Source organism: Chlorocebus sabaeus, chromosome 13, assembly GCF_047675955.1.
Source record: "Chlorocebus sabaeus isolate Y175 chromosome 13, mChlSab1.0.hap1, whole genome shotgun sequence".
NCBI lineage: Eukaryota > Metazoa > Chordata > Mammalia > Primates > Cercopithecidae > Chlorocebus > Chlorocebus sabaeus.
The window spans coordinates 37,758,288-37,830,376 of record NC_132916.1 but is presented as its reverse complement, the minus strand read 5'-3'; the positions used below and the strand labels follow the sequence as shown (position 1 = coordinate 37,830,376).

Here is a 72,089-nt window from a genome sequence, read left to right as displayed (position 1 = left end):
GACAGCAGATCAGGGAAGTGGTAGAGACCCGCAGCTGCTTCTGGAAACTCTCACCAGTGGCCTTGCCTCCTGGGAATTTGCAACCCCAGCCCCCTGCATGTTTACTTTAGGAGCTAGGGAAGGGCTGAGGCCCAAAGATGTGAGGGCTGCTGACCTGTGCACCTATTTTCAGGGGCTCCTAGCTTTGTGAACAGGTGGGTCTCTTACCTCCTGGGCAAACTAAGCAAAGGCAAAGACTGACAATTTGATATAAAGACTTTCTGGCCTAATCCAGAGGAAGCAGGGAAGAGGAAACTTTTGACTTCTTTCCTTTTCAAAATATGTCAAAGTGTTGCAGTTAGCTTCTTCATTTATGAAGTTTCAGAATTGTTAGATACCCTAAAGTAAACAGACCAGCTTCTGAAGCTGCCAAAAATTGGGATGAAATTTTTACATGCTTCCTGCTACTAAGCCCTGCATTGCTCAAATTAGTCCCAAGTGGATTGAGGGGCAAAAGAACTACACTTTCACGCTTTCGAAAAGTTTGGTAAAATAAAGCTTATTAATGCCTAAGTAAATAGTGAGGTACACAGCTCTGAAATGTTTATGACAACTGTGACCAGGGTAAATAGAAACTGTCCTTTGTACAAAAAAAAACGAGAGACCGTCCTCCGTAAGTGATATTCACTTCACCAGGTGGAGGCCACTTTTACCTTATTTGTCATATGAAGGACAAATAGGAAAATAATGAAATGAGCCCCTCACCTTTCAGGGGCCCTGTGTTCATTTTGGATAGGGTTTCCCTATATGCCCACTGTTTGTCTTACCTCATGATAGAATGATTTGCATTCATTCAACAACCTCTTTGTGTTTTCACTCTTCCCTAGTTTACCCATAAGAACTGGCAAACAGAAAGTGTAGGGGAAAAAAGAGTATTTAACTTAACTGCTGAGATCACGCTTTCTGTATTAGTTCTGTTTCAGTGTCAAACGTCTCAAAAGACTATAGGATGAAAATAGAGAACGTTGATGCCTCGATGGCAGCAGAGTATTCGTAGGGTTCTGGAGCAAGAATCTCAGTAGAAAAAGACGGAGGCACATGGGGCACACTCCAGTGGAATCTTCCTTCCACTGGCTAGATTCAGTGTTCAGCAAGAACAGGTCAGCTGTCATGGTAAAGTGACTACTGGATATATTTGGGAAGTGCTTGAACTCTGTGAGATACTCAATTGAGCAGATTAAGGAAGAAGTCCAATGACCTCTACTCAAGATTAATGACCTGCCTTGAGTTGAAATGATTGAGAATGAGATTGAGAGGCTGTATTGTGCCATAGATTCACTGTGCATTTGGGATCTGTCTCATTCTAATCCTAGCTGTGCAACACTGGGCAAGCTGCTTAACCTTTCTGACCTCATTTTCCTCACTGTACAATGAAGAGATATATATATATACACACACACACATATACTGATACATATATAAGTGATACATATATAAGCTGCTTGTAAAATAAAATGATAAACATGTAAAGACCTCACACCAGTGCATGGAACATTTCAAATACTCAATAACCATTGGTAATATCCTTCATAGTTTTACCGATATTTCACAAATAAGAATTAGCATGAATATGAATTAACAAGAATAAGAATTAACATGAAACATGAAACAACAATTTTTTTTTTTCGAGACGAAGTTTCCCTCTTGTCGCTCAGGCTGAAGTGCAATGGCACGATCTCGGCTTGCTGCAACCTTCGCCTCCCAGGTTCAAGCAATTCTCCTGCCTCAGCCTCCCGAGTAGCTGGGATTACAGGTGTGCGCCACCATGCCTGGCTAATTTTGTACTTTTGGTAGAGACGGGGTTTCTCCATGTTGATCAGGCTGGTCTCAAACTTCCAACCTCAGGTGATCCACCCACTTCGGCCTCCCAAAGTGCTGGGATTACAGGTGTGAGCCATCATGCCTGATGAAACAGCAATTTTAAGAACAGGGAAGGAAGGAAATAAGTATATTTTTTCTCTATTAAGATGTAAAATTAAGATGACTAATAACATCGTACATGGAAATCATTTAAGATTTTGATTGGTATCCTTTAAGGAAAATGCCTGTTACTTTTACTTTCTTAAAATACAGTTTCACACATCAAGGTCGTTTTATTTTCAAGAGTCTAAGGAAATGAGGAAATTAGAAAGGAAATAGCATATGAGCGTGACTGTATTATGAAACAAGTAGCAATCATGAGTGTGGGAATGCATTTACCTTCTTAGTTTTTGTGGATATATGAAGATTTTATGAATATAACATAGAAAACTCAATATCCTTACTATTTAATTCTTTGACATAAAGAAAGATATTGTTACAATTAAGCTATAATTTTCAGTGATATTATATTCCTTTTTAAATGTTAAAGCTAGATGGCTAATTATGTTATAACATTTATTTTTTAACTCTAGCATTGGCAAAGTGCTTTTAAGATATTTTGAAACACTTTTATGAGCTCCAGAATAATTGATACCCAGAATAATTTTGTAAGATAGAGCAGATATAGTACTATTTTTTACATTCTACAAGTGGCAAACAAGCAAACGAGGTTGAATGACACAGTAGGTGGTGGCTGGATTGACATTCAAAAATCCTTAGGTTTAGAACTTAAATTTCTTTGGTTATTTGCAGTCTAAATCAGATAGTTTAGATTGATCCACCCAGCAATCTTTCGTGGGAGACAGAATATTTTTTTAAATCTCCATTTTAATCTTTAATCTCTATCAGTGACTCTTCCCACCAAATCATAGTGCTTCAGTATCAGTGTTATGTATACATTTTTTTTTTTTGGAAAATGATGTCTTAATCTTCAATTTGATTATGTGGCAACTGTATACTCTTTCTTTCTTTCCTTCTCTCTCTCCTTCCTTCTCCTTCCTTCCTTCCTTCCTTCCTTCCTTCCTTCCTTCCTTCCTTCCTTCCTTCCTTCCTTCCTTCCTTCCGTTCTTTCTCTCTTTCTTCTTCTTCTTCTTTTTTTTTTTTTTTGACATAGTCTTGCTCTGTTGCCCAGGCTTGAGTGCAGTGGTGCAATTTCAGCTCACTGCAAACTTTGCCTCCCAGGTTCAAGCGATTCTTGTGCCTCAGCTTCCCAAGTAGCTGGGATTACAGGCACCCACCAACATGCACAGCTAAATTTTGTATTTTTGCTAGAGATGGGGTTTCCCCATGTTGGCCAAGCTGGTCTTGAACTCCTGACCTCAAGCTATCCACCCACCTCAGCCTCCCAAGTGCTGGGATTACAGGTGTGAGCCACCACACCTGGCCAACTGTATACCATTTCTAATAAATACTTCTTACTGTCAAATTGCAGCCAGACCCCAAAAGTGTCAAATTTACTGACTAGTTAAGTAGATACTACAAACTCCAAACCCACATTTGGGTGAAAACTGAAATTTTCAGTCATCCAGATATTTGTAAACACTAGGTGGTACAAATAGATTTACTTTAATTTTTATCTAAACATATACTTTTATGTGTATGTGATGTGAGTGAAACGTTTCTGAGTGCCCTGTCGTGAGTCCGTTTGGGATGTTTCCCTATGCTTAAGTTCTTTTTGAGGGAGCTTTCCTTTACTCTTCGGAGTCTAGCCACGCTTGGGACCTGCTGTAGGACGCATCCATCTGCTGGTCCCTAGTGGGGTCCCAGCTGGCATGACTTTCACAGGTTCCTAGAGAGAACCCATCCACAGAATGTGTGGAAAACTGTGGTGGGAGGAAAAGTCCAAAATCAAGGCAACAGCTTTCTTGCCCAAGGCAGACTAAAGATAAGACTTTTAAAAACTTTTCTTGTGGCAGGGCGCGGTGGCTCACGCCTGTAATCCCAGCACTTTGGGAGGCTGAGGTGGGTGGATCACGAGGTGAGATCGAGACCATCCTGGCTAACATGGTGAAACCCCCGTCTCTACTAAAAATACAAAAAATTAGCCGGGCGAGGTGGCAGGCGCCTGTAGTCCCAGCTACTCGGGAGGCTGAGGCAGGAGAATGGCGTGAACTCGGGAGGTGGAGCTTGCAGTGAGCCGAGATCGCGCTACTGCACTCCAGCCTGGGCGACAGAGCGGGACTCCATCTCAAAAACAAACAAACAAACAAACAAACAAAGAATATTCTTGTAAGTTTGTCATTCAGAAATAAAGGATAATCACCTCTTATATTTATGCTACTTCAGAAATACTTCTCCCTTCTTACACCTACCTTGCCTAAATCAGTTGAGTTACTTAAGTGATGGAAATTAAATGTTGTGGAAACTGGAATAAACATTTAAAAGAGTTTGGGAGACCTTACAGCCTCCTTGACTCGAGGTAAATATGAAAATAGTCAGCCCTTCAGCCTTTGGCGATGTCTGGCTTTTTATGAACACCTGTTACTTTATGGCCTGTGACAATTACTTTGAGGTTGGTTACCTTGTATTGTGTCATTTCTGCGCTTACATTTTTTATGCACATGACTTACTTTCTGAATTGAGGAATAGGACACTTTTTTTTTTTTTTTTTTTTTTGAGACGGAGTCTCTCGTCCTGTCACCCAGGCTGGAGTGCAATGGCACTATCTTGGCTTACTGCAACCTGCGCCTCCCAGGGTCAAGTGATTCTCCTGCCTCAGCCTCCCGAGTGTCTGGGACTACAGGCGCGCGCCTCCATGCCCAGCTAATTTTTGTATTTTTAGTAGGGACGGAGTTTCACCATTTTGGCCAGGCTGGTCTCGAACTCCCGACCTCGTGATCCACCCGCCTCGGCCTTCCCAAGTGCTGGGATTACAGGCGTGAGCCACGGCGCCTGACCAGGACACATTTTATAGTTGTCTATCTTTTTGGGTTCTTGCATATTTAACCTGGCAATTATGCAGAGGAGATACTCAACTCAGTGGTTACTACTGATAATAATTGCACATTCCCTCTTGGAGGTCCTAATACTACCCCACAGGGTCGGAACGAAGGTGGCATATCACATTTCTAAAAAGACATTTATGATTTTAGTACATTGACACATGAGTGTATAAACATGATTGAGTTGTAAAAGAGGAGTCAGAAATTATTTTTAAAAATCCATTCAAGTTAAATATCAAAGAGTTATATTATTTCCCAGCTCGAGAGTTCCAGTGAGGTTCATCAGTAACTTACATCCCATACTGAGTTCAATCATGAAAGATAGTTGGATTTTTTTTCTTTGTTGTTAGTTCACTACATTTTGGCCAGATACTTAGAATAAGAAACTTTTTGTGGGAGTTAAGATAAATTGCATAGATGCACTATTTTTCATTTGGAAGAAAAGATGGAGAGTTCTATTACTCAAAAGACCAAGAAGCACTGAGGCCAAGAGATCCACACAAACTTCACTCAGTAACCTAAGTAAATAGTACCTTACTTATTTCTCAAAACAAGCCGTAATTGTTTTGTATATAATCACACACACTTACCATGCTTGTGTGATAATCACACATAGGAAGTTGCTTTAGTTACCAGCACCAAATACAATACTTTTAACAGCTCTTTACATCCACCTCTCTTGTGTCCCTCTCCAAATTCTCGATTTACCTCCATCTTTATGGGAGAGGCAGCTTGACTTGTGTCAGCTAATAGTTCATTGAAAGCAGCCAATCTGGGAAGCAGCAAGTGAGAAGGTCCCACAGAAAGTGGAGATTCTCACTGCATGGGTTAAACTTTGAATCAAGCTATGCAACATTTATTCTCTTTTTCCTTGCTCAGGCAAAAAGAGGGATTTGGCTGCACGAAATCGGGTGTGTGTGTGTGTGTGTGTGTGTGTGTGTGTAGCATATGAAATCAGCAAAATAGCAGCACACACAGTTCCAGGAATTTTTTTATTTTTTATTTTTTGTTAACAGACAGGGTCTTGCTGTGTTGCCCAGGCTGAGTGCAGTGGTGTGATCATGGCTCATGGCAGTCTCAGCCTCCTGAGCTCAAGATATTATTTTGCTTCAGCCTCCCAAGTAACTGGGACTGCATGCACGTACCACCAGACCCAGCTTATTTTATAAAATTGTTTTTGTAGAGATAGGGTCTGGCTATGTTGCATGAGCTGGTCTCAAACTCATGGCCTTAAGCGATCCTCCTACCTTGGCCTCCCAAAGTGCTGGGATTACAGGTGTGAGGTATTGTGTGTGACTAGTTCCAGGGATTTTTAAAGACTATAGCAACAAAGTGGCCAATAGACTTAATTACTATATTTGGATAATATGGGCCAACTTTCTCTTGAACTGTATAGATAGTGTGTGTGTGTGTGTGTGTGTGTGTGTGTATATATATATATATATATTTTTTTTTTTAACAATTGTCTTATTTTGCCAAGGCAGTTTGTCTATACAACGCATACAATCTTAGCAAATCTAAGGAATGCTGCATATCCGGATACTATCTGTTTCCCTGTTATGTTCATAATGGCATTTAGGAATAGTTTTATGGATTTTGAATTTTGAGATATGTTTGCATACTCTACATACCCTGAAAACAACTTCATCACACGTATAAACACAGCGTGTTTTGAAGGACATTGGAATTTCTGCCTTTCCTAAAATATCTCTGCTAATCCTCACATTACCTTGGGTAGAAATTCCTTTCATTAGTGACCAGTCTATTTCCTCAGATACCAATTTGCTGAGTGCACTGCTGTATAATTTAAATGGTCTCAGACTCACTTCCTCATTTGTAAATTAAGGGGGTCGTATAGACCCTGCTTTCTGTGATCTGATTTTCTGTGGTCCCTGCCTTCTCTCTCCCAACTAGAGAAGTTTTGTGTTTCGTGTTTTCCTGTATTCAACTTGCAAAGTGTTACAGATAATTGTAATTATACTGCAATCAAAACATCAACTTCTAATCTTAGGAGAACAGATTCTAATTGATTAGGATTGCTCCTAAGCACTTTCTTATCAAGAAATTGTTCTCTATGCAAATCTCTGATAACCTTTCTCTTGCTGTACACAGAAGTTCTTAGCCTCCACTTGAACTTCTTTTCTCCTTTTACATCTTCATTACATTCTATGCTTCCATTAGGCAAGCTAAACTCTACCAAAGTCTAGTTGATACAGCAACGCAGTTCTTCTCTCAAGAGAGCAGAAACTTGGCTGAAAAGTTTGGAAAGCAACAGCAGTATACATTTATACAAGTGCTCAGCTGATAGTTTTAAAGACAGCATTGAGGTCTCATTGGAAATAACTGCTGAATTAAGGATGGTACCTTACTTGGGATTAACTCAAAATCATCTGTTTCTAAATTGTCACTTCTAAAAGTGACAAGACTAAACTTGGCACTTTTTGCCTGGATTGTATACAGTCACACATTCTAAAAGTGAATCATATCTACCCCTCACCCAGAGTCACCTTCCCTTAACCCCACAGACTTTATCTTCCCCTCCCTGTCCCTGCCATACCTCTGCCACAAAAAGTGAAGCACAAAGTGGAGTTTTGATGATTTCTTGGACTGTCTCTAATATATATTTCATAATATGTAGTTTCATTCTGATTAATAAAGAAAGTGCACAATTGGGAGGAGGGCTTCTTCTGGAAATCCCGACAGATTATACTAATATTTATAGCTGTTATAAGGAAGGAAGCAGGAGCGGGAGAGGGACAAAAGGAGGAAACGTTTTTTTGTTTTTTTGTTTTTCTTTTTGCAATCATTTTCAACTTAGATAGTGATTTGAAGCTTTCTCTCTCCAAAGTCTTTGTCTGGGTGTCCATTTTATCACTTTTCTAAGCTCATGCTTCAACTGATCAGAGCTTTCTCAAGGCTTACCTTTCATTGAGCCTGGAACTTGTGTATTTGTATGAAAGCCAAGTTCTGAGTAAACCTGAGGCTATTTAAAATTTCGGGTGGAAATTATGTACTCTTCAAGACTAAACTTGGCACTTTTTGCCTGGATTGTACACAGTCACACATTGCTTGACAGCGATACATTATAAGAAATGAATCTTCATGTGAATATCATAGGGTGAACTTACACAAACCTAGATGGTGTGGTCTACTACACACCGAGCTTATAGGCATAGCCTGTTGCTTCTACACTATGAACCCACACAGTATGTTACTGGATTGAATTCTGCAGACAATTGTTACACAATGGTAAGGTTTGTGTATCTAAACATAGAAAAGGTACAGTAAATGTATGGCATAAAGAAAAGAAATGGCCGGCATGGTAACTCACACCTGTAATCCCAGCAGTTTGGGAGGCCAAGGTGAGAGGATCGATTGAGGCCAGGAGTTCAAGACCAGCCTGGGCAACATAGCCATATCCCATCTCTACAAATAAAAACCGAAAAATATAAATACATTAATTAAAGATTAAAAAATGTTACATTTGTATAGGGCACTTACCGTGAGTGAAGCTTGCAGAACTGGAGCAGCTCTGGATGAGTCAGTGAGTGAGTGTGAAGGCCAAGGACGCCACAGTACACTACTATAGATTTTATAAACGCTGTACACTTAGGGTATGTTACATTTACCAAGAAAAGTATTTCTCCAAAACTAAATTAACCTTAGTTTACTGTAACTACTTTACTTTACACATTTTTATTGTTTTTAACTTTTTGACTTTTGTGCCCACAGTGAAAAGCTAGACTTTTGAACACCTGTTACTTTATGGCCTGTGACAATTACTTTGAGGTTGGTTACCTTGTATTGTGTCATTTCTGCGCTTACATTTTTTATGCACATGACTTACTTTCTGAATTGAGGAATAGGACACTTTTTTTTTTTTTTTTTTTTTTTTTTTTTTTTTTTTTTTTTTGAGACGGAGTCTCTCGTCCTGTCACCCAGGCTGGAGTGCAATGGCAGAAAAGCTAGACTTTTGCTAAAAAGCCTCCTCTAAAACTGAGTATCTCTCTCTTATATAAATATGTGCCTACCAGCTCAAGATAATGTAAGAAAGTAGAAAATATATTACCATACCTTACAAAAGATTAGCCAGGCATGGTGAAAGGCACCTGTAATCCCAGCTACTCAGGAAGCTGAGCCAGGAGAATTGCTTGAACTGAGGAGGTGGAGGTTGCAGTGAGCGGTGCCATTGCACTCCAGCTTGGGCAACAAGAGTGAAACTCCGTCAAACAAAACAAAACAAAACAAAAAACCTGAAGGAAGGAAGGAAAGAAAGACAGACAGATACAGACAGACAGAAAGAAAGAAAATATATTACCATACTCAATCTGCTCCAGCTTAAAAAAGAAGTGAGACCTGGGCCAGGCACCGTGGCTCACGCCTGTAATCCCAGCACTCTGAGAGGCTGAGGCGGGCAGATCACAAGGTCAGGAGCTGGAGACTATCCTGGTTAACACAGTGAAACCCCATCTCTACTAAAATATACAAAAAATTAGCTGGGTTTGGTGGCGGCGCCTGTAGTCCCAGCTACTCAGAAGGCTGAGGCAGGAGAAGGGTGTGAACCCGGAAGGTTGAGCTTGCAGTGAGCCAAGATCGCACCACTGCACTCCAGCCCAGGCGACAGGGTGAGACTACATCTCAAAAAAAAAAAAAAAAACAAAACAAAAAAGAAGTGAGACCTGATAAAATTGAGGTCATCGCTGTATGAACTACTAGTAGACTTTAGCTTGCCTAGTGGAAGCATAGAGTGTAATGTAAAGGCATAAAAGAAGAAATAACTTTCTATCTAGTGAGGGTTTCTTCTCTGCTTTCCACTAGAAGTGTGGTTGTGCATCTACTTTTTGGTATTTTGCTAATTTGTTTCTCTTTACTATTTCTCCTGAATTTAGAAAACCATTGAGGAAATACCCTTAAGGGCGTATTAACAAATAGGACAGAGAGCTTTCCACTAAAAGTCCATGTGTTGACCTCTTTCTACAGAGACTGAGGAAGAGGATGAACTGGTTATGGAGCTTATCACCACTTGTGACCTTTGACTTAGACAGGTGATCTGTTGTGATTTCTAGATATCAGGGAGATAAAACACAGATCCTTGTGACATTCTCATTATTATTCTTAATTCCAGTGGATGTCTGTAACATTGATTCAGTTGTTTCAGTTCAGCCTGTTACAGATATGTAGTTGATGCGCCCAGACCAACATCAATAACCTGTATTTTCTGAGGCTGTAGAACTGTTATGTTTGCAGAAAGAAAGCACATTCCTCCCTATTTTGTCAGCATGATCAAACACTGAAGATGTGTATCTGTGGAAAATTGTTCTGAGAAAATTGAGGATATCATCTTACCAACACTATTATTAAAAAGATGAGAGGAAGAAACAGAAAAGCTTTTCCTAGATTTTTTCAGTCTCCTAAAAACAATAGAACTTTAAACTCCCCACAAATGATTATTTTAGCTACCCTAATGGCTTATGAAGATTACACAACTTTGAACAGTGTCACTCACTAAGACAGTTGAAAAAATAAAATGAATTGGTTGATAGTAAGGTTGCAGTAATTTGCATTTGACTCTGTAGGACTTTGTGGTGAATGTATGATGTGTGTGTGTGTATGTGTGTGTGTGTGTGAGAGAGAGAGAGAAAAAAAGAGAGAGAGAGGAAAAGAGAGAGGTGACTCTTGGGTTCAGACTTGAGCAATTGGCTGGGTGTGATACCCTGTATTGAGATAAGCTCCAGAGTGAACCCATGTGGAAGATGAGGGGGCGACTTCTGTTTGGGGTCTATATTGAGTTTGAGGTACTTAGAGATATGGGTCTGAAGTCCATAGAAGAGACTGAGATTAAAGATTTTTGGGATTTTGGAATCCTAGGAATAAAGAAAATAATCCGGAGAATGTATGTAAAGCAAGAAATGCTAACACTTACTCTCTAACGGAGAAGATAGGAAGGGAAACTTGTAAAGGAGACTGCACAGGAACCATCAGAAAGGTTAGTAGTAAACCCGCAGACTAGGGAGCAAGAGAAACCATAAAAAGATTATTTTGAAGAGTGATCTGCAGTGTCAAATACTGAAGAAAAAAACCACTGAGCAAATGACTAAAAATACCCAATGCATTTAGTATTTTATAGACTTTGGTGGTCTTCCTGCAAGAAATTCTGGTAGAATCATGACAGAGAAACCTCTAGACTATGATGGACTTAGGAGGATGACTGGGAAGTGAGGCAACAAAGTAGGTACAGTCAAGTTTTTCAAGAAGTTCAATTATGAAGAGTAGAAGTGCTATAGGGCATGAGACAGAAAGGATTTGGAAAAAAGGAGATCTCCCCCAATTCCTCACCATTAGATTTGAGCTTGTTTAATTACTGATCAGAAGAAGTAAGAAAGAGAGAAAGTTGAATATATAGAGGGAGGGATTAATTAGAGATCAGTGTCCTTGAGAACATTGGGACAGGAATTTATAGTACACGTTGAGGGACTGGTTTTAGATAAAAATGATGGATATTATTATTTTTTCCTTATGAGAAAAGGAGAGTTGAAAAAGAAAGTATATTTGGTACTCAGAAGTTGACAAGTTCCCTTATTATGACTTCCATTTCTTAGTGGAGTAGGAAGAAGGGTTATCTGATGAAAGTGAAAGGTAAAGTGTAGCTGTCAGAGACGTGAGGGGAGGGGAGAAAATTTAAAGCAATTGTGGAAAATGGGAGCATGCTAGGTAATCACGGTAGAATTACAGCCAGATTGGAGAGCCCAGCTGAGACTACCAATCACAGATTTATGATACCAAATTGCCCAATTATTATTTCTCTCCTGCATCATGCAACACTGAACCAGACCTGATTAAGTTACATGGAAAAAGCAAACAGTTAGGTTCATCTAGGGCTGGGGTTTTGCCATGTATATGCTCTGTAAAGATAACGGGAAAGAGGAATTTAGAGTATTGGTAAAAGAGGAGTAAGAAGGTTCAACTATGAACCTAAGCAGCATAATTATGGAAGTGAATATAGGAAGGAGCTGTTGAGAAAAGAACAAATGAAAGAGGACTGGAGGTCCTGATAAAGTTCAGACACTCATTCTAGATATAATATGCTTTTGATAGACACTCAGTTGATAGTGTGGGAACACAGTTGACGAGTGCCAAATTCAAACACCAAAGCTCACTGGTCCCCTGCCCATATATTCCATTCCTCCATTACCAACACCTGTATTCCAACTGAAAAGGTCAATTTATGAAATCTTTCAAAATATGCCACCCTACCTCTATGCCTTGTGTCCCACTGATATCCTGTCTCAAAGTTTATCCATTTCTTTTTTTTTTTTTTTTTGACTTTTCAAATGTTATCCATCATTTAAAGCTTAGTTCTCACCATATTCATGAAATTTCCAGCTGAAGAAATCAAGGGGAATAAATCTCCTGAAATTTATTGAGTACCTATTATATGCCGGGAAATGTAAATGTACTTGTACTTTTCACATGCAGTTCTAATTCAGTTCAGGTATTGAAGCTATCATCTTCCTTTTGAAAGTGAGGTATCTTTATTGTCTTTGGTACTATGTAGCATTCCTTTTTGCTTACTTGTATTGGGAGATTTTTATGTCTATGTCTTGACCTCATACTCAATGGCAATTTTTTGATGGCTTAATTATGCATTTTCCATAGCACATTTCAGAATATATTGGACATGGTAGGCATAAATTCTTGCTTAACTATAACAAGAAAATATAGATCACAGAGTAAGGAATATGGAAAAAGGAAAAGAAATGTAACTGCCAATCATCATGTTTTGTAAATTCATGATAAGTGCTGAGGATCGGGAAAAATGGAGAAATATTGTCCCAGTGTCCCAAAATAATTAATATTCCTTTTAAAAGTAAGTAGCTTGCTACTCTACTCAGACCTGATATAATTTTTTTAGTTGTTGTTTAAATTTCTTTTATTTATTTTAGAATGAGACAGTGAGGCCAGGTGTAGTGGCTCATGCCTGTAATTCTGGCACTTTGGGAGGTTGAAGCAGGCGAATCACTTGAGCTTAGGAGTTTGAGACCAGCCTGGGCAACATAGTGAAATCCTATCTCTACAAAAAATACAAAAATTAGTCAGGTGTGGTGGTATGTGCCTGTAGTCCCAGCTACTTGGGAGGCTGAGGCAGGAAGATCGTTTGAACCTGGGAGGTCAAGGCTGTAGTGAGCTGAGATCACACCACTGCACTTCAACCTGGGTAACAAAGTGAGATCCTGTCTCAAAAATAAATAGATAAATAGAATAAATAAAATCATCCAGGGTCTTGCTATATTGCCCAGGCTGGTCTTAAACTCCTGGGCTCAAGTGATCCTTCTGTCTTAGCCCCTCAATTAGCTGGTTTTATAGGCAAATGTGATACAGTTGTAATGAGTAGAGACAAAGATTGATTTTTATTGGTTGTGTTTCTATATATTTACATGGGCTGATAATTCAATAAAATATAATTCAGTATTTGGCTTAATTTTGAAAAATTAATACTATATATTTTGAGTAGCTTTATATTAGAAGTTTATGTATTATTTAGAAAAATGATATTTAAATTAAAGTTAGCTACAAATTTCTTAAAAAGACCTGACCCAAATAAAAAATAGTGGTGTTTATAAGTCAGCCATGAATGCCAGTAGTTTAAATTTTAGCAGCAGCAGCATAGTAATTTGTTGTAGTTAAAGCACTGGAATTGGCTCATTAAATAAGTTTTGTAGCATCTAATTAAGAAACAGCTAGGAAATTCTGTTCAATAAACCATCAAAGCGTGTTTCTCTTCCTTTTCCAAATTCTGCTGTTTCTCCATTTTTAAGAGGTTCATAAGAATTTTATGTACATACGTTAAACTTCATTTAAAGGCTTTGCCAACATGATGTTCACTTCATAGACAAATTAAATCAAGTACAGACAAGCTATACATGTCTGAGGTACTGTAGATAGTTTCTGCTGGATCCAGTAACAGAGTTAGAGTTTCTTATTTGCAAATGTAGTAACTGTATGACATATTTGTAGGTGAAAACTATCAAGCTTGTTATACAAAGATAAATGTATCTCTTGTACAATATTCATCACCCTCTGCATAAATATCATAATTTTCAACCTCAATTCAATTTACTAAAAGAATGTTCATTTTAATGAAGTTTTACAAGCTATTTCAGTATTTAAATGTTTAGTAGTCTCTTGCCATGGAAAAAGGAGAAGCTTTCTCAATTTTTCAATCACAAATTTATAGTGACAGATACACCATTGAGACGACAAAGGTTAGGCCATTTCATAATTTACGTGAATATATAATACCTAGATCCCTACATATGCCATAAGGGTAGTCTACAGAAGCTACCAGAACATAATAGTACCCTGTACTTGTAAAACAATTACTACAACATGTTTTCATATAATGTATTTTACTTCTTATATGTAAATATATTTTTCCTTATTACAATAAAAATACCTACACGATATAAGAAAATTGGAAAACAAACACATAAATAGAAGAAAAATAAAACAACATTACTTTGAGTCAAACCCTTTGGACCTCTTGGTGAGTGTAATTCCATACTCCCACCCCTTTTCTCTCTATGTAAGTGTGTGTGTGTGTCATTATATATACAAATTTGTGATTTGTTTGTATATTTAATAACTACATTTTGTACATCAAGTACCAATAGCTACATTCTTTATTTTTACATTATTTTTTATAGCTGTGTAGTACTCTGCCATGTAGGTATATTCTAATTTATTTACTCAAATCCTATTATTAGACACTTTGTTATTTTTAATATTTGGTTATCACAAATAGCACATTGGTAAACATCCTTTTATTTACATCTTTCTGCACTTTCTTAATTATTTCCTGAGGCTAAATTTCCAGAAAAGGAATAACTAGGCCATAGGTGTGTACATTTTTATGTTTCATAATTACTGCCAAGAAGTACTGTAATCTATACTCTGACTAATGGCATATGAGAATTCTCTTTTCCCTCACTAACAAAAATTAAATGATTAGTTTTCATTGTCTCATTCTGATTCTTACAATAATTCTATGAGATAGACAGAGCAGATTAGGAGAAATGCTAATAGTCACACCTCCAGAAAGTATCAAGACTGGGAGTCAAGTTTCCTGACTTGCCTTACTACATACTTTTCTATCACATACTTCTTGCCATTATACTGTCAATGGTGGCAATTCCAAGTGAACTGTCAGGAAAGAACCTAGACCAGGAATTCTTATACAAGCCACGGCCTGACTCATGTCTGTGTTGCTGGCAGTGCCCTGGCCTCCAGCCATGGGACTGTGGGTGGCACAATTCTTGTATTCTGAGAAAAAGGCAGTGTTGGCACACTGCTTGTCCAGGCCAGTGCTTAAGCCAATGGAGAAGGGAGGAGGTAAGGAAGTTGGAGTCAGAGACAGTCGAGGGTGAGCAAATTATAGACCTTGTAAGAACATGTCCTTAAAACTTTTCAATTCTTGCTCTGTATTATAAGTAAAATAATTCAGGCTATCTATCTTACTGAATATTTTAAAGATGAGTCTGTTTTTATTATTTTTTTAATTGTTCTATTCCTTTATATCATTTAATTGGTGGAATTCTGTTTTTATTTTTACTTGTACAAAACACACAGAGTCAAGTTCCCCTAAGTCAAAACAGAAGAGAAAGTGAAGAAAAAATTCCCTTTTGAATAGAAAAACAAGAGTTTTTTTCTTTTTTTGCATATCCTATGGTTTAATAAATTTTATTCAAGTACTTAAAAAATTGAAAAGAAATAGCATTGAGTGCAATCATATAGGTGTTTGCAAAGTTCTAAAAACTATTTGGCTATAGTATTGTGTAAGAAAACTGTCATGCAAAAGTGAAAGCAATATTTTTTAAGGGTAAATAAACCAGGTATAGTAGCAGACACCATAGGTCACTAGGATGAAACAGTTATAGGTTCTGTTTCAGGAACATTCGTCTTGTAGAGGTAAGAGGACTGCTTCAAGAATCTTCCTGACCACTAAAGTTGGTTGGATCACTCTCTTCTCTGCTTGAACATCACTGTTTTCCCCCCTTCATTAAATCTGCTTCATAAATTGAAGTAATTCATTTATTCGTCTGTTGTACCAACTAGACCATAAACCCCTTGAAGGCAAGGATTATGCCCTACTCCTTACAAGAGGTTATGTGAAAGGCGGACCATAGAAACTTAACAGACAGAATATAATTATATTATAGGAAATTTGTTCCATTTTATCATTCGGGGCAGTGATATGGTTTGGCTCTGTGTCCCCATCCAAATCTCATGTGGAATTTTAATCCCCATATGTCACGGGAGGGACCTGGTGGGAGATGATTAGATCATGGAAGATTTCCCCCATGCTATTCTCATGATAGTGAGTGAGTTCTCATAAGATCTGATGGTTTAAAAGTGTGGTGCTTCCCTTCTCTCTCTCTCCTGCCACCATGTAAGACATGCCTTGCTTCCCTTTCGCCTTCTACCATGATTGTAAATTTCCTGAGCCCTCCCCAGCCATGCAGAACTGTGAGTCAGTTAAGCCTATTTTCTTAATAATTCACCCAGTCTCAGGCAGTTCTTCATAACAGTGTGAAAATGGACTAATACAGGTAGAAATTATTTTTTATCATATTCATTGTCTTTCAAAAATATTGGAATATACTTTTCAAATTGATTAAGGTAAGTTGATATAACATATAATCAATTTCAGGTTTTTATTAATTTTGTAAACTTAGGCAAATCACTTAATTTGTGGCTTCAATTTTTCTCATCTGTGAAGTAAGAGTGTTAGACCAGACCAATAATTCTCAACTGATATTGAGGAGACCTACCCTGATATTCAGGGACAGGATAGAATACATTAGAATCTTCATTAGAGTATTTGTGGTTTGAAAAAATTTATTCAATGTAATTATATAATTTTATAGTTAGGAAGAAAAAAGAAAGGTACTATTTCTGTAATATTAAACAGTAGAAAGAAAGGTCCTGGAAAATGTTCGCTCCTGGGTTTCTCAGAGGTTGAAGGCTAAACCATTCCAGGAGGTTGTGTAAAATCTTTGGGGTAGCTGGGGTAGGGGCTCTGACTTATTCTCTTTTATGTTATTCAATGAACTAAATAAAGGTGAAAGACACTGCATTAATTCTAGGAAGCTCCTATCACCTAACATTTCATTATGACTCACATATACCTTGTTTTTCTTTGGATATATTGGAGGAACTCAGTAACCCTTTTTTTTTTTTTTTTTTTCCCCTGAGTTGGAGTTTTGCTCTTGTTGCCCAGGCTGGAGTGCAATGGCACGATCTCAGCTCACCACAACACCCGCTTCCCAGGTTCAAGCTATTCTCCTGCCTCAGCCACCTGAGTAGTTGGGGTTACAGGCATGTGCCACCACGCCAGGCTAATTTTGTAATTTTAGTAGAGAGATGGGGTTTCTCCATGTTAGTCGGGCTGGTCTCGAACTCCTGATCTCAGGAGATCCTCCTGCATCAGCCTCCCGAAGTGCTGGGATTACAAGCGTGAGCCACCGTGCCTGGCCTCAGTAACCTTTTTTATTGTTTCTTTAAATTTGTCTTATTTTGAAGAATGGCAGAACTATAAATCTCATTAATATTAGGCTCAGAAATACCACGAAGGTAAGTAAACCAGACATTGTAAGTTATCCAAGTGTCTCCATGTAGACATGTTGTTACTTCATTTACCTGCCCACATGATCAAAGAGAGGCTGATAGTTTAGTTTAGGTGTGGCTTAGAAGACTCTTTGAGAGAACTGAAACTCAGCCCAGCATGTTTGGGTGACTCAGTGCTCTATTTTTAAGAAACTAGAGGCTTTATTCTCATGGAGCTTGGGGTCTTCATGTGAAGGAGGTTTTTTAAAGCATTAATTAACTATTTGCTGTTTGGCATCTCAAAGATTTCCCCACACAATAAAATGCTTCCAAGTCACAACCCTCATATTTACATGTATTTCTGGTATGAATATCCACAAACATAACAAAAGTATAAAGTGCTTTGAAATACCTAATTAAAAAATATATATATATATATATTTTTTTTTGAGATGGATTCTCGCTCTTTCCCCCAGGCTGCAGTGCAGTGGCATGATCTCAGCTCATGGCAACCTCCATCTCCTGGGTTCAAATGATTCTCCTGCCTCAGCCTCCTGAGTAGCTGGGATTACAGGCAGGTGACACCACACCTGGCTAATTTTTGTATTTTTAGTGGAGACGGGGTTTTGCCATATTGGCCAGGCTGGTCTCGAACCCCTGACCTCAGATGATCTGCCAGCTTGGCTTCCCAAAGTGCTAGGATTACACGCATGAGCCACCGCACCCAGCCAAGATACCAAGTTAAAATTTTAAAAACAAGGTAACAATGGAAGCGTTAGCCCATTTCAGGGGTTGATGCATAAGTTAATTCTTGCTCTCTCCTCTTCTCTGTGGCTCTCCTCAGCTGATTAGTGGCAGAGGCAGCTGTGTTATTTATATTCTGTGGCTGTCAGAAGTCTGCTCCATGCTCCTCAACCCATGTGGTACCCCGATGACTTGGCCACAGTCCAGTTGTCACAGGATTCCACAGCAGCCTGATCCTCCTTGCGCCAGTGGCAAGCCAGCCTGGGCTCCTTTACCCCTCCACTTCGCCTGTGTGTGCCACAGATGTGCAGAAGCAGAACCTATTTTTCTGTCTTGTATTTTAAGCTCTAATTCTAAACTACTACACAGCTCAACACTAAGTAGGGCATTGTTAAATTTTGGATAGTGGTCTACAGATTTTGAATGGCATTCAAAAAATACACTTTTAGCCCTAAATCTTGAAGTATCTCTGTCAGTCTGGGTCCTCTAAAAAGCAGGTGTCAAAATGGGATTAGATGGGCAAGAGATTTATTGGGAAAAACGGACAGGGAACATGGGGAGGTGGGGATGGCCTTCAGCCCCTGATGCGGGTCTGAGAAAGGAGAGCAAGAAGGGAGGACAGAGTTGGGAGGAGCCTCAGACCACAGCGCAGTTCTGAGAATGTCCCTGGCAGGCCAGTGCGGATCCCTGGGCTCCAACACCTGAAGCTTCTCATTAGAGGAGTTCTGTGTCAGGCAGAGGTGGCCTGGTCCTACTCTCTCCACTGCACTATGCCATTATCTGGGAGCAGCCTGTGGAAAGTAGCTTGAACACTGCAATCAGCTTAAAGGTGGGACATCGGAAGGCTGTCAGTCAGCTCTCTTCCCTGCTGTGGGTTCTCTGGAAGGAAGATTTGAAAGATGTACTTCCATGGCGACCACAGTACCCACAGGTATATCCTTATATCCTAGGACCCTCCACAGGTATATCCTTATATCCTAGGACCCTCCACAGGTATATCCTTATATCCTAGGACCCTCCACAGGTATATCCTTATATCCTAGGACACTCCACAGGTATATCCTTATATCCTAGGACCCTCCACAGGTATATCCTTATATCCTAGGACCCTCCACAGGTATATCCTTATATCCTAGGACCCTCCACAGGTATATCCTTATATCCTAGGACCCTCCACAGGTATACCCTTATATCCTAGGACCCTCCACAGGTATATCCTTATATCCTAGGACCCTCCACAGGTATATCCTTATATCCTAGGACCCTCCACAGGTATATCCTTATATCCTAGGACCCTCCACAGGTATATCCTTATATCCTAGGACCCTCCACAGGTATATCCTTATATCCTAGGACCCTGGGCCTCACTCCCTCTGCTCTTTGCTCCCCTCTCTAGACCAACCCATGGCAAAGTGTAAAAGGAGGTGACTCATCCCCTTCCTAGACACTCAGTCCCCACAGAGCAAGTTTGGATAGGGAAGTTACACCTCTGAAGGCTCACCTCTGTTTGCCACTATTTCCTAGCCAATAAAACCGTTGCTTATTACATCCTAATTCCACAAACATTGCAGTGCTGAAATTCCCAGCACCAAGTTAAATATAGAGGACTCAAGATGACACCTAAATGTGCTCATATCCTATAGAGGGTTGTGCACACTTTATCAGAAATTTTAATCATGTGATAAGAAGAGAAATAGACTGGATAGGAAAAGGACTCTCCTGACCAGCCTGGGAAAAGTCTGAGCAGAGTCTTCAGGGGCAAATGCAACTTACTCAGACAAAAAAGGCAGTCAGCGGCAAGTCTAGGCGGAAGCCAGGAGGTGTTAGGAACAGACTATAAGAAATGGTTGTTCTGGAGAAAAAGGGTAAAACTTATGAGGTAAGCAGTATACAAATTTATGCTTGGGAATTTCTTTTTTCTTTTTCCTTCCTATTCAAAGGTCAATGCTTGGAAACTTGTACTTAGTTTTGTCAATAGTGTCTCATGTGCATTTTCTGAGTGCGAAGAGGATTTGGGTAGGCAAGACTAGAGAACAGCAGGAAGCCATTGCCTATTAAATTTTTATTTCTAGCCATTCACTCATGTATTGGTAAGAGGACAGGGGTCCTGGGGAAAGATTGCCTCATTTACACTCCAAAGACTTGGGTTCTGATCTCCATGTCATGGCTTATGATAGTGTAAGCCAGTTATGTAACTCTAGAAATGGACGTTTCTGCTGTTTATAAACTGGAAATAATGATACATGTCCTGACTCCTACTGAGTTTGTTGCAAATGAATCAACTGAAATACGACAAGACTTTCTGAGGGCACTTTGCCAACTTTCAGAAGTGTAAAAATTAAGGGACTGCTCCTATGTGCTGTTCAGGAAATAACAGGCACCTGGGAAAACCCATGAAGTAAGGTTTTGTAAGAAGTTGCTCTGCTCCCCGGGAGAAAATGCCGAGCTCAACACTGCCAAGAGGAACAAGTCTGGGAAATCACCACATGAGGTAAAGCAAATGGGGCTTTTCGTTTTGTTTTTGGATACCACAATTTCTTACATGTCGTTCTTATTGTTTACCCTTCCTCACCAGTGGTGGTTTTGAAATGAAAGGAGGTTGGGTTAGAGAGTATTAATAAAGCAAGGGAGATGGCTAAACTTTACTTGATGTAAAAATAAGCCGAATCACTTTAGTGTGGGGAGAATCAAATGCTACACATTCATTATATGGAAAACAAATTCAACTTTGCGGTGAATCAGAAAACTTTTCGACTTTCATGGAACACTGTCGGCTCCCCATCCTCTCACACTCTCTGGGAGAAATAGTAGTACATCATCAGATACATGTAACTTACCCTAATGCTTCTCTGCTGAAAGATTTCTAAAAATCCCTCCTCTCTTATTAGCTGTACTTTGTTGATGGTTTGTTGGCCTCCCTAGGAGAAGACCAATGAGAGTATTATCCATATACTCAATACTGATGAGAACCAGAGGCCACAGGCATTCTTATCAACATGTGTGTAAGGTCTTGGAAAGTCTCCATGTAACAGTCCTGCTAAAGCGGCCACTCCTGGAGTAGCAGTAATCTTCTAACTGAATTGTCTATTCTCTAAGCATTTTTTAATAGAGAAATCAGCAGGAATATTTACATGAGTTCACCCAACTGGTTGATACATATAAGGAAATTGCGGATAGCAATGTTAATTACTTTTTCTTGAATACTCATTCACAGGACAGGTTGATCTTTGCCATTTTACACAAACAAACAAAAAATGAAATGACGTCTTTTAGCCTATCATATAGCCTGTAAAAGATGTTTGGAAAAATAATTTTCAAAAGAAGTGGGTGGCTGACACTAGAGATTGACTCGCTTAATATAAACAACAATCACTTCTGGCTTCTCTTATTGAATTTTAGAGAACGGAAAGCTAGCAATGTAATTCTCCCAAAGCTCTTGCAGTTTGAATGTGAGGAGTAAACTGGGCTCCGTCATGCAAAGGCAAATATTAATTTTCTATTGCTGCACGCTCAGATTAAGCAACTTATAATAACATCATTGTTTGGCTCACAGTTTCTGCAAATCAGGAGTTTGGGCATGGATTAACCGATCCTCTGCTCAAGCTCTTACAACGCTTAAATCAAGATATTGGCCAGGGATGAGCCGGGTGCCGTGGCTCATGCCTGTAATGCCAGCACTTTGGGAGGCCAAGGTGGGCGGATCATGAGGTCAGGAGTTTGAGACCAGCCTGGCCAACATGGTGAAACCCCATCTCTACTAAAAATACAAAAAATTAGCTGGGCATTGTGGTGGACACCTGTAGTCCCAGCTACTCAGGAGACTGAGGCAGGAGAATTGCTTGGACCCGGGAGGCGGAGGTTGCAGTGAGTTGAGATCACACCATTGCACTCCAGCGTAGGCGACAGTGTGAGACTCCATCTCAAAAAAGCAAAAACAAAAACAAACAAAAAAAAGATGTTGGCCAGGGCTACAGTCTTATCAGTATCATTTTCCAGGGTTTCTGGTTGTTGGCAGAATTCCGTTTCTGGGGTTGTAGGACTGAAGTCTTTGCTTTCTTGCTGGCTATCAATCAGGGATCATTCCCAGCTCCTAGAGGCTTCTTGCCATTTTCTGCTACGTGGCCTTCCCCTACAACATGGCAGTTTTCTCCCTTAAAGCCAACAGGAAAGTGGCGTTGGCTTCGAATCTCTATTTTGTTTTAACTGTTCACCTGATTAGGTCAGGCTCACCCAAAATAATCTCACTCTTGATTCATTCACAGCCAACTAACTGGACACCTTAATTATATTTTCAAAATCCTTTTTTGCCATATGGTAGAATGTAATTATGGGAGTGACCTCCCACTGTATTCACAAGTCCTGCTCACATTGGAGGAGAGGGTACTGTAAAGGGTATACATGTCAGGGAGCAGGAATCTTGGGGAGCATCTCAGACTTCTGCCTACCACAATGTGCTGCTTGAAGCAGCAGTAAGCAAGGTGAGGTAGTGTACACACGTGGGGAAATTGTGGCTTTGAGCAAGCACAGTGGCATGCGTAGTGCTTCCAGGGGTGCTTTAGTGGAGTTTTCACTTCTGTTTTCTAGTGCCATGTGAGCCAAAAAGTCAGCAGCAACAGCAGAGGTGTTTTTGGTAGGAAAATTGATGTGGTTGGGCATTTTTCCTGGGTTTTCCTTGGTAGCATTCAAGACTAGTTTTTTGGTCTTCAATTAAATGGTATAAATTGGTTATAAAAAATACCCTTCTGCTTAAACTATCTATAGTGAATACGTTTATGTGCAATATAAATCCCTTATTGCTACAATATGATCATCAACTGGACCTCTTTTTCTATCTCCAATAAAGTGTGTAATTCTGCATTATTTCTGTAAATTCATAGAACTTTAGAGCAGGAAGAAAACTTCTGCTTCTAGAAAGAGGTTTTTTGAATTATATTCTATAGAAACTTATAGCTCAAGTTATAATAATAGGCTTTTATTGGGGTGGGGGAGTATTCAATAGCCATACTAACTTGGGGTGCATTATACACGCGTTGAACTTACAATTATACCCATTAGCGTATTAAAGACTCAGAGATCCTACAGAGAAAAAAATAACAAAAAAACTAAACTCAACTATCTAGGCTGGGTGCAGTGGCTCATATCTGTAGTTCCAGCACTTTGGGAGGCCAAGGCCGGTGGGTCACTTGAGGTCAGGAGTTTGAGACCAGCCTGGCCAACATATTGAAACCCCCTGTCTCTACCAAAAATACAAATTTGGCTGAGCATGGTAGCACATGCCTGTAATCCCAGCTACTCAGGAGGCTGAGGCAGGAGAATCGCTTGAACCTGGGAGGCAGAGGTTGCAGTGAGCCGAGATCATGCCACTGCGCTCCAGTCTGGGTGACAGAGTAAGACTCTATCTTAAAAAAAAAAAAAAAAAAAAATCTATTAGACTCTTCTCATTCCAACCAAGGCTTCCCAAAGTAAAGTGCACATAACAAAATCTTCTGGTTGGTTAGTGGTAAAGTGAAGGCTTTAAACCATGCTAACTAGACTTCCTGACTCCCAGGAACATAAAGCTTGTTTATTACTCCCTACATTTGCCTGAGAAGTAAGCTTCAATGAACACAAACACAGCCTCAGGAGGAAGCACAACATATTGATATAACTAGTTCTGGCAAATCTATCTATGATATATCCATAAAACCTGTCTTATCTCTTTGAGGAACTTGCAATCCCATATATGTTCACCCACACACCACTCAACAGAAGGTAACTGCCCAGAGAGTAGGCCAAGGGGGATGTTCTCCTGCCTCAGTTACTCACGAGTGCCCTCCCTAGGTACCAAGGCCAAGGGCCCCCTGACCTCAGGAAAATGGGACTTGTGAAGCTAGGCCCCAGGACATTTTGCTAACTGTAGTGCAATTATTTTCTATGTAAACATTGTAGGTTTAGGATTTGATAGAAAATAAATTCCTCTAAAATAAGTCCCAAATTAAAAAGAAAAAAAGTATTAAGGTCACCATAGAAGGCAATACAAATGGAGTACATAATAGAAACCTGATTCCTGAATCAGAATGCTTGTGAGCACATGCCCCCTGCATTCCATAATGTAAATCACATCACACACATCTGAGCAAGAGAGAAGAGCTTCCGGGAGATGCATATTTTCAGCATGAAAACAAGGAGTAGTTGGTGTGATAAGCATAGCTTATGGTCAGGGGGCTGGCCTGATACACCTCGGCTTTTATTGTTCCCCAAGGCCACATGGTTGCATCTTGCAGAGGCCAGGGGTGAACATGGACGTGCCCAAGCAGTTTTAGACCTCGAGGGCCCGCTTTGCTGTTCTTGGAAGAAACTTCAACTGAATAAAGATTCTAGGCTCCACCACATTTTTATTACTGGGAAAACAATTTCCCCTTCAGGGCAGACAGGTACAATCACAAGTTAGACTTCTGCTGGTCTCCTCCCTGCTCTGCAGATTTCTCGTCCTTTCTTTGGGAGATGCATTTCTAAAAGGACTGGTACACTGGTTAGAAACGAAAATGAAAACCCTGCAAACAGTCCTCACTGCAACGTTTTGTAGCCACTTAGACCAGTAAAAGAAATGAAATCTTGGTCAGGCGTGGTGGCCCATGCCTGTTATCTCAACACTTTGAGAGGCCGAGGTGAGCAGATCACCTGAGGATAGGAGTTCGAGACCATCCTGGCCAACGTGGCGAAATCCCGTTTCTACTAAAAATACAAAAATTAGCCTGGTGTGGTGGCTGGCGCCTGCTATCCCAGCTACTCAGGAGGCTGAGGCAGGGAGAATTGCTGGCACCAGGGAGGATTGCGCCACAACATTCCAGCCTGGGCAACACAGCAAGACTCTTGTCTCAAAAAAAAAAAAAAAAAGAAACGAAATTGTAAACAAACCAGCCACTACGTTAGTCATAAAGGGACTTGAACCACAACACACACCTACTACAATTCTATGGGAAAAGTTTCCACATACGTGCAATTCTCTGAGGTTTGTGGTATTTCCCAGGGCTCCAACTGAGGAGTGACTACAGCCATACCCTATGAAAGGCTCTCAGGCTTTGTGGAGTTGCATTTATTGCTCTTAAATAGTTAGGAAAAGATAATTTAGGAGTTTTGGTAACGGCAGAAAGCAGTTTTGTTTTATTCTTACATGCCTTAGTCTGTTGAACAGATCATTCTCTGGCTTTTTTGTTTCAGCTATTGAGCCTTGACTCAGAGGCTTTCAAAGCTATCAGGCCATTTGAAGTTGGTTGTAGGGATACTCTTGAGGATTACAAAAAATAATAAATAAATAAATAAATAAATAAATAAATAAATAAATAAACCTTGCTTTTTTGAAAACTTGGTAATGTAAGCCTCCAAGAAATGGGACCTATTTCAGCTTTTAACTCTTCTGTGATATGTTTAGAGAGGAACAAAATAATTGGTAAAATACTTTCCAAGCCCTAAATATTGGCTTGTTATTTATCAAAAAGTAAAATCAGATTGTAAAAGATATTTTCCTTTATTATTAATCCTCAGAACTCGGCTGAAACTATATTTAGTCTGTAATTGATGAAATGCTATCAATATTTAAAGCACAAAGGTTTAAAACATAGTCAATTTTGCTTTGTTAGATTGTATACAACCAGTAGACACACACTAGATTTGTAGACACATATTTTTCTGTTTAGGTGGTATGTCTGATATATACATCAGGAAAGCCCAGAAAACTGAAAGTGTAAGTTGCCCACTGCCTGTAAAATGCTTCTTTTTTCAGTATTAGACAAAAATTCACCAGCAAGTATCTGGTACCTACTCATTATTCTAGTAAGACATGAGGCTCCACTAGTTACAATATTCTTTTTTTCTTTTTTTGAGACAGAGTCTGACTCTGTCGCCCAGGCTGGAGTGCAGTGGCGAGATCTTGGCTCACTGCAAGCTCCGCCTCCCAGGTTCATGCCATTCTCCTGCCTCAGCCTCTCGAGTAGCTGGGACTACAGGCGCCCACCACCATGACCGGCTAATTTTTTATATTTTTAGTAGAGACGGAGTTTCACCATGTTAGCCAGGATGGTCTCGATCTCCTGACATCATGATCTGCCTGCCTCAGCCTCCCAAAGTGCTGGGATTACAGGCGTGAGTCACCATGCTGGGCCTTACAATATTCTTTATTAGAAGAAATGTGGGTTTATGTTTCCCTGGGAATTATTTGTGCTAAATTTATTTTTAAAAATGATTTTTTTTTCAAGAGTAATGTTTCCAGACTTGGGGTAGTATAGGATGAGTACATTTCCACTCCTTCTCTTTCTTTCATCTAATGGCCTAAATTAATTTCAATCTACCAAAACCAAAATGAAGTTACTCCCTTTAAAATCCTGATTCATAATGATCTAAAGAATGAAAGAAAGATGTGTTGGGGGTTCCCAGAAGAATGTCCGGGTATTTTCCGAATTATTACTGCATACCAGGGTCTCCAGTTCAAATTCTGGGAAGGAAACAAGAGGTGTTGATGGTGTGGATAAAGGTCCTCAATTATTTTTCCCCTTTCATCAGTCTGTAACTTTAAATGTCTTCCTGGACCAAAGCAGGAATGGGTGCTTAGGATTTCAAATGAGCACTCAAACAATTTTATCTGGCCCAGTAATGGACATGTTTGTGATAAGTGAATGAGGAGAGCTGATAGCTCCATTTCAAAGGAGCCGGCAGAAGGCCGAGAGAGTCAGCTCTTAGGAACTTCGAGGGAAACACTCATAAAGCTTGCTGATAGCCCTCCATGGTTGCCTTGAGCCTGGACTTTGAACTCTTCACTGCTGTTCTAACAGGTAAAGCCCCAGATGCAAATATTTGGTTTGACTCTTTCTTACTGTAAACACTGCAGCCCTCAGGATGATGTGATCTATAGAATTTGCAGCTGTTTGCACAGACGTTATCAAAACAATTTCAAATTCTACTTGTTATTTTTCAAGAATTACTAGCTTAGCTGGTATTTTGGGGAAGAGTTTTGGTAAGGATAGGTGAGTAAGAAGGTTAGGGAAGGAAAAATGACAACAATACGTGGGGATCCCAGGACTCTGTATACACATTCAGAGACAAGGTCAAAGAGAGCGCGGAGCAATCATCCAATAAATCCAAATTCCATATCAGCCCAGGAAAGGTAAATATTAATGAGCTCAAGGTGGGAACATCAAAGCTCACCTCCATCCAACTCAGGTTGTTCCTCTTCTTTGCTTTTTGTCAATGGCCATGCGTTATGTTTCTTGACCACCTTCCTTGTTGCATTTTACTGTATCCTATCTTGTATTTGCTGGTTTCCTTTTTTTAAGTAGACCTTTTCCCCCCTTTTCAATGTAAATCTTTCCTCCCCCTATGGATCTTCAGCATCTTCAGGGCGGTCCCATTTGGTGTGAGAGCAGAGTTCAGCAAGTGGAAAGCATGAACTGTAGAATCAGCCCAGCTGCTTTCAAATTCTGGGTCTTTCACTTACTAGCTATGAGAATGTTGGAAAGTTAATTAACTTCTCTGAGTCTCTGTTTATCGCTCAGAGATAGTCATACCTACTTTGCAGTTTTGTTTTAGACATTAAATGAGTGCATATGAGGCTCACAGCTCAGATCCAGTTCCTTAAATACATTTCTTTCCTTTCTTTTATTTATTTGATATCCCCTTACCCCAGAACCCTCTGCTCCCACTTAGTATATATACTTAGTTAATTATAAATCTATATACTTTTAGCGAGTAGATTAGAAGGTTTAGAAATGATGCAATATCAGCTTGCATCCTTTTGGAGAGACTCAGTGCTTAAAAAGCCCCAGCCATCTTCCCCGGATCAGGAAGTTGTGATTTCTTGCTGACTGTTTCTCAAGATATTTCCTTTAGCTCCCCTAACTGTTGTTTGTTGTTGTTGTTGTGGTTTTGTTTCTGTTTTTGTTTTTGTTTTTGTTTTGGCCTAGGCGGGAGTTTTTGTTGTGGCCTAGGTGGGAGTGCAAAGGTGTGATCTCAGCTTACTGCAACCTCTGCCTCCTGGGTTCAAGTGATTCTCCTGCCTCAGCCTCCTGAGTAGCTGGGCTTACAGGTGTCTGCCACCACATCCAGCTAATTTTTTGTATCTTTAGTAGAGACAGGGTTTCACCATGTTGGCCAGGCTGGTCTCGAACTCCTGACGACATGATCTGTCCACTTCTGCCTCCCAAAGTGCTGAGATTACAGGCGTGAGCCACTGCGCCCAGCCTTAGCTCCCCTCTTTATGGGTATGTTTACATCTAGAAATAGGTTTGTTGAGAGACAATAGTAAAGTGAGGAGTGGAGAAAGAAGACAAAGAGGAAAAATCCTGGCAAAATATCAATGAAAATAGAAAGCAAAGTCCTAAAAAGCACACCAAATGGAATACACTTAAAATAATGCAATTTCATTTAGCGATGTGATTCTCATAGCATAGAACCCAGGTCGAAAACTTGGGCAAACATTTTCAAGTCTAGTGTACACTTGGGAATTGAAGAATATCTGCAGATGTAGATTCCCAGTGATCAGAAAGCTGAGGGATAGGCCAGAAAGTTTAATAAATATTCTTAATTAGTCCTGTGAACTAAAAATATGTACCCACATGACTGAGTCAGGAGTGTAAAGGACTTGTTGGAACAGAAGTTAATAAGCAGCATGGAGAAGCAATGTTTTTGAGTTAATGACTGAAATCTAGAGAGTCTTATTTAGAAGATTTGTATATAATATGTGTTTATATTCTATACATTTTAATAATGCTATGTGTGTATATAGGTACTGTAATCCTCTTTGTATCAGCTCTATATGTTACCCAGTTTTTATTTTCTTTCAAAGATATTTTTTCCAGTTAAAACACCACAAATAGCCTTTCTTTTTTTTTTTAGATGGAGGCTCACTCTTGTCACCCAGACTGGAGTGCAGTGGTGCAATCTTGGCGCACTGCAACTTCCGCCTCCCGGGTTCAAGCGATTTTCCTGCCCCAGTCTTCTGAGTAGCTGGGATTACAGGTGCCCGCCACCATGACCCGCTAATTTTTTGTATTTTTAGTAGAGATGGGTTTCACCATGTTAGTCAGGATGGTCTCAAACTCTTGACCTTAGGTGATCCACCTGCCTCACCTGCCTTGGCCTCCCAAAGTGCTGGGATTACAGGTGTGAGCCACCGCACCTGGCCCCTTTTTTTTATTTTTAATTTTTTTTAGAGATGGGGTCTTACTTTGTTGCCCAGGCTGGAATGCTGCAGTGGTGTGGTCATAGCTCACTGCAACCTCCAATTCCTGGACTCAAGGAATCCTCCCACCTCAGCCTCCTGAGTAGCTAGAACTACAGTCGCATGCCACCCACCCCCAGCTAATTTTTAAATTGTTTCGTAGAGATGGGTTCTTGTTAGATTACCCAGACTAGTCTTGAACTCATGACCTCAAGTGATCCTCCTCCCTCGCCCTCCCAAAGCACTGCAATTACAGACATGAGCCACTGTGCCCAGCCCATAAACATCTTTTCATTAAAATAAAAAAAAAAAACTTCAATAGTTAATTTTCCTAAAAATTTGAGAAAAAACATTGGAAATATATCCAACCTGTTCACTGAAAACTCCTGAGGACTGAATGAATACACTGCCCATTAGACCATTTTCTCTTCTCTTGTTCCCACTGGTCCTTGCTTACTAACCCTGTTAATTTTAAGTGTTGGGAATATAGAGTCGGAGATGGAAGGAAGGAGTATTAAGATCCTTAAAAAAGAAGAAAAGACATAGGCCCATCAAACATGGTAACAGCCAAGTCCCTATTACTATGGACTTTTGTCCCCAGAAATGGTTGCTAAGCTGCATTTCCAAGGAAGTCACGAGGTATTTTGGCTCACGTTAATCTGGCCAAGGAATCAAGTGCTAGTTGCTCAGGTAGGAGACCAGACAGACACCTCAGAGACTTCTACTGGGATCTACTTCTCAAGGATACTGCTTGTCAAATAACCAGCATGAATATTTCCCTCAGTGAAACCCTTCCTAACTATTCCACAATTTGGCATTTCCTCTTCTGTGATTATGTGCTAATCCTAACTTTATGTTAGGATTATGTGCTTCCCAAGGAATTTGTATATTTGTCCATTGAAACACTTACTATATTGCAGTGATTACCTGTATAATGTCAGCTCCCTACAACATGATACCTGGCTCATATTGGGAATTGACTAGATGAGTAAATAATCTAAAGAAAATACCTTTTTGAGTAGCCAACTTTGATTACTCTAGGATGTAAGAGATCTCCCAGTCAACCTAGGCTATCAATAGTAACTGGATGCCTATTGTTTGTTCTTTAGAGCAAGTCTATTAAGTGCTCCCATTGTTGTTTGCTTTTGCTTTTTATGATTTGCCATTTTATCAAGGTGCTCTTGACCTGGAATTTCTCTAAAATATATTTCATTAATGTGAGAAGAAATGAGATCATTGCCTAAGAGGTCCTGAATTTTTAGGATAAATTTATGAAATGTAAATTCTGTACAATAAATTTATATTAGAGGTAATATTTTGATACTTATGTCCCTAATAGTAGTTGGAAAAGTATTTTTCAATAGTCTTTTAAGGCTGTTTAGATATTGATGGAACATAAGAAGAAGAAAATGCCACGCTAAATGCTTAGTAATTGAGTATGCATTCTACTTGTGTCCTAACTTAGACCATGCTATGGAACAAAATAGACAACTATTCTGTATTATTTAAATTTGCTTCCTATTTTAGTGTTTAAAGAATAACTTTACATATGCATTTAAACCTTTTTTTTTTTTTGAGATGGAGCCTTGTTCTGTCACTCAGGCTGGAGTGCAGTGGTACGATCTTGGCTCAATGCAATTTCTGCCTCCCAGATTCAAGCGATTCTCATGCCATAGCCTCCCGAGTAGCTGAGATTACAGGCATGCACCACCACACCCAGCTAATTTTTGTGTTTTTAGTAGAGACAGGGTTTTACATGTTAGCCAGGTTGGTCTTGAAATCTTGACCTCAGGTGATCTGCCTGCCTCGGCCTCCCAAAGTGGTGGGATTACAGGCATGAGCCACCACACTCGGCCTTAAACTTTTTTTGTTATTAAAAAAATTCAACCATCTTTATGTATTACTTCCTTTTTTTTTGAACTATAGTATACATAGTAAAAATTATACAATTTATGTCTTAATTATGTATTATATTTCAAAAATTTTATCCTAAGTTTTAAATAATATCCTAAGCTCTCTGAAAAAAGGAATAATATTGTACCTCTTTTGAATCCTATACTTTTCCTAGGACTTAATAAGTATTGTTTGACTGATAAGCAATGGCTTCCATTTACTGAGTCCCATGCTATACACTGTGTGTGTATGTTAGAGTGTATGTATTATATGTATCATATGCAACTCTATATATATATGTGTGTGTATGTATGTGTATATAGTTGGTATATGTATAGTATCATTTAATCCCCATGACCACCTGATGAGAATATATTCTGTCTTCATTTTACAGGTCAGGAAAACAAGGCTTCTAGAGGAAATATAGCTCAGATAATCTATTTAAGAAGCAGCATTTGAACTCATGTCTATTTTGGGTCCAAAGTGTTAATTTTTCAGCCAGTACACAATCTCGTAGTCCTCTCATTTCTTTCTTCTTTCTTAAGAATTAATTAGTTGCTGACTCTTTGGGGAAGGTAGAAAAGTCTAAAATGGCATATAACATGTTGACCTGGTGTGTTCTGGAAATTAAGACTGAAATGTGTCCCTTTAGAGAAGAACTGACATCTGTTTAATGGCTTCAGGAGAAAAGAGGTAGATCTTGTTATATTCCTATCTCTATTTCTGTGCAGCTGAAATTGATCAGTACAAGTTCAAAAAATGTATTTGTCTTGTAGGAAAGCAAATAGAAGGGATGGATCTAGAGATTCACATTGATGGATAGCCATGGGCCCTGTTCCTGAGCCTGCTCTCCTTATGGGCATTGGGAGTATTTGAAAATAGCTCTTGTATCTGGATTAATCGGTAGTGGTACTATCCCAGCCTGGTTCTGCAGGGAGGTGACCATGCAAGCACTCCCCACCATCAGGAAATTTATTTTGATTATGTTATGAAAGTGAATGCCAACAGTTGTCTTTTGTGTTTTTATTAGGAGCTCTGCCTAGGCGCAGACTCTGAATAATAAGTGAATATTAAATAATATGCTTAACAAACTTTTGAATATTTAAGCACTTAAAAATCAGTGGCCAGACATTAAGAATCAGTAGTTGCCTGTCCAGGTTATAACATGGGCTAAAACAGAAGAGAAAAAAATAATTCTAAGCTGCTTTTATAGTAATTTGGGAAATAAAATTAAAAAGTCTAAAGCTGGGTGCAATGGCACACCTGTAATCCCAGCTATTCTGGAGGCAGAGGCGGGAGGATCCCTTGGCCCTAGGAGTTTAAGACCAGCCTGGACCTGGGCAACATAGTAAGAACCCGTCTCAGCATGAGTGTGGTGGCTCGCGCTTGTAATCCTGGCACTTTGGGAGGCCAAGGTGGGTGGATCAGTTGAGGTCAGGAGTTTGAGACCAGCCTGGCCAATATAGTGAAACCCTGTCTTTACTGAAAATACAAAAATTAACTCGGTGTGATGGCAGGCACCTGTAATCCTAGCTACTTGGGAGGCTGAGGCAGGAGAATCTCTTGAACCCGGGAGGCGGAGGTTACAGTGAACTGAGATTGCGCTACTGCACTCCAGTCTGGGCAACGAGAGAGACTCTGTCTCGGAAAAAACAAAAAAAAGAACCCGTCCAAAAAAAAAAAAAAAAAAAAAAGGCGAGAGCGAGAGCAAGAGAGAGAGAGAGACAGACAGACAGACAAGAAAAAATGTCTATACCCAAAGTTCATGTTTGTTTTTTTCCTGTGTCTTTTTATCTTTAATCTAACAAATGACTAAATAGGTTTGTCTAGAGGCAATGACAAGGTGGGGAGTAAGAAAGAAGCATAGAAAAGCTGGTATGTAATCAACTAAAGGGAAAACAGAAAGGAAAGTATAATAAATAAGCTGAACTACACACATGTAGAGCAATAAAACTGCATCGAAGTTATGTTAATATTGAAAGAACCAATGAAATCAAAATTGTAGATGAAACTTGTTTGCTTAAGTCTGGAAGCTAATGTACCATTAATTAAGATGCAAATAATCTGACATGCTTTCTGAACTCTAGAAAAACTCTTCCATTTTTATTTATTTAGTTTTTGAGACAAGATCTCTCTGTATTGCCCAGGCTTGGGTGTAGTGGGGTGATCATAGCTCACTGCATCCTTGAACTTCTGGGTTCAAGCTATCCTTCCACCTCAGCCTCCCGTGTAGCTTGGATGACAGGTACGCACCATCACAGCTGGTTAATTTTTAAACTATTTTGTAGAGACATAGTCTTGTTATCTTTCTGTGTTGCCCAGACTAGTGTCAAACTCCTGGCTTCAAGTGATCTTCTCACATTGGCCTCCCTAAGTGCTGGGATTATAGGTGTGAGCCACTCTGCCCACCCAGATGTGTTAATTTTGTATCCATGTTAGATCTAGTTTAGTTTAATAAACATTAGTTGAGCTCCTGCTGTTTTCCAGACGTGGCCAGAGGCTGATGACCTCATGTAAGCTGTGGAAGAATTCCAGTGTAACTGGGGAGGTAATAAGAAAGCAGGTCCTTTCAATGTAATAAAACAGGATGCAATAAGATAAAATGTTGTTACAGAAATGATTTCTAATTAAAAAAAAAAAACTTGTTTCAAACCAATTAAAACTATGTAAATGGCCAGATGTAGGATGAGCTAGGATTCTGGAAACAGATAAATATAGTTCTGAGTCCTGCCTCTGCCTTTGTGTGACTGAGCAAATTACTTTATTTGTAAAAGACTCATGTATAAAATACAGGCTTTAAAAATACATACATCATACAGTTATTTGGAAACTCAGCCACTGTTACATGTTAATTATTATTATAGTTATTAGTTATTGAACTAGTACTATTTTACCATGATTACACAAAGCTATGGAAAATAATTACATCCAGGAAGATCATAGAATGCCTTGACTTTATACACCATGGTTTTATCAAATATATATTTAGTCTTCCAAAATATACAAATGTTTGGCCTTTGCAGAAAAAAAAAAGCTTGTGTTTTTCTTTTTCCACTCAGATGTTTTGACATCAGATAGAGTCTAATGTTTATGTTTTGTTGTCAAGATGCAATTAGAACCTTCCAAATTACCATCTACGGTGTTCAAAGTTATTTATGCTCACATTAGGTTTGACACCACATGTTTATTAGTCACTTCAGTGCTGTTACGATTTTTGTATCATACAACATTTGATGCCAAAGCCTTTATAGCAGATGTGTTCAATAAGAAAAAACTTTTCAAGAAATTTTCATCTATATTAGTTATCTCCCATAAATGTACTTCTTCTTGGTACACTTAATCTCTGTCTCCTTCAGCGTCTACCATCAAAACACCTCTGGCAAGGTCATCTTTCCTGCCCTGGAGACATTGCCCTACCCTGCTGATTCTGTAAGGAATTTGGTATTACAGTGTCTGGCCCTGTCCTCAGGCTCGCTAGTCACCTCTTCTCTCCGACTTTGGACCTGTCTTAGCATTCCTTAAATCCATCCAGGTATGGTTGGCTCTTCCTTGGTCCCAGCTGACTCAATCCCAAGATTCTTCCCCAACATTGCCTCTGGCCTCAGAACCAGCATCTTTGCTCTTACTTTTTTCACTCCTAACCAGGCATTCTTCTTGTATCAGTCTTTGTTTCCAAGAATTTCTCATTCAGTGTTCATTCTCATGTTCTATGGGAAATACACCCGTATCTTCCAAACTTGTTAACTCCATTTGGTTCTCTCCAATTTTGTAAAGACTCATTTTGTCTGAGAAAACCCTACAGCCTCCCTTGTCCCTTAGATATGATTCATCAATGGAATCTCCCTGCTTTTCCTGGTTGAAGTGCTACAGTCTAATGTAACCCCACTGGGAATTTTCATAACTTCTTGTCAACTCTGAGGTTTACAAAATTGTTGAGCTCACTTCCTCATTTCAGTGATTGTGGAACTAACCCAACATAGAACCAAAATTTAGGGTGGCTGTCATTAGAATGATTTCTAAACAAAAGTGTGAATGATGTTGCTTGCCTGTCAGAGAATTTATTCACCACTTCCCCCTACCCCAGCATTACCCCTTTAGAAATCAATAGGCTTTCCAAACAGGTTCTCCCTTTCGTCCTTCCTTCTCTACTACACCCCCATCACCAACATTTCAGATCCTCTTAGCACAATTTATTAGTCCATGAAGCATCTTCCTGAAGGTCACACTAAGTGTTAACAGTGATTTGGTGAGTTTCCCCAACCCACTTGTAGTCTTTAGAAAAGCAAACAAATACACTTTTAAATGGGAAGTGAATTGAGTGGGGAGTGTTCGCCCTTCAAGTAGGGGAATTTTGTGATTTTGGGCATGTAGGTGGAGAGTGAGTGTGAGAGGTTTAGTGCTTTCCTGTACCCATCTAACACCGGGACCCAGGCCCATATTTGTTTGACTGATTGTGCCAGACGTTTTATGTGTTCTTCCAACAGTACCAGTACTGAGTAATAGTACTCAAGTTTATCCAGAAACTCGAGTTTTTACCACGTCCAAGTAAAAGAACTATCATCTCTATTCAACTTTGTCTGTCTTTTTTTCTTTTTTTTTTTTTTTGAGACAGAGTCTTGCTCTGTTGCCCAGGCTGGAGTGCAGTGGCGCAATCTCGGCTCACTGCAAGCTCCACCTCCCAGGTTCACGCCATTCTCCTGCCTCAGCCTCCCGAGTAGCTGGGACTACAGGCACCCGCCACCATGCCCAGCTAATTTTTTTGTATTTTTTTAGTAGAGACAGGGGTTCACCGTGTTAGCCAGGATGGTCTCAATCTCCTGACCTCGTGATCCACCCGCTTCGGCCTCCCAAAATGCTGGGATTACAGGCGTGAGCCACCGCCCCCGGCCTCAACTTTGTCTCTCTTCTGTGGAATCTTCCCCACATTGCATAACTATCTTGGAGGGAGACGTGTTCTCTCCCCTTTATATAACCTTGTTCTCTTCTAGAGAAATGGCTTCCATTTCACTTGAGGGAAAGTACGTTACTGAGGAGACTACATTTTGTTGTCCCTTCAAAGCCAATGGGCAGTGATTCAAAAGCATTTAGGGAAATAGAAGTAACTCTTTGTAAGCTAACCAAACAGTGGCCTGAACTCTTTTACCTTGTGACTTCTTATGAGTGTTTAGTTTAGTCGCCTGAAGATCAATCTTGAAATTAACAGGCTATTTTGGATTATAACAAGATTATTTAGAGACTCAAACATTCCAGAGTTCCTTTAGTAGATGACTTCTATCATGACAAACAAACTAAAAGGTCAGTGATCCCAAAGTGGGGTGCACATGATCTATTGAGGTACAGGAAAAGGGAATCATAAAAATATATAAATGTATCATTATTAATAAATACCATCTTTAAAAAGATGTATTTTAATGAATGATTTATATTATTCACAATATATTAACAACAATTATGTAATTCATAAATAAAAACAGATATATGGTGGTACATGCTCAAATTTTACTTAAACTATTAAGAAGGAGGGATCAAATACAGTGAAAGTCTACTGATTAGGGAACACTTTGGCTGTATAATACCCTCTTCCCTCTAATCTATGCATTATAATAAAGACAGGTTCTAATATCTCCTCCTAAAACTGGGAGGAATTTTAAACATTCTCCCTTCTACACCATCAGAACAATGTAGTTTTACTTTCACTACCTTTAAAAACATTAAGGAAAGTAGAGAACAATATTCAGATTAGTTATAAGATCAATTTTCCTATCTCCTTCTATAAGTTTCTAGGATTTTGTATATTTGGTGTGTCATATATTAAATATGTTGTATTTTTCTATGCTTTTAATCACAAAAAAAGATCCTTGCTTAAAACATTTGCTTAAAACATTTTCTAAAGACATCAAAGGTCATGTAGAAAAACATAATATAAAAAGTATTTGTAGGTTGGGCGTGGTAGCTCCCCACCCACCTACAGGTGACTCCCATGTCTGTAATGGTAGCATTTTGGGAGGCAGAGGTGGAAGGATTGCTGCTCCTCACCCACCTACAGGTGTCTCCCATGCTTGTAATCTCAGCACTTTGGGAGGCAGAGGTGGGAGGATCACTTGAGCTCAGGAGTTCGAGACCAGCCTGAGTAACTTAGCGAGACTCTGACTCTACAAATAATTGAAAAAATTAGCTGGGCATGGCGGCTCATGCCTGTAGTCCTAGCTATTTGGTCTTGAACTCCTGGCTTCAAGCAGTCCTCCCACCTTAGACTCCCAAAGTGCTGGGATTACAGGCATAAGCCACCACACCTGGCCTATCCTACCTATTTGGGAGGCCAAAGTGGGAGGATTGCTTGAACCTGAAAGGTCGAGGCTGCAGTGAGCCATTATTGTGCCACTGCACTCTAGCCTGCATGGCAGAGCAAGATCTTATCTCAAAAAAAAAAAAAAAAAAAATTTACAGTTGTGTGCCATAACTTATTAGCAACAGAAGAGAAATTATAGCACAATATTGCTGATACCACAAGGGAACACATATTTGTGGTGTCTGTCTTTCATGTGTTTTTATTTTAGGAAATGAATGCTGATGTTAGGCAACTTAACCCCTTCCTTGTGACTTTTGCTCCTATTTGCAAGCTGGGTATCTCTTACACAGGCATTAACAAGTAGGCTGACTGTCGGGACAAGCCCAGAGATAGCATTGTTTGTATTTGCTGATAAACGACTCTGGGGCTGTGAGGACTCAGAACCAAGGAGTGACTCAGAAAGTCAGGGGCCCATGTCATTCTGCTCTGGGCTCAGACGTGCAGTGCAGCAGCACCAGGACTTGACAGCCCTACGGCTCGATCAGCTTTCTGTTTTCATTGCTTTATGATGCCATGAGTGGAACTATTGGCAAAGCAGAGTTCACACCTCAGCTTTTCAGTCTTTCCCCTAATTCTCGCTCTATCAGAGGTCGAGGACAACAGTATAATGATTCATAGGCCCTACTTCCTGGCAAGTAATCATTTTCCCACGGTGAGTAATGATTTATACTGAGAGGGGTAAAGAATGGTGATTTGCTTTTTTCTGTGTGGCCTTTCTGCTGACAAAGGGTTGGCTAGGAATACTTTTTTTTCCTTTCGTAAGGTCATCTAGAAAATGTTTTAAAGCATTTTAATGTTTTAAACGTAGGCTCTTTAAATATATATATTATTCGTAGAGAACTGGAATATTCCCCTCATATACTTTGTTAAAAAACAAAGACAATTTTGAAATTTCCTTTTTTATGTTGGCATGTGAGGACTCGGTGTGCCTCATAGAAGTCAAGAGCTGTAGAGGCCCACTACAACCCCACTTTTTAGATGGGAACACAGAGACCCAGAGAAGTTACTTGAGTTGTTCCTTTCCACAGAATTGGTTAGTGACAGAGACAGATTGAGGCTTAAATGAGCTCATCATAGGCTATGATTTTATCTAACATTAGGTTTACTTGTACCATGTCATAAGGGGAAATCTAGGTTTAAAGAAGTCTGTGACTTTCACAGTGAACCACATGAATTAATGACAGAAAGGTCAAGGCAGAAGCATGGTAATTGGTATCGGATGGACCTTGGCTTGAATCGTGGCCCTGGAACTGCGTGATGTTGGCTAATTTACTTAATTTATCTGAGTACGTTTTCTCACTTTACAGATGAGAATGGGGATAATAATGTCAATTTCATATCATCTGATGTAAGAATAAGAGATAAGGCACGCAAGGCTCCTGACACATGGTAGGCTTTCGATAAACAGAAGCTCTAATTATTTGTTAAAACTAAGCAACACCAGTCCTTGCTCTCTGGGATTCCTTTTCAAAGCAGCCCTAGTTATACTTCGCACTATCTTAGAACTTTGCTTTGTCAGACTCAACAGCTAGTTTTCTCAAGCCACTACTGACATTTTTCCCTTAGTACTTTGCGTCTGAGTTGTCTCATTTCCTGGAAGCCCTGTCACAGGCCAGTATGCTGTTACAGAACATGATCTGAAACCTCACTGGCAAGGGAAGTTCCCTTCAAATGAGGCATTTTTTTCCCTTCTGGAGTTTCACACTTCTCTTTCAGATCATGCAGGCAACCCCTCAACCCGAGGACACAGATGAAGGTCTTGCCCCGACAGTCCTGTGGACAGTGTGGGTGTAGTGGGGAGGCTGAGGGTCTGGACACATTTGCCCCATATGTCGTCACTCCCACCATTTCTGCCTCTGTACCTCCATGTCCTTTCAGCTGCCCCATAAATGGCCTTTTTTTTTTTTTTTTCTTTTCTCTTCCCTTTGGTCTCCGCCTCCCACCTCATCAGGACCAACTCTTGAAACATCCATTGGAAATTTAGAGGAGTCTGTGATATGTGAGGGATTATTGGAGCTTTGCATTTCTGTGTGTTCTCACTTCCTGTAGAGCTCGCAGGGATTTCCTAAGCATCCTGTTCAGTGCGCAGTGGCGAACACTGCCTCCCTCCCCCTGTGGTGGGGAATTGCCATCTAGGTGCAGGTGGTTCTTCTTTTACTTCTTCTTTTCTAAAAAACACAGTTGCAAAAATATGCACCTTATGTTCACGTCTGGCAATGAAAAAAGTTGCTCTAGTGATTTTTGTAGTGTTTTTTCTATAACTGAAATGCTATTTACATATCATGATAAAATATAGTCCATTTCATTAAATAGGCTCATTCCTTTAATCCAAATGCGTGTGTGTGTGTGTGTGTGTGTGTATGTGTATAGTTTAGTGCCATACTTTCTAGATATTTTGTCAACGGGGAATTTCCCACTTCAGTATACGTTGTAACATAAGTGAACAATCTGCAATATATATTTTTTGAGACAGAGTCTTACTATGCTGCCTAGGCTGCAATATTTTTTAAACATTAATATTTAAATAGAGATTTGTACTAAGTGTTTTGAAAATCCTTTAAATCACATTAAATATCATAAACGAGATTTTTCATGAGAAAATATAGCCTCAATCGCATCCTTTTATTTTAATGATTGGTTTTGCTTTCATATATTAACTTTCATTTTTTATTCTTGTATTATAATTTCATTAGGGTGGGGTTTAAATTTTGTGCTCTCAAAGTGAAACTAGCTATTGCCTCACATTTACTGCTTTTCTGATTTTGTGTGCACTGTCCTCTGTAAACTATAATGGACCAAGTAACTATGAAACCAACATCTTCTTCCCTATAGGTTGGTCCCCTGGGAAGCCCCCGGATCAAGCTCCAATTCTGGCAGTTTCTCTTTCTTTCAAGAACAACAGAAAAAGTTCCAGCATGGCTTATTTTACTCATTCCACAAATATGTATTCAGAGCGTACCAAATATTGAATGCTACTATGTTGATTGGGGGCACAGGATGTATAATCATTTTGACATATTGAAGATGGAGGGAAAACACATGGAGGAAACTATTTTGGTGCTTTTGTGATTCTGTAAGGGGCTCAGAGTCAATTAGAGGAAAACATGATCTCTGTTTTTGGGTTCTGCAAGGTTGGAAGAAGTGGATGTGGAGATAAAGTAAAATGAGGGGGCATGGCAAACTGTGGCCTGGTGGTGGGGTGGAGTTTGTATTTCAGGATACAAAAAGTAATGAGCCTTATGATTGGCTGGATTGGATAGCTTAGTATCTGGGACAATAAACTAGGAGTTTTGCTTATTTGTTGGTGAGTGGGGGAGGTGGGTAGGGGAGATTTAAACTGAATTAGCAGGATTGATTCTCACTGAAAAGGAGACAAAGACAATTCTAACAGATTTCAGGAAAACAGAACTTTATTGCTTATGTAACCAAAAAGTCCCAGGCTGGAATTGACCTCAATTCTGGCTGAAATTAAGTCTTCCAACAAAAGTTCTATAAGTTTGCCTTTCTTCAGCTTTCGACTTAGCTTTCTTCCTTATTCTATTTTAGGCAGGCTTCCTCATATGATGGCAAAGATGGCTATAAACATTTATGGCTTAAATTCTACAAGTTTTGAAGCTTTGTTGGGAAGTATATGTCTTTTTTGCTTTGTTTGGCCCAGCTTGGCTAGTCTCAATCCATATGGTTTGGATGAGGGCTGATCCTGGAGGCAGGTGGTGGGATTGGCCCTTATACAAACCATATCGATTGAGAATGGCAAATGGTACTTCTCCAAGGGGAAGGAATGTGTTGTGTTATCAGGAGAGGCACGCTGGGTAGGTGAAAACCAAGAATGACCATAATACAGATCTCTTTGAGGATCTGTTGAAAGAAATGGACCTTCTCTCTTTAGAAAAGTACTCTTGGCTGGATGTGGGGCTCGTGCCTGTGATCCTAGCACATTGGGAGGCCAAGGCAGGAGGATCACTTGAGCCCAGGAGCTTGGGATAATCCTGGGCAGCATAGCAAAACCTGACCTTTATTGAAAAGATTAAAAAAAAAAAATAGCCATGGGTGGTGGCACACTCCCGTAGTCCTGGCTACTTAGGAGACTAAGACGGGCGCATCACTTGAACCCAGGAGTTCAAGGATGTGGTGAGCTGTAATTATGCTACTGCATTCCTATCTGGCCAATAGAGTGAGACCCTGTCTCAAAAAATAATTATTATTATAAAACATAAAGCACATATAAACATAACATTATTCTGCTCACAATTTCAAAAGTTCACAGACCTTCTGAAGTTATATATATCCATACCCTAGAGTTCCATAGATTCTGGGTCAAAAACTCTGCTCTGTAGTAGGGAATAATTGTGGATAAGCATTGTGACTTTTTGGTCACATCTCCCACACCCACTGGAAAGACTTACACGTATTAAGCCCTCAATACATTTAGTGATTACATGAATGAATTAACCAAGTAACCTTTTTTTTTTTTTTTTTTGTGATCCAGTATACTGGTATTATGCTCATGCTTTACATATGTTTCCTTATTCATTCTTCTAACATTATTTTATGAATAAAGAAACAGAAGCTAAGCTAGGGAATAAAGTGAGCTGAAAACCTAGAACTGACAAACCTGGAAAGGAGATGAGAGCAGCTGTGAAGTTCAAGGGCAGAAAGTCTACAGGAGCAGGGGGTTAGTCTGAGGTGTCAGAGAATGTTGTGGGATTCACTGTTGTGGCTCAGCTGATCCTAGTTCACAGCCTCAGCCAGGGAGGCCATCACCTCCGAGGCCTCAGGCCACTATGTGGCTGCTAACCCCTGTGTAGTTCTTGTCAGTGGCAAAAACATTTTACCATTTTCTCCCTATCATAGCCCCTTAAAATAATACTTTAGTCTCATATTTTTAGTTTCTACTTCAGAACCTGCACTTGAGCTAAAACTGTATTGTTGTGGTTGAGATTTATTTTCAAATCAATTATTGGATTCACTCATGGGATAATTAGAAGCCCCATAGATAGTTGCTCAAGTTAGTTTAAACTCACCATTGGAAGATCCTAGAATTTTCAAGGTTGTACTTCTGAAAAAAATGATGAAAACTATATGTAAGTGGCTGGAGAGCAAGCAAATTGAACAGCAGATAAAAGAGAATGTCTTCAATCTTATGGCATATCAAGTATTGGGTCAGCAGAAGAAAGTGGTTGAAACAATTACCATGAAGTCACCAAGTTTGGCAGATTTGAGAGATCACATGTTTAAAGAGAGATTTTTGTTCTGTTTTCTTGCCTCAGGGCCCTTGTGAATTGATGAATATGAAGGCACTAAGAAAGCAGAAATAGAACTGAGAAGAATGAAATAACTGTCTCTACCTTTCTCGAATTGTCTAATTTGGAAGGAACGAAAGACAGCTAATAAGCAACTCTCTGCAAGAAGACATATGGCTTAGGTTCTGCTGAGCTATTGATGATTGATTCCATGCATATATACTAACTGCTGGTATATGTATATACAATACATGGGCTTCTGCAAAGAATCATAGACTTGATGCATTTTTAAATATTTCTTAAGGACTTACTACTGAGTGTCAGTATGAGAGGATCGTTTACTTCCTTTTCCCATTAATTTTGACAGCCTGGATTGAGCAACTTTCTTCTTACCTAGTATTGTTTTAGGGGGTGCATTAGCTTTTTCTTTGTGTGTATGTTTGTGTGTGCGTAGCTTTATTAACCATATTGTTTGGGCTTTTGATAAAGCAGAGATTCTGATATGGTATACATTTTGAACTAAGCATTCATTGAATAAATGAATGGGGATGTATGTTTAAGACACTGTGCTAGCCAAGGGTGAGAAGGGGTGTGTAATGGTAGAGGAGCAAGATGAGATAAGATATTAAAAGACACCTGCTGAGAATGTTATTTTATATGGCAGAAGGATGTTTGCAGATGCAGTTAAGTTAAGGACCTTGAGATGGGGTACGTTATCTTGGCAGGCCCAATGTATACATCAGGGTCCTTATGAAAGGGAGGCAGAAGAACAGAATGAGTAGTGAGAAGAGTGAATAGACAATATTGAGGACATGCTTAGGGACCCAAAGAAGCTTGCTATGGTAGGGCTTGGTGGACTCTGCACTGGTGAGAAAGGCTAGGCCATGCTGTGGAAGCAAACAAATCCGTGTTGTAAAGTGACAGAGTTTCTCTCCTGCTCATGTCAAGTGTGCTAAATGGCTGAGTGATTCTCAAGGGCAGCCCTCACTCATGTGATGGGTCTGCTGTGTGTGCTTTACTGGTAGCCAGGCAGGTCAGGAGAATGTTAGAAATGAAACCCTTCCTTCTGGTGGCCTAAAGAAGTCACATGGCTACATCTGTTAATAATTTGAAGGTGGTAGGACAATATAATATTCCCTTGTCCTAAAAGAGGGAAGCTAGAAATATTGGTAAGTAGCACATATATCTTCTCCATGATCTCAACTTTGTTGGGTAGAGAGGCATTTTAAGTAACTTTGGAATTTACATATATTCCTTAAATATCTAGTGATAACTCCATGTCTAAATCCAGGGTACCCACTTTCTTCCTTAAAGATGTTTGAAAGTCCTGCATTCTCTCAGTATTGTTACAGAGCCACATTTCAGTTGAATTGTTAGTGCTGAGAAAAGCATTATTTATGTTATTTTTATGTTAGGTTTTTTTTAGAGACAGGGTTTTGCTATGTTGCCCCGGCTGATCTTGTACTCCTGGGCTCAAGTGCTCCTCCTATTTCAGCCACCCGAGTAGCTGGTATTACAGGTTCACACCATAATGAAAAAGCATTATGATTAACCTAGTAAATTGATTTTTAATAATGCATTATTTGATTTTCAAGGGCTTACAAAACCACTTCCAGAGAGCTAGACACAATGAATACAAGCAAGCTAATAATGAAAGTGAGAAACCACATGCTGCTGAATTGAGTATGTAGCAACATTTGTAAAGAAATGGCAAATCATATCTAATTATTTCGTTGTGCTTACCTTTCTTCAGTCAGAAAGCCTTAGGCGTCTGGTTCATTTCTATAGACATTCCGTGGTGATTTGATATCAGTTAATATCTACCTGCAGCAAAGTGTTGACAGTGTTTCTAAATTCACAAGCCCAACATTTTGCAGTATTGGGCATAAGTGAAGGAGCTTTTCAGGTTGCTGCTAAAGCAACTCAAAAAGATGCGAAGTAGATGTGAAACCTTCATATTTGGTACTTCTATAGCAGATTGTCTTCTCTCCTAGAAGAGAAGCCAGGAGACAGACTAATCCATTTCTCTAATCCCCGTGTTGTTAGCTGAGGCTCCCAACGCTCTGGGAAGGAATTTACTTGCAGTTCTCTAGAGATGGAGGCAGGGAGCTTCAGTGTGAGTCCAGTGGAGACTCTCTTTGGAATTTCATCTGATCGGAGGGTCACTGTCCATTTCTCCTCTCGGCAGGCCTAGGAAAACACCAGGACCAACACCCTGGAGGGAGCCAGCTTCAGGATTAATTAGGGCTTGATTAATTAATGAAGGTGTGAATCTAGGGCTTAAACAGTAGTTAACTAAGAAATATGTATTTGTTTTATAAAAGATGAAATTTATGGAACAGTATATCAAGAATTGCTATTATTTTATAATATAATGTGTCATCTAAGTTCTTTCTATACATTGTTTCGTTTAAAGCACACACAAAAATGCAGATGAGGCCAGGTGCAGTGGCTCACGCCTGTAATTCCAGCACTTTGGGAGGCTGACGGAGGTGGATCACCTGATGTCAGGAGTTCGAGACTAGCCTGGCCAACATGGTGAAACCCCATCTCCACTAAAAATACAAAAATTAGCCAGGCATGGCGGCATGCACTTGTAATCCCAGCTACTTGGGAAGCTGAGGCAAGAGAATCAATTGAACCCAGGAGGGGGAGGTTGCAGTGAGCCGAGATCGCACCACTGCACTCCAGCCTGGGCAACAGAGCGAGAATCCGTCTCAAAAAAAAAAAAAAAAAAACAAAACTGCGGATGAAGATGAAGGCCCTGCCTTGACTGTCCTGTGAACAGTATGCAGTGGGGAGGCTGAAGGTCTGGCCCCTTTGCTTCTGGTGTCTTCACCGCCAACACTTCTGCCCCTAAGTCTCTGTGTAGTCTAAGGGATTGTTATTAGTTATTTCCCATTTTATGGGTAAGGAAACTGAAATCCAGAGAAATGGAGTGAGTTGGTCAAGTGTACACAGCTCATTTCTTACCGTAGTATTTGCTGTTCACACACTGTGTATATGACCCTTTAATAGGCTAATCTAAAAGATTAATCTAAAAGATTAGATAGATTCAATGCCACTATAGCCTGGTGTTATGCATATCGCTATCTTCCTGTTGAAGAGGAAGGTTCTTAAATTCTGAGACATTTGATAACATGCCTGAGTTATGTGTAAAAGCTTAGATTTAAATTTGGGCCTCCTGACTTGAATCTTGCATTTGACCATACCACTTCTGCACCTAGCAGATGGAGGAATCAGAATGCCCAAGACCTAGATAACTCTAAATAAGGCCCAATCTGAGTCGTGCTTCATGATTAGGTTCATAAGTTCAGTGCTAAAAAGGTTGATTTTTCCTGTTTTTCTAGGGTCTGTTTGCTGGATTTAAGATACGCTGTCTCCAGAAATATGACAAAACAATTGTTTTGCTTGCTCATTTTTTGTTTTGTTTTGTTTTTCCTTCTTACAAGGTAACTAGTATCCCTAGCACACCAGAAATAATTGGTACTGATGTTTCTGACAAAAGGAATCTGCTGAAAGTGACCTTTCAATGCCTTTGGTGGAGTGATTGTTTAATTTAGGCAATTTGTTTTCTCAGAAAGGAATTAAAAGGTTCTCTAGGCTTTGCTAGCTAAGATCTTTAGTTTTAATCACCTCCTTGAAAACATTCTCCTTAATCTATTCTGAGTAAGATGGTGGATTTCTTTGTACTTTGGCCTTTAAATTTTTTTTTTTTTTTTTTTTTTTTTTTTAGACAAGCTCTGTCACCCAGGTTGGAGTATATTGTCACGATCGTAGCTCACCATAAACTTAAACTCCAGGGTTCAGCCATGGAACACAGGTGATCTTCCTGACTCAGCCTTTTGAGTAGCTGGGACTACAGGCCCACCACACTGTCTAATTACTTATTTATTTATTTTTTGTAGAGATGAGGTCTTGCTATGTTGCCCAGGCTGGCCTCAAACTCCTGGCCTCAAGATATTTCCCCCTGTCTTGGCCTCTCAAAGCGGTAGGATTACAGATGGTTCTTTAATTTTGAAATTCACAGATTAAAGTGGTTACTAACCAATGAATAGACCACTCTTGTTCTTATCTTACTCAGAATCTACTTGGAGAAAGTCAAACACAGAATCCCTTTGAATTTATTGGTCACTCCAGGTGGTTTGAACTGCCAAATAAGAAACAGGTCCTCTTCAATGTACAGTCTGCCAAGTATGAGGTCTGAATGACCATCATTATTATGTATTTAATGCACATAGAAAATCTATCTGCAACCTTCCAGAGTGTACCAGAAGTTTGGAATGCACATTATTATTGGCTCCATCTCAAACTAGTCATAAATCAAAGAAAAGAGCAGTTCCAGGGGAAGCATCATAGAGGCTTTTAGGCCCCCACGCTGTGTGAACCTGGTGAGAAAGGGAAGTCTGCTCTCACTGGACACTGGAACTGTTCGTCTCTGTCTCTGCTGTACTGTCCCTGTCTCTACCTCACTCAATAAGGAAATCATCTTTGCTTGATAACTAAAACAACCAAAAAGGCTGAGAAAGGGGAAAACCCACATCTGGATTTAAATACAAGGTAAGAAATGTTTTTCTCTTTAGGATACCCCACTCACTTTGGGAAAGCGATTTCATGTGATATATTATTCAAGACTCTCATCAGCAAATACTTTCTGGATGTATACTGTGTTCTAGGTATTGGGCCAGCTGCTGGGGATTAAACTTTGAACAAAACAGATAGAATCTATGTCTTCATGGGAGTGGCTAATGGGAGAGTCAGAAGAAAAATAGCCGAGGCTAATCCAGCAAATGATTTGGTGAATGCTATGAAAGAGAGAATACACATGCTCTGCGAATACCAAGCAGGAACCTAACACCTAACCTGTACCTGGGAGCTGGAAAGGGTTTCCTGGAAGAGACAGAGACTAAAATGAAGAATACACATTAAGACAAAGCTGGGATGGGGTCAGAAAAAGTGTGATAGGCCAACGCAACAGCATGAGCCAAGACAAAAATAAGAGAGAGCGTGGCACATTTGATGTAGGAAAGACATTTAGATGGGATAGAAAGAAGGCTAGTGTTGGGGCTGGATGAGGTTGCATAAAAGTTTGTAAGTCGAGTTAAGGAATTGATCAAATTTTTATTTTAGAATGATCACTCTGACCTCAGCATTATATGACCTGAAAGGGTTAAACCCATACATCTGTAGAGAGACCTGTTAGAATAAGACTGCAGTAATATGGTGAGAGACACTGGTGCCTAACTAGCCTGGTGATCATAGAGAGAAAGGGATATATGGGAGAGGTAGAGCCAGCAGCCATTGATAACCAGTGGTTAGCCAGGTCAAGGGGACGGTGTCTGCTTTAGGTAATTGGCTTAATGATCATTTTCAAAGATCAGGAACACAGGCCTGAGAGTACATTTGGAGAGGAAGATGATTCGGGTTTGCGTCATGTGGGGTTCGAGGTGTCTACGGGACACTATATGCAGAAGTCCAGTAGGCAGTTAGTTCTGTGGGCCTGGCACTCAGAGGAGAGTGCTAGTCTAAAGACAGAAAATTGGCAGTCACCAGCATGTAGATGGTAATGGATGGGATGCTCTAGGGTGATTGCTGAGGCAGGAACATGGGCACAATTCTGAGGAGTGCAAGCAGCCAAGGGATGGAGCACAGCAGGAGCCCGCAAAGGAGACCAGAAAACAAGAAACAGGGAGAAAGCCATGGAACACTGTGATTCTACGGAATCACGGAATTGAAGACAAACAGTGTGTAACTAAGTACAGGCCCCTTTACTACTATATATATACACACACACACACATATAGTTACATATAAATTTATGTATAAGTATATGTACATATAAATATATGTACATAAAAATTTATTATATAAATCATATATATATAATTTTTTATTTTTTTATTTTTATATTTGAGACAGAATCTCCCTCTGTGACCCAGACTGAAGTGCGGTGGTCTGATCTCGGCTCTCCACAACCTCTGCCTCCCAGGTTCAAGCAATTCTCCTGCCTCAGCCTCCCAAATATCTGGGGGCGTGCACCACCATGCCTGGCTAATTTTTTGTATTTTTAGTAGAGAAAGGATTTTGCCATGCTGGCCAGGCTGGTCTCGAACTCCTGACCTCAGGTGATCTGTCCACCTCGGCCTCCCAAAGTGCTGGGACTGCAGGCATGAGCCACCGCGCCTGGCCTCACGTATTTTACTATAACACATCAGTGTAGGCCAAAAGAAGTTAGAAATGGAAGCTAATGGAAATAAAGAATAGGCTTTCCTGTTAGTATTTATAGGGGTGTGTGTGTGTGCGTGTGTGTGTGTGTGTTTGTGTGTGTTTGTTATTTAGGGAAAGAAACAGAGAACTTGGGGCATATAATATTTTTGTTCCTTTAGCTTAGGCATATATGGTATATTTAGTCACTTAATAAATTTTTTATTTAGAAGTTACATATAGAGCATTTTTCCTAGGCCAGTGGGGGATTAAACAAGAAATATAAGAAATATCTGCCCTGTGGAAGCTTGTCATCTAGTTAGGGGTATCACAAGTGCACAGCGTTCACCAGTAGCAGAGAAGCATATGATGAGTACCCAGAGCTTATATTGAGAATAAGGTATACAAGAATTTAGAGGAGGCCGATGTTGATTTTCACCAAGAGTATGGGACAGAGAGACAAGACATAGGGTTGGACATCTAGTTCTGCGCACTGACTAGAATTTTGCAGGTTTAGGAGTGTTTGAAAACTACAAGGAAGATAGAATCTTGGTGGTGTTCTCCAACATGCCCTTTCTTGAACTCACCAGGGTAATGCTGCATCTTTTCAGAAATGCCTCTAGCTTCTCAAAGCAACATTCATCCTGGAGAAGAACAATTAGTCTTTGTCTTTCATTAGTAAAAGATTTAACGGCTCAAAAGGAAAAGCTAGTGGTGACTTTTCAATCACCCCTTCTACCTCCCAGGTTTTTCTGAGAAGTCCCCAAATTTCTTGTGGGAGAACACTCAATATATTTAGCAACAAGTTCCTCCTTGCCATGAAGTATGCCAGAAACAAACTTTGAAAGCTCATGGAAAATACAGAGAACTTGTGGGTTTTGTTACTTGGCAACTGAGATCTGAGCTGTTAAAATAAGACATTTGCATTATTTTATAATTCTAAAAATGCAGTACATGTTATTTTCTTTTCTAGAGGGGTAACACAAAATTACTGTAGCTTGATTGTTTCAAAATCTCACACTATTAGGCTGACTTTCCTGTTCTGTTGTGTTGTGATCACACAGAGTGGATACCTCCTGGACTGCAGGTAAAGCAGCAAGTCTAACTAGAGTTCCCAGAAACATCACTAGAGAGCTAAGCAAATATCCAGAGAATCAGAATAATTTTTATCAGGGAATTAGGAAAACTCCCTTGCATTTGGTGGAGGTGGAAGAGAATTCTGGAGAGACAGAGATCAGAGGAGTGACATCAGGCTGCGATGATAGGAGAGACTCTTGCACCTGCTCCAGTCTTGTTCCAATCCTACCTTCCCTCTTGCTGCTTGTCCCCACCTCCTTAGCTGCTGCCCCTTCACTTCTGAGGTTGCCTCTGACCCTATCTCCAATGTAGAAGAAAGTATCAGTGTGACACCCATATTTCCCAAACTACACCTTGGGAATAGTGCTCTGACAAGAGTGAATGAATTGTGAGGAAAGTGGATAGAATAGTTTACATAAGTTTTTGGAGAAAATGGGATGGAGGCTAGCTTTCTTTATGAATCAGACTTGGCAGGGCCAGGTGGGGTGGCTTATGCCTGTAACTCCAGCATTTTGAGAGGCTGAGGCAGTGGATTACCTGAGGTCAGGAGATTGAGGCCAGCCTGGTGAACATGGTGAAACCCCATCTCCACTAAAAATACAAAAATTAGCTGGGCATTGTGGTGGGCATCTATAGTCCCAGCTACTAGGGTGGCTGAGGCAGGAGAATTGTCCAGACCCGGGAGGCAGAGATTGCAGTGAGCTGAGACCATACCACTGCATTCCAGCCTGGGTGACGGTGCAAGACTCTGTCTCAAAAAAAAAAAAAAAAAAAAAAAAAAAAAAGAAGAAGGATAAGAAGAAAATGAATCAGATGTGGCACAATGATTGATTTTGGGTCATCTGAAACTCAAATGTGTATGTATTAGGTGTTTTGGGCACTTCTGGACCCAACAGTGCATCTTATTCCATCCCAGGGTTGTTATACAAGGTTTGGGCTCCTGCAGTCACTTTGCACATCAGTGAGTCCACAGGAGGGAAGCTCCTGGGGTAAAATGTTCTCACCAATCCCAGCCACCAGCTTACTGCAAATTTATGGTGTGGAGGGGGCTCATTCATCAGAGTTTAGAAAGCAAAGAAGCTAAATAATGACATTGGGCTTTTGGTATTATATGCTCGATGATAAGGAAATGCTGTATTCTGCCTTTATTGAGTACATAATAAAAAGTGTTTTCTTCTAAATTACCTTAAGATGATCCTATAGCAAATTCAAGAGGATGTACTTTTACGATATTGACACATGGGCTAGAGTGTAAGCTTTATTGTTATGTTCACTGATGCAGCTGTAAGAATGGTTTTTGGAACATAATGGGTTAGAAATAAATATTTGTCAAATAAATGACTTAACTGAGTATACTATGTATATAGATAGTATAAAATTGAGTTATTTTTCTGATATTTTATGAGGTTTAATTCTCACTCAAGTAAATGGACTATTTTTCTAGATGAAGGTTTCAGATTATGGCCATTTGTAAATCACAAATTCTGCAACATTAGATATGGGTTACAAACTTTTCTTATCTGTTATCGGTTCAACAAAATGTTTTCTAAGGATTCTTTTCATTTTAAAAGCCACAGACCTATGAATGTAGGTTATTTCTCAAGTCTCTTTCACTTATAACATTCCATAACTCTTACAAAAACATACAAAAGAAGAACTACTTCTATTGGCTACTTGATACTTTAGGATAAGGTTATAGAAAACTCTGGAAAAGCAATACCAACTCATCTTTGATGGGTATCCAGACCATCACCACATATAAGAGAAATGTTCATTGTTGACCTCTGAAAAGCTGATTGTTCAGATGCTTCATTAATGAGGAGCTATCATTTATTAATCACCTTCCAGACACTGATAGCACTATGCCAGTAGCAGTGAGAATGTAGTTGAGAAGACAGACAAAAACCAGTAACTAATAATTACAAATTGTGGAAAATGATATAAAAGCCCAGGGCCCACATTACCAGGACAAAAAGTAGCTGGGTTCAGGTAGAAGGTGAGTTATTTTAGACAGGGAGACCAGGGAAGATCTTTCTGAAAAGGTCTCACCTGAAAGATGAGAAGGAACCAGCCATATAAAGAGCAAGGGATAAACATTTCAAGCAGAGGACACAGTGTGAGCAAATGAATCCAATTTCAGAGCTTCTTGCATTTACAGATGAAATGATATGACCCCCAGGATTTGCTTTAAAATAATTCAATGGGAGGCAGGGAGAGGGGTGTATAGGGATGTAGATAAACATGCAGTGATGACTCTTAAAGCTACATGACGGGTACATAAACATTTATTATGCTATACTCTCTTCTTGCATATGTTTGTAATTTTCCATAATAAAATCTTTTTTAAAAAGTCTTTGGAACTTTGTTTGTGGGCATAATCATCATCTAATTTAGTTAGTAGTTTTAGAAATATTACCCTCTTTCGCTACTCACCATCTTAAGAATATCAGAACTGATGTTCCGGGGAGACTAGTACTTGGAACATCGAGAGGGGAGCTCAGTAGAATCTATACCCTCATGCAGACTAATCTCTGTTCTAGACATGTATTTGCATACATTTTTATAAAGTGATAGAGAAAGAGTACCTACTGAAGTTTGACCAAGGTCGGTTTTTGAAAAAAATCAACCTTATTGAAATATAATGTACATGCAATAAAATTCACATATTTTAAATATTCAAGTTTATGACACTGTAGAACATCACCCAGATCAAGATATAGAATAATTTTGACCTCCCCAGAAAAGCTTCCTTAGGCCACTTGTGATCAATTACCTTTCTCCCCTACTTAGGAAACTGCTGATCTGATGTTTATTATAAATTAACTCTGCCTTATCATTCTTTCTTTTCTTTTCTTTTCTTTTTTCTTTTCTTTTCTTTTCTTTTCTTTTCTTTTCTTTTCTTTTCTTTTCTTTCTTTCTTTCTTTTTTTTTCTTTTTTGACAGAGTCTTGCTCTTGTTGCCCAGGCTTGAGTGCAATGGTAAGATTTCAGTTCACTGCAACCTCTGCCTCCCAGATTCAAGTGATTCTCCTACCTCAGCCTCCCGAGTTGCAGGGATTACAGGCGCCACCCACTACACCTGGCTAATTTTTATGTTTTTGCAGAGACGGGGTTTCACCACATTGTCCAGGCTGGTCTCGAACTCCTGACCTCAGGTGATCTGCCCACCTTGGCCTCTCAAAATGCTGGGATTATCAGGCATGAGCCACAGCGCCCGGCCGACTTTGCCTGTTTTATAATTTCACACAGTAAAATCATGCACTGTGCATTTCTTTGTATTGTCTTCTTTCACTCAACATAATGTCTACGTGATTCAATCCTGTGGTGATGTGTCATTTTTTAAAAAGTTATTAAGATATTTTACCATACCTTAATTTATTTATTCACCTGGTGAACATTGCATTGATGACAGGCTTGGGCCATTATGAATAAAGCTGCTATGAAAGTTTATGCACAAGTCTTTTGTGTACACATGTGTTTTTATTTCTCTTGAGTAAACACCTGGGAGTGGGATTCCTGGGTTTTATGCTTAAGTATGTTTTTGACTTTGTCAGAAATTGCTAAACTGCTTTTCAAAGTAGTTGTACCATTTTACACTCTCACCAGCAATGCATGAAAATTCCTGTTTCTTCACATCCTTGGCAACATTTGATATTGCCAATCTTTAATTTTAATTATTCTAGGGAGTACAGAGTAATATCACATTGATTGTAATTTATATTCCCAAAATGACTAATGTTTAACATCTGGGATGTTCACATGTCTTTGTGAAGAGTCTACTAAAATCTTTTGCTCTTTTAAATAAATTGTATTAATTGCCTTCCTATTGAGTTGGATATGTGCTTTATAGTTTCTGGATATACTCCTGTATCAGTTAAGGTGTTGCAAATATTTTCTTCCAGGCCACTTTTTCATTTTTTGTTTTTTATTTTTTGAAGACAGCAGAAGGATTTACTTTTGAAAAAGTCCAATTTAAGTACTTCAAAATTTTTAATAAAAAAAAATTATTTTTAGTGATTTTTCCTTTTTTATCTAAAAAATCTTTGCATACCATAGGGTTATCATACATGTTTGGATCTATTTCAGAACTTTCTATTCTATTCCACCATCTTGATTGCTATAGCTTCATAGGTTTTAAAATCAAGTAGTGTAAGTTGTCTTTTTAAACATTGTTTTTCCCCCTTAGATTCTTTTCTTTTTAATTTAATTTAAAATAAGCTTGTGAATTTCTTTAAAAAAAAAACTTGCCAGGATTTTGATTGGGATTACATCAAATCCGTAGAGTAATTTGCTAAGAATGGAGAACAATAATGAGTCTTCCAATCCATAAACATAGTATTATCTCCATTTTTCAACTCTTTAAAAATCTCCCTAGCAATGTCTTACAGATTTCTGTGTAAAACTCTTGCACAATTTTTGTCTAAATTTATTTCTAAATTTGTGTGTCTTTTGAGACCATTGTATGTGGCATTCTTTTGACATTTTATTTTCCAATTTTTAAATTTAGTTTCCAGTGGGTCATTTCTGATTATTACATTGAGATTATTTAGCACCTTTGCCAGCTTAAACCATATCACTACCAGTTTCATGAATTATCTACCACAAAAAAAAACACAATTAAATCGACTCTATACTGCAGCTGAAAATGGAGGCACCTCAAGCTGAAATCATTTGCATCATACCATACAATGTGCACAGCGCCTCCCAGACTTTTTGCCATGCCTCTTTCCTTAGATGGAAGAGGAGTGGATAGATGTCACCATGTTCTTAACATTTCTTGGAAATGGGAAGGGGATACTGTTCCCTTCTATGCTGAGAATGTCCCTAGAAGGGAGTATAACCTGAGGATGGTTGGGGGAGAAAAGAAGCAAAATCCCTTGCTGTGATGGCTCAGGGAATGCATACTGAATGTCCTGCGCTGAGTTTTTTACAACAGTCACATGCACTAGATCCCAGTCTGGGCACTTTCTGCTACTTTCCCAGAAATATCTTAATTTTCTAGGTTTAAGACAAAGCTTTGTGACTTAGTAGTTGAGGAAGTTTGTGTAATTTGAGGGCACTCAAAATGTTGTTTCATTTTTCCCTTGTAAAATAAATAAGATAATAATCCTTGCTTGGATTACTTTATGGAACTTTTTCTGAGGATTAATGCCAAGACGTGTAAAAGCCCTTTGTAAATAGCAAATCTTTAATTAAACATTAAATATCAATATAGTTGTCACCCTTTTGGAATGGCTATACAGATACATTGCCTCCTTTTTTTTTTTTTTTTTTTTTTAAAGGAGGCCAGTACTTTATCTATTAGGTGACTGTGGCTTTTGTTTTTGTACAGGAATAAAGAGAGAAAGAGACATTAATATATATTGAATGTCTGCTGTGTCAGGCACCTTACATATATTGATTGCTGCTTTTAATCTTTACTACAACCACATGAGGCTGTCATAGAGATTCAGAGGTAGGAATCATTATCATTGCTTTGTAAATAAGAAACTGAGGCTCAGAGAGACTGAGTAATTTGCTCAAGGTTCCTCAGTTGTTAATTGCCTGACTCTAAAACTTTGCATTTCCACAGAACAAATTGTCTAATTGAGAAACTGATGAGCACTGGAAATAAGCCTGCGAGGGGAACAGAGGGATACCTGAATAGGGAATGCAAAGCAGTTCAGAACTCAAACTCAGGACACTGGATTTGCTGCCCACTGCTCCTTGTGTGATCACCCTTGGGCACCACATCCATGTAGAGTCTGCTAAGAGGCAAGGCAGGTCAAAGCTGAAACCACACATCTCAGATTATGATTGAGGTTTTTTATAGCCCTTGTTTATTTACAGCGTCTATACTAAAATTTATTTTTGGAAGGGGCAGTCAAATAATGTTTCTTAGGTGCCTTCACAGGCTACACCAGCAATAGATGCCGTGGAAGAAGTGCATGATGTAGCTCCTGACCTCAAGATGCTTTTCCACTGGATATGGATACAGGACATATCTCCAAGCAGATCATTCAAGATAATGCCAGTAATCGCAGGCAGTGCCATATGAATGCATAGCAAGTTATGCTCCAGGAAGCAGAAGAAGCAGAGAGCACGAGGCATGGGCTTCTGTATGTAGCTGGAATCTCATCTGGGTTTTGAATTCATAAATACGGTTCAAGGAGGAAGCAGGGAGGGTATAGCTCTTGATAGGAAGTGATGGGATGGCGATAGGAATATATGTTCATTGTTTGAAGTACCACATGAAGGGCACGTGGCTGTGAAACCAACTTTGTAAAGATGACTACGGTGAGAGAAGTCTACCATGGCTGACTCCATCTTGCTTCTAGCCTCACAGGCTGGCTACCCTGACTCACTCTTGGGCACAGGCCCAGCTAACCATGGGAGTCATTTGATTTATAGTTTAACTTTGAAACAAGAATTCCCTCCCTAAAACTGACCCCTTCCTTGTTCAGGAGCTGAAATGGCCTTTGTAAGACTAATGAAAGGCCACAAGATTAGGATTATGGGAGAGGCCTGGATTCTGCTAAAATGTAGGTGTAGTAAATGATAAACAGACATTGATCTTCAGTTGGCTTTTCTATAATCCCTTCCTGCTCAGGGGTCAGGTGGCCAGAGGCGCAAGATTTGTGACTTCCCCAAATTCTCCTATAGATAACATCACTATTGTAGAACCTGAGATTAGTCTTTTGAGATGTTTTTCAGGCTTTTGCATTCTGGCAACTCACTGACCCCACCCAGAGCCACGACTCATGACTCAACCTGTCCTGTGGCCCCCACACAGAGGCTAACTCAGTGCATAAGAACCATTTTCCACACCCCTATGTTGTTGTTTCCAAGCAGTCAGCAGCATCCACCCCTGACTCCCCTGCCTGCCCAATTATCCATAAAACTCTAGCCTCTGAGTTCTTGGGGAGGCTGATTTGAGCAATTACTCCCATCCTTCCACTCAACTAGCCCTGCCATTATTAAACTCTTTCTCTACTGCAATACGTCTGTCTCAGTGAATTGATTTTATCTGGGCAGTGGGCAACAATTAGCCATTTGGTGATTATAGCTGGAGAAGTGCCTGCCTTGTGGCAGTTAAACACGGGGTTTGGAGGGAGACTACCTACATCTAACCACCACTGACCATCATTGTCTTTGAGATTCTGGTCAACTTATTAACCCTTTGTGCACACATGTGCACACACATGAACACACACACAGAGACACATTTTCTCATGTGTGAAATGGGGGCCATGATGTTGGATCTCCCAGTGTTGCAGGAAGGACTCATTGTAACAGAACATGAAAACATTTAACATGCTGCCTAATGTATAACAAACACTGAATAAAATTACCACTGTTTTCATTAGTAATCGTCTAAGATACTTAGCTAAGGCAAAAATATACTTGACTTCTTGTCCATTATCTTTCAAACTTACTTGGGCTTGTAACCATCCTCACTTCCTTCCCCTCTTTTCAAAGTGTTATTTCCTTTTCAAAGTTAATCTTTTCACTTGATCATCATTCCATCAAGTATTGTCTTCCTCCTCTCTTTGTGAGTGTCTTGATATTTGCGGTTTTATGTCATATCTCCTTCTGCTATTTATTTAAACATTTTTCTTTGAAGAAAGAGGTAGATAAATATAAATCTTCCTTCTTGTCTCACATACTTACTATTGTAGAGATAGAAAGAATTTTTTCCCTTTCTTAAATTGAGAAAAGACCCTTTGTTTTAAGATTTTTACACAGTGCAGGATAGGTAGCAGCTAGTGACATATTATGAGTGCATATGTGTACATCCAGCTTTTAGCCTGAAAATTTGGAAATCCTAACTCACATTTAGACAATTTCTAAAATGTGTGCTCTTCAATTAGACAATGTAGCCCAAATGGGAAAAAAAAAAAAGGACTCATAAAAATATCAATGCTGGCCAATTGCAGTGGCTCACACCTGTAATTCCAGCACTTTGGGAGGCTGAGGTGAGAGAACTGCCTGAGCCCAGGGGTCTGAGATTAGCCTGGACAAGATGGTGAGATCCTGTCTCTATTTAAAAAAAAAAAAAAATCAGTGCTAAGGAAGATTGCTTGTCTGTATTCAAAATGCCGATCACCACTTTTAAATAGAAAAGAAAAAGTACATTTTAAAAATGCATATTTTAAAAGTCCTGTCAAATAAATAAGCACAAATGTGTAATTTAAAGTTCTGATGTGAAAGAATAATTTAGCGTTTTCCTAGTAATAAGAGCTTTGTTAAACAGTCGTGTGGCCAGTGGTGCCTAAGCCCCCTGCCATCTCAGCTGCCTGCCAGTGTCACTGAATCTCTGCCATTTCAGACGCACTGTGGACGTGGTGTTCACTCAAATGGTGCTCAGGGAAAAATAATACACATGTTGTGTATGGAGAAAAGCCCAAGTTCTTCTTCTTTTTTTTTTAATAAGCTGCCAAATCTTGCTGCTGGTGTTTACATTAACAGAGGAATGTGATATTAATATTTAGCTCACTCTGCAGAAATATGTATTTAAATGGGAGAAATTTCAGTATGCAGGCTCCAGAGCAAGATTTCTGTCTCTCTGTATCTTTTTATACACACACACACACACACACACATACACACACGAAGACTATTTTCCAGCTCACATGCTCGCAGCCCTCAATGAAATGCAAAGACTAACACATGGCCAGCAGAAGGAGGAGATCTAGCAGAGTGGCAGTGTTTACAGCTACAGGGGATGCCCAGTGTGCATGAGGGCTTTGTGAGCCCTGTCGGAGATGGAAGTCCCACATGGACAGCTGCAGCATCAAATAATCCTCGTGACCTAGATTCAGCTATAGATTGTGGATTGCTTTGGCCTGTGCTGCTATCACTACGCCAGTAGCCTGCTTGCAGTTTCATAGGCTGCCTGGCAAACAGCGTTGACCCATTTCACCATGACAACCTAGGCTGCTCTACTAAAGGCTGTGCATAAGGAAACACTCACTGTTGGCATTTTAAAGATTCCACAATTAAATTTACTCAGAGTTTTTGAAAGCACATTTAGAAGATCAAACTAAAAGCTGATTTTTTTTTTTTTTTTTTTTTTTTTGACAGTGGTAGAAGAGATGGAGAAGAGAAATGTGGAAAAGTTCCTGTTAGCCTTTTCCATGTTCTCAACTATCAGGAAAACTATTCATTTCATGTTTTACTCAGCCAAGAGCATTGTAATAAATATGTTACTAACCAAAATAAATTGATAGAGAATAAGTAAGCTAAAAGGCTAATGGATTAACTTCTACTGCCATAGATATTCTGGTCTATTAAAACAGAATATATAGAATAAAATAATTTAAAATCTTATGATAAATTAATGGAAGTGTTTAGAGGTGGATTTATTACAGCTTTGGCTCAACCTTGAACTCTACAGAATCAAGTTTCATTGGAGAACTAGAATAGTATGCCCCTTGGGGCAAAAGTGGGTCTGTACTTTGATAAAGGAATTCTATTTAGTAAGTGCAATTTAGAAAAATCCGGACCTGGTATGGGCATGTGATCACATTAAAATGCAGCCTCTGCTTTTTTGACAAAAACCACAGTGCAGAATTGAAAGTATTTGCAGGTCTTTAAACTGAAATTCCTTGGATCATTCTTAGCAACACTTTTTTGCTGTTGTTAAATTAGCTCAGGAAGTTAACTCTTAGAATTTCCTGAGTGATCCTGTCTATCGCCTACACAGAGACAGCAAAGTCAAAAGAGGCCAAAGGATTGCTCCACATGATGCACAGTCTATTCTTACTGATGGATTCTGTCCTTGGGCCATAAGGGTCTTTACTTGGGAATGATAAAATCACACAGAGCCTGTACTTTTTGAGGAGATAAACTGGAAGAGCAGTGTGTTAATCTGTTCCCACGCTGCTAATACAGACATAACAGAGATTGGGTAATTTATAAAAGAAAGAGGTATAATTGATTCACAGTTCAGCATGACTAGGGAGGCCTCAGGAAACTTACAATCATGGTGGAAGGGGAAGCAAACATGTCCTTCTTCACATGACAGCAGCAAGGAGAAGTATAGAGTGAAGGGGATGAAAAAATCCTCATAAAACCATCAGATCTCATGAGAATTCACTCATTATCACAAGAACAGCATGGAAGTAACTCCCCCCATGATTCAATTACCTCCCACCGAGTCCCTCCCATGACACATGGGGATTATGGGAGCTACAAGTCAAGATGAGATTTGGGCAGGGCCACATCCAAACCATATCACGCAGCCATAGCTTGACATTATGGGAATCAACCCAGTGCAAAGTATGGAAATATAAAAATAAAACTAAAGCATATCTTTTAAAAATAAATCAGCCATTCACTCTTTTTTACCAGAGATTTCAGAGACTTTTTTATTCTCTCTTACTCAGCATTCTCCTTCAGATGCTAAAACAATTTTTATTCCTTCTGCAATGACTTAGCCTCCTTTCCAGATCCTTCTTGTCTCAAAGCCTTCCAGGAAGAATGTCTATCCTGTGTTAAAGAACTGGCTTCTTGCTGGGCATGGTGGCTCATGCCTGTAATCCCAACACTTTGGGAGGCCGAGGCAGGCAGATCATGTGAGGTCGGGAGTTTGAGACCAGTCTGGCCAACATGGTGAAACCCTGTCTCTACTAAAAATACAAAAATTAGCTGGGTGTGGTGGTGCACACCTGTAATCCCAGCTACTCGGAAGGCTGAGGCAGGAAAATCGTTTCAACCCGGGAGGCAGAGGTTGCAGTGGGCTGAGATTGCACCACTGCACTCCAGCCTGGGAGACAGAGCAAGACGCTGTCTCAAAAAGAAGAAAAAGAACTGGCTTCCTTTTGGAGAAGCTTCTAACTATCTTTGCAGCTGTGTATGCCTGCCACTTTTCATGCTAGGGTCAGCTGTGAATAATTTATTAGATTAAGCATCTAAGCATCTAACATATTGCTGAAAATTAGATCAGGAATTAGAAAACAAATATTTATAAACAGTAGTAGGTATGGAATCTATCATTCAACTCTCAAAACAAAGATAAAAATCAATTATCCAATACACCAGAAACACAGTAATAGTTTTTCATGGCCAAACACAGATTTGTAAATAGGATAACCATACATTCTCGTTTACCTGTCTGCCTGTAGACCTGATATAATTACAAATAATGCCCCCTTTTGTATACTCATTTGCATGATAAATTGCATGGTTTTCCTAATCATACTTTCAGTGTTTGAAACACCTTCCTTTAGTGCCTTTCCACAGTTACATTTACTGTGTATGAATAGCTTTATCAGCAAGAGGGCTATCCTTAAGAAGCTGAGGTCACCATCTCTTGGCAGAAGTTCCACCACTTCCACAGTATGGTTGATGATAAATTTGAACTGATTACTGAGTGAATGAATTAATGAAACCAGTAAACATAAAAGTAAAGCTATAATAAAAGGAGTGTATCAGGGGTGACAATAGTCAAAGCTGGGAAGTAGGCAAGGTTTAGATTAGTGTCTAGGTCTCTCCAGGATAATGTTATATACCTTTCTTTCCCCATTAATATGCTGTCTTCTAAACTTGGCTCTCTTTATCCCACTCCTCCCCATCCTCCTCTTCCCTTTCCGAGGTTTTGGGTTTTCAAATCCTCCACTAGCACCAACATATATATGACTGATAAAAGCTTTAAAATTTGTTTGTTTGCATTTTTGCAATTTTAAAAGGAGTAAAGACTTGAAAGTCTAAATGAAACCTTCCTTGGTACAATTTCTGGCATCCATTCATAAAATCACACACTCAACTTCTTCATTTATCCTCCTTCCTGTGTCACCAGCAGCTGATTGTACTTGGGTATCCAAAAAATCAACAGATTGCTCTAGGGGATTCCCTAGTATAAGTAACCTGACACACAAGGTAAAAACTGCCTTTTGGTTATGCTTTTCATCCCTTGGTCTATGAACGTGAAACTATGTTATTTATGTGCTTCTAAAAATGGCATTTATGGGAAAGCACACATAGAACCAAAGTTTGTATTATTTCATACTTAGAAGACAGGAAATATTTTAGGTCTGTGTAATGTCAGGTCTTTTGATGTAAAAGAACAATGTATCTATGGCATGTTTAAGTCATTTCCTTAATTAAATTGGCATTCAACTGGCAGTCTAGTGTTATGATAATTACTTTTTATTGTGTGAGGAATAAAGCCTTACAGTATCAATAAATTCTGAAGGACTGTTTCCCATACAACGTTTTATATATAGGATGGGTCATTTTATTAGATCATTCAAAATCCTTCCAATGGTTGTGATATGGTCTCCCTCCCACCCTTGAATCACTAATTTATTAACCTTTATGGTTTGCCTTGCCAGGGCATTCAAAGACTGGTGTAAACATTATCTTTGTAAATGATTTCAGATTTCCAGCTCTGAACTCCTGCATAGCATTAATGGAATTCATTTTCCAGACATGCACTATCTTGCAGACAGAATCATTTTTGGCAATTGATCATGAGTCCATTGATGCTTTTAACTACCAGGCATTTAATAATATAAATTACCAGTTCATTTCTAGAATACTGGAACATCCATTGATGGTAAAGATTCACTTGTTTTACCTGCAAAAGCATGGTGTTGGGTTGACAGTATTTAGTTCTAATGCAGCTAGGATACATATGAGCATTTATTCTTTTTTTTTTTTTTTATACTTTAAGTTCTAGGGTACATGTGCATAACATGCAGGTTTGTTACATATGTATACTTGTGCCATGTTGGTGTGCTGCACCCATCAACTCGTCAGCACCCATCAACTCGTCATTTACATCATGTATAACTCCCAATGCAATCCCTCCCCCCTCTCCCCTCCCCATGATAGGCCCCAGTGCGTGATGTTCCCCTTCCCGAGTCCAAGTGATCTCATCGTTCAGTTCCCACCAATGAGTGAGAACATGTGGTGTTTAGTTTTCTGTTCTTGCGATAGTTTGCTGAGAATGATAGTTTCCAGCTGCATCCATGTCCCTACAAAGGACACAAACTCATCCTTTTTATGGTTGCATAGTATTCCATGGTGTATATGTACCACATTTTCTTAATCCAGTCTGTCACTGATGGACATTTGGGTTGATTCCAAGTCTTTGCTATTGTGAATAGTGCCGCAATAAACATACGTGTGCATGTGTCTTTATAGCAGCATGATTTATAATCCTTTGGGTATATACCCAGTAATGGGATGGCTAGGTCATATGGTACTTCTAGTTCTAGATCCTTGAAGAATTGCCATACTGTTTTCCATAATGGTTGAACTAGTTTACAATCCCACCAACAGTGTAAAAGTGTTCCTATTTCTCCACATCCTCTCCAGCACCTGTTGTTTCCTGACTTTTTAATGATTACCATTCTAACTGGTGTGAGATGGTATCTCGTGATGGTTTTGATTTGCATTTCTCTGATGGCCAGCAATGACGAGCTTTTTTTTTTTTTTTTTTTTTTTTTTTTTTTTTTTTTTTTTTTTTTTTTTGAGACGGAGTCTCCCTCTGTCGCCCAGGCTGGGGTGCAGTGGCCAGATCTCAGCTTACTGCAAGCTCCGCCTCCCGAGTTCATGCCACTCTCCTGCCTCAGCCTCCCGAGTAGCTGGGACTACAGGCGCCTGCCACCTCGCCCGGCTAGTTTTTTGTATTTTTTAGTAGAGACGGGGTTTCACCGTGTTCGCCAGGATGGTCTCGACCTCCTGACATCGTGATCTGCCCGTCTCGGCCTCCCAAAGTGCTGGGATTACAGGCTTGAGCCACCACGCCCGGCCTATGATGAGCATTTTTTCATGTGTCTGTTGGCTGTATGAAAGTCTTCTTTTGAGAAATGTCTGTTCATATCCTTTGCCCACTTTTTGATGGGGTTGTTTGTTTTTTTCTTGTAAATTTTTTTGAGTTCTTTGTAGGTTCTGGATATTAGCTCTTTGTCTGGTGAGTAGATTGCAAAAATTTTCTCCCATTCTGTAGGTTGCCTGTTCACTCTGATGGTAGTTTCTTTTGCTGTGCAGAAGCTCTTTAGCTTAGTTAGATCCCATTTGTCAATTATGGCTTTTGTTGCCATTCAACCATTTATTCTTAATAAAGAGTTATCATCTTCCATTTGAAATTTTCATAAGAAATAGTTTATTACTTGTTTTGCTTATATTCCATGTTGGCCATTTTACTGACAGATAATTTCTTTTAAAAATTACTTTTTAAAAATCATAGCTCTGCATTTATGTTTATTGGTTTCATTAATTCATTCAATCAATGACTATTCAGTTAATGACACCTCCCTCCCCTAACAAGGCAATGTGTTAGGTATTGTGCCCTGCAAGATATGACTTCTGCTTTCCATTGAGTTTCAGTCTGGTGGGAGAGCTAATATTTGTACTTGTACATATAATATTCCGGGCAGTGATGATATGCCATTGCTGTGGTGCAGACCCTGTGTTCCAGAAAATTTGAATGGAAGGATTCCAACTATGGTGGGGGTACTGTCTGGAGCTGAAGGATAGACTTCATTACGATAAAGATTGAAGGGCAGTGCTATGCAGTGTTGCAGAAGCTATAACATGGAGTCTAGAAAGACAGATTGTGATCAGAAAATACTTCAAAATAAATTGTATTTTGCCTTCAACCTTGAAAAGTAGTAGCGCTTGAGACTGGAAGATTCATTAAGAGTCAGATTACTGGGCTAAGGGGTTTGGACTTAATTCCATAGACACTGAACTCAAAGATTTTGAGTAGGAGCTTGGCAACTTCTCAGTGCTTTAAGAAAATAGAGCTGGAGGGCAATCTGTGGGATAAACCAGAGGAGGGAGGGGCAAGAGGAGGAAGGTCAGTTGGGAGGTTATTGCAACACTCAAGGTGTGGTGTGATAAGAGTTGGAAATGAGGTGGGAGCCATATAAATAAAAGGGAGAGAAGATATATTACATGGAAGTGTTATTTATTTCCCCAGAGAATTAAGTTTGCATTGATTAGTGAAACAATAAAATTAGTCATGCTTATGCTAAGCCTTCCAGAGATATAAGAACTTATTTTGCAGAAATTTTGCCTAAGATTTACCTATGAGTGTTATGAAAAGGACTCAGTCAGTGACTTGAAAGACATATGTCAAATTATGTTTATCATAATCTTAAACCCAGCATGCTTTCTTTTCCAACCCCCCACTGCCCATGATATCACCTGTCCAATACTCATCAATCCCTCTGAGACTGATGACTCATTCTTGCTTGAAGATGCAGAAACTGCAGCCCAAAAGTTTAAGTATACAAAGTGACACAAAAGCCATATTCCCATTACACCAGTTTTCTTTAGCAAGAGACAGGTCAGTATCCCTAACAGTGAAGTGGTTTAATCAGGGCAAACTTGTGACGACTAGGCTAATTTGGAGATAATTAAAGCTGAGCATATTTGGAGGACAGAGGCTTCTTCTTAACAAAGGATGGTCCTTGACTGCTGAAGCTGGCATGGATAATTTAGGAAATTTAAGAGAATGAGATTGGATTGTTGTCATGAATTATATGACTTTTTTTTTTTGTCCAAATTAAGAAAAAAAAAGATTTGCTTATTCTCTACTTTGTGTATGTCCCAATCCACTTGCATTGATTCACCAATGGTAAGAGGAAATCGAGACACTGGACGGAACATAGAGTTCAGTTGAATACAAGGTTTGGCAACATTACTGAATATATATCCCAGTAAATGACATCAGAGAGCATGATTTAGTGAAACAATTCTTATGAAAGTGCATTGGCTATGCATTATATATTTATGTGTCTACTTGGGAACGTAGAACTTCAAATTTTTCATGTGTAAATGATGAAGTAGAAATAAGAAGGAAGGAGGTTAGAGATTTTACCTAAAAGCAGAATTTTCTAAGTATTTATGCTTAAACTATTTTTTCCTTAAATTACTTAAACACTTACTCTTTAGTTGTTTGAAATGAAAATTATCCTTTTAGGGTTATATTTTATTACTCAGTTTTGTTCGTACACTGTTGCCCAAGAAGGCTGCACTGTAATGGGCTACGATTTACTCTTGTATCACAAACAAAAGAATTAAGGGACTTTGAAAGCGGACATGGGAGAAAAAGGAGGAAAAAAAGAAAATGTTTATTCCTCCTCTTTTTGACATGGCTCCTTCAGAAATCGGATACTAAATATCTTCCTGCATCTGGAGGAGGGAAGAAAGAGACCATACAGGCAGTCTGTGCATAATGTTGAAATAAAACCCTCTATTGTCCACCAAGACAATAGAACTAGTCTATAATAATGTAGTACAAGTAGAGCATAAATGACATAAGCCAGCAATGCAATCTTTGTTCCAGTGTAATCTTCCATATCAACCATCTACAATCTCCAGAGGTAAGAGAAAGGCCTTTCTTCCATTTCCCATAACTGGCCACCACTTCTCCCTCTCTCTGTCTCCTTGCTACTTTCCCTTTGGGATGGCTAATCATGTTTGACAGCATAGGAACTGTCCTGAATCTTGGCCCAAACTGTTTGTATACATGAGAAAAATTAGTTAGCTTCATTGTCTGTTTCAAAATTTACAGGAGGTGTTTACTTTGGTGTGAAGAGATGTAGGAATACTGAGAAATAAGGTATGGGTGCCCACAGAAAAAGCACTGCTGTGGAAGATTTCATTTCAATTTCTATAAAAAAAAGTTGACATCTTTTCATAAGAATAGGAGATAAAGACACAAGTCATTACTAAAATAAAAAATATATATATATTGAAGAATAAAGCCAGAAGCACTGATTGGGCACACCGAAGCTGACAAACAGATTCACTACTACCTGCTACTATGTAAGACACTGGTGGATCCTGCAGTGATGAATAAGGCTGGCATACTTCTGTCTACGTGGAGATTACATGCATAGTGGGCCTTATGCTCAAATGCAAAGATGAGCATCTGAGAAGTATTGCAACTCTTGGAATGTTTTCTGAGCCTAACCAAATTTGAGCTCCTAACATTGCATGAGTTTGTTCATTACTAATCTTGCTGAAATCTATGATTTTAGCTCATATGCAGAAGTCAAAAATAGTAAATTCTCAAGATATGTCATGTCTTTTTATAATAAAATTAACCTTTTGCCTAAGAGAAAATTCAATCTGTTAAAAATAGTTAATGAATGGAAGGTGTTAGTCTGTGAAGATAAAGAGAAGATTATTAAGAATTGAAAAAGCAGGCCAGGAGCAGTGGCTCACATCTGTAATCCCATAACTTTGGGAGGCTAAAGTGGGTGGATTACCTGAGCTCAGAAGTTCCAGACAAGCTTGACCAACATGGTGAAACCCCATCTCTACTAAAAATACAAAAATTAGCCTGGTGTGGTGGTGCATACCTGTAGTCCCAGCTACTTGGGAGGCTGAGGCAGGAGAATCCCTTGAACCTGGGAGGTGGAGGTTGCAGTGAGCTGAGATCACTCCACTGTACTCCAGCCTGGGAGACAGAGTAAGACCTTGCCAAAGAGTTTCAAAACCAACCAAACCCAACCAAAACAAGAGGACAATTGTGTATTTAAAAACCTGAAAGGGCTCTGAAGAGAAAAGTGTATGCTGTTGTCTTTGTTTTGCTTAAGAACAAGAGAGAAAGGAAAGAATTACAGCACTCATAGCTCTCAACACACTACTCTCCTCACACTGGAAAAGGCTGGTTAACATCTTTCTGGTGCACCTTTGGTTTTGACAGGTGTCTCAGTGTCTGTCATATAGACATGTGTAATAATACTATTGAATGAACAAACGTTCGCCTATTGCTGTAGGGTATATAACAGTGTCTTAGTTCTTTTGTGCTCCTATAACAGACTACCATAAACTGGGAAGTTTATGGTAAATAGATATTTATTTCTTACAATTCTGGAGGCTGGGAACTCTGACATCAAGTTGTCGACATCTGGTAAGGGCCTTCATGCTGCATCATAACATGGTGAAAGGTATCACATAGCAAAAGGGGAAAAAAAGGAAGAAAGAGAGAGAAAGGGAGATGTAAAATGGGGCCAAACTCATTCTTTCATAGGGAATCCACTCCTGCAAAAACAAACAGACTTTCATGATAATGGCATTGATCCATTATGAGGGCAAAACTCTCATGGCCTAATCACCTCTAAAAGGTTCCACCTTTTAATATTATTACAATGAAAATTAAATTTCAACATAGTTTGGGAAAGGACAAACATTCAAGTCATAGCAACCAGTGAACAAAAACAAAGACCTTGATCTCACTAAACTTATAAACCATAGTTGGAAACATATATTAGATATGTACATATTTTGGGTTAAAAATATTAATAAGGAAAAAGGAAGCAGTTAAATGGAGAAAGTTATGGAACTGTAGAACTATGGAGTAGTTTTTGTACAGAAATATCATGAAAGATCTCTTTGGTCAGGGGATATTTAGTAGAAACCTGATGTGAGGGAACATGCTGGGCAAATATCTAGAAACAAAGTCTCTAGAGAGAAAGAATGGCAAGTGCAAAGGCCTTGGGGCAAGCATGTGCCTGGTATTTTTATAGCTATGAGGTCAGTGTGCCTGAAACAGTAAGCAGTGGCAGAGTAGAAAGTCATGAGACTGGAGAAGTGAAGAATGGGTGAGTAGGCAAGTCATAGATGAATCTTTTAGGCAACATTAAAGAGTTTGAATTTTATTGCAAACAAGATGGGTGTATTAGTCTGTAATAGTCTTAATTTATTAATAAAGAGTATTTATTATTTATTATATCAATAAGCTGCTATAAAGAACTACCGGAGACTGGGTAATTTATAAAGAAAAGAGATTTAATTGACTCAGAGTTTCACAGGCTATACAGGAAGCATTGCTGGGGAGGCTTCAGGAAACTTACAATCATAATGGAAGGCAAAGAGGAAGCAGGAATATCTTACATGGCAGGAGAAGGAGGAAGAGTGCAAAGGGGAAGGTGCTACACAGAACAATCAGATCTCGTGAGAACTCACTCACTATCACAAGAACAGCAAGGCGGAAGTTCAACCCCATGATCCAACACCTCCCACCAGGTCTTTTCTCCAACATTGAGGATTACAATTCCACATGAGATTTGAATGGAGACACAAATCCAAATCATATCAACAGGTAGTTTATTCAAGGTCATAAATGAAGCTGTGAGGACTACCTATTTCAGAAGTGATCTTCAACAAAGGGAAAACAAGTCTACATTTCACCAAGTAAGTTTAGGTAAAATGTGCAAAATAATGTTTGGATTTTTAGGCATTCAATCATTGGAAAAGTTTATTAAAGAGCAAGAATAAATCTCATTTCCTAGAGCTCCTTAGAAAAAACACCATGTTTATTTGACATAAAATGCCACCTAGAGAAAATAATCAATGTGCTTTTATCCTCCAGCCACTTAAGCTAATCAACAATCAATTCGATTGACCATGTAATCAACTGACTTAGTAATTAAGACCACCAGGAAAGCTGGAATATATTCAACTCCTGTGTCTATTGTTTCATCAGTGGGCACTTCACAGGGGAAATATCCATTTGACTGTCTCCAGGACGGTGATTCTGCCATTATTTGACCCATGAACAACTTCAGTAGGTCTTCAGTTATTTGTTCTAGAAAAAACATTTTTTGAGAGAATATTGCTGGGGGCTGGTTAAGACATGAAGGCAACTTGGGATGGAACATGATTTGATATTCTCTCAAGCTGATATCTAAACAATGTTAATCCAATAGTCATCTTAGTGGAAACACAGAAAATGGGTTGCCTTTTATTAAGTGTTATGTACAAACCAGGTTCTTACTAATTTACTGTCAGTGTCCAGTATTATTATTCTGCTAAAAAATGTGGCAAAGCTTTTTCTATGCTTTGGTAGCTCTTCTTTTCTTTACTGTGTTCTTCTGCAATTTTCCAAAGCCTCAACTTGTTGAAAGCATACTAAACATTTAAAATTTGAAAAATAAAGTGTTTCCATAAAGAGCACAGTATTGGATGCTTTTCATGGTCAAAATTCAGCTATCTGTGATCATAATTTTCAGTTGATGGCCACCATTATTTCCCTCCAAAATACTCAATAGCAATGGGCTTGCCCTAGTGAAGAATATTTTCTCTTTTATTCTTAAGGGCACTAGGAATGAGATCAGTGCACACTGATTCCTGTAACATTTTGGTGACCTTTATAGATTAGTGACAATTAGTTGCCCAGCTGGCTGGTCCTACTCTTTTGTATTTATTTATTTATTTATTTATTTATAATCCTGCTCCTTCTATAATGACTCTACTCTTAACGTGGTCATATAAACATGTTGTAAACAATAATGCTGCCAAGGACTTGCCCAGGAGCCATGTAAGGACTTCACAGGCCAGCTAAGATTCAGGCAGGGTGGCCAGGGGCAGTTTGAAGAAGTGTGGGACTTGTGGTCTCAGACTCCTCCCCTACCTCCTTTATCATCCCCATGGAAACTGTAATGTTCTCTTCTCTTTCCTGTGAATCATTGCTTGAGAGGCTTATCTTATTCCCCTTGCAAAGCAGAGTGCCCACAAAAGTAAGGGATTCATATTTGTTTGTTGGTTTTTAGTTTCTGTTTGTTTTAAAGAATGATGATGGATGCTCTAGTTGCTTTTAAAGAGTTAAATGATGTTTGCCCTTGCTAAGAGGTCACAGTCTCCAGATGGTAACCTTTTTCACAGGACTCAGGCTGAAGAGCCACACAGCCCTGCTCACTCTTTTCTTCCCTTCTCTTCCCAGACTCCTCTGACAGCATGTTTTGTTAAGACTGGGATCATTAACATAGATTCTTTCCAGCAGCAAACCAAAATTTCATATTGGCAAAGTGTGAACTCAGTTCTGGGAAGGAAAAGTGAAGGATGTCTTGCTCTAGTTCACCTCTAGGAATTTCTGGTAGATCCATAAGCTACATGAGACAAAGAACAGATAAAAATTCCCTATTGTCGTGGAGATCAGGGATACTTGTGTAATTCTAAACTACATATTTTTGGTTTTAAGCAGTCTGTTTGTCTAAGTCTCTCCACACATGTTTTTCCCCACCTCCCTGTCTGTGTACCTGCCATTACACACTCAGTCCATGTGTCATCCAGCATTAACAGCAATGTATTTATTCGTGCATCTTATCTGTGGTATGTGAGAAGTTCTGGATGAGATCAGGCAGAAGAGTGGTGCCAAAACATAACATCCATCATTATAACATCAAGACTTTTAAAATACTGTTTTATGGTATCAGTGATAATTGGGCCTAATGATAATAACAAGTATTACATGGCAGTACAGATCGAGTATTCTATATGCAGAAAAGAATTTGGAAATGGGGTTGAGACAAGATGGTACGCATCTCTGGTTGGGATACGCTGGACAGAGAACTACCACACATGCATTCACAAGTATAGATGCTGGGTTCACACCTGGGCCTTGGATGTAGGAATTGCCCCTTTCTGGTATGCCTTTAGGGCAGCCTCGAAGCTAGTAAGAAAACAAGTCTCAAAAAAGCCATTCTGTTATCATCTAGCTGCTCAGCTTCAGAGGGGTTTCTACTGGGTGGCTTCTGATGTCTTTTCAAGGTCACGGCCCTCAACTGCCTTTGCCCATCACTACTTCCCAGAAAAGCCGAGTCTCCCATTACTGCCCCAGACACTATTTTTCTGATGCAATGTGGAAGGTAGAGTGGGATGGTGGGAAGGAGAGGGCAAGAAGGAATCCCTCAGATTTTTTTTTTTTTTGAGACAGAGTCTCACTGTCACCCAGGCTGGAGTGCGGTGGCGCTATCTCAGCTCACTGCAACCTCCGCAGTAGCTGGGATTACAGGCACCTGCCTCCATACCTTGCTAATTTTTGTATTTTTAGTAGAGACGAGGTTTCACCATGTTGGCCAGGCTAGTCTTGAACTCCTGACCTCAGGTGATCCACCCACCTGGGACTCCCAGAGTGCTAGAATTACAGGCATGAACTGCCACATCCAGCCCCTCAGATTATATTTTGAAATCATTTTCACTGAAAGTTTTATTTAGACA

The 72,089-nt window shown here is 39.4% G+C and overlaps 1 long non-coding RNA gene across 1 annotated transcript; it reads left to right on the top strand.

Annotated features, from left to right (window-relative positions):
• Positions 1-20,007: 20,007 nt before the first annotated feature.
• LOC119625208 (uncharacterized) lies at positions 20,008-47,060 on the top strand. The gene is made up of 3 exons (XR_005241306.2): positions 20,008-20,067; positions 42,892-43,046; positions 46,949-47,060. It is a non-coding gene; the product is annotated as an uncharacterized lncRNA (long non-coding RNA).
• Positions 47,061-72,089: the final 25,029 nt, after the last annotated feature.